This window comes from Vanessa cardui, chromosome W, assembly GCF_905220365.1.
Source record: "Vanessa cardui chromosome W, ilVanCard2.1, whole genome shotgun sequence".
Taxonomy (NCBI): domain Eukaryota; kingdom Metazoa; phylum Arthropoda; class Insecta; order Lepidoptera; family Nymphalidae; genus Vanessa; species Vanessa cardui.
In genome coordinates, this window is record NC_061153.1 from 8,481,470 (window position 1) to 8,553,558 (window position 72,089).

The window sequence follows — 72,089 nt, forward strand, 5'->3', positions numbered from 1 at the left end:
TATGGGACCTATAAAGGCACGCATAGATTCGCGGATGGTCATCGCAGTCTACACGCAGCCAGATAATCGATAGGTCCTGTCCTTCAAGGCTGCCGAGGCGTCGAGAACAGATATCATCTCTGACGTAAACGCATACCCCAGCTCGTGGTATAAAAGAATGTTCCAATTTGTACCCAGGGTACGAGAGAAAAGTCGTATCGGCAGGAGAAGATATCTGGGTCTCGGTTAGAAAGAGCAAGGCCGGCTTCGCCGTTTCCAGATGGTAGTGAACGGCGTTGAGGTTGGAGTTGAGTCCCCTTATGTTGCAGAAGTCCACAGCGAGGGTGGTAGGGGTTGCCTTATGATGCCTGCTCCGCTTGCCCCGAACAGTGGCGAGCGCAAAATTGCCCCCCCCCCAGAATTCGGAGGGCAGCCTGGGCATCCCTGCTCAGGTGGTGTATGTCCTGAGCATGGATGCCCAGAGAGGGATTCTCCACCGCTGTCGCTGATGGTACCCTCCTGGGGTAATTTAACCAAATTCTGCACAACCATCAAGTTTTGGGGGGGAGGGGGATTGGGCCTCCGGAACTCTCACTTACCGGACGAAACGCGGTAGCATCACTACCACTTTACGCCGATTTTAAGTGAGAGAGTGGTACTTCCCCGGGCGTGCCGGCCCATTCGGCTGTAACCCGAAGGTATACAGCGTGGCACTACCACTTAAAAATATTGTTTTTATTTTAAATTTTAGTATTTGTATTTTAATTGGTTCACCGCCCGTCAGTAGGTATAAAAAAGGGTACCATTGAAAACCAGCATTAGGTGTCCACACCTATGAATTGCTGAATGGTATACCTTTTGGGACACATCACGTATATTGTAGTTGTTCTTTTTCTTTATATTTTTTTTGTATCGTTACTTTTTTATTGTTCATTTTATTTCTTTTTTTTTGTGTAAATGATAATTTATTAGTACTTAATTATTTTTTTTTATTATTGTTTTTACTTTTTATTTTGTACCAATTGTCATCTTGTCCCAAATAAAAGTGTTCTTTCTTTCTTTCTTTCCTTCAGTACACAGTGAGGAGGACATTCTCACGGCGCTGAGAAACCAAAATAAATCAGTTTTCCACAATCTTAGCAAACCGGACGATAGAGTGGAGATAAAATACTGCAAAAAAACGAGAAACCCACACACTAAACACGTTGTGCTCAGGGTCTCTCCGGCTATTCACAATAAGATATTACAAACGGGTAAAGTGCATATAGATATGCAGAGAATAAGAGCATCGGATCAGTCGCCACTAGTGCAATGCTCCATGTGCCTGGGCTATGGACATTGGAGGCGATTTTGTAAACAAATCGAGCCGAGGTGTTGTCACTGTGGTGGACTGCACTTAAAAGAAAATGTCCCGACTGGATAGCCGGAGCAGTATCACGCTGCATCAACTGTACCAGTGCGAAACTGGAAGACGTTGAGCACAACGCATTCAGCGACCAGTGCCCTATACGAGGAAGGTGGGAGGCACTAGCAAGGGCGAAGATAGCCTATTGCTAAGGTGGTCCACAGCCGTTCCAGGGTAGGCAACCTCACCAGGAAATATGCAGTCGCCCAAGCTAACCTCCAGCGTAAGGAACTGGCAATCAACGAACTCATGATTGAGGCCAGTGAAAACAAAATCGCATTTGCGTTGGTCCAGGAGCCATATGTGGGTGGCGTGAGAAGAATGAAGGAATACCGTGGTGCAAGAGTCTTCCAGAGCGCAGTCATAGGAGATGGGACTGTGAAGGCAGCCATAGTCGTCTTCGACGACGATCTTGATGTCATCCAGTGCCCGAAACTTACTAACAACAATATTGTTGTAGTAAGGATACGAACCAGCGCCTGGGAAATCGTAGCGGTGTCCTTCTACTTCGAACCGGATCAGCCCATATTCATTCATTCATCAGGCTATACTTGGACCAAATAAAGAACATCAGAGAGGAGCTGGGTCCCAATAAACTACTGATAGGAGGAGACTGCAACGCAAAGAGCACCTGGTGGGGCAGCACCATATAGGACCACAGGGGAGAAAAAATTACCGGGACCCTGGAAGAGTCCAAATTACAGGTACTCAACGTGGGGAACACACCCACGTTCGACACTATACGAGGGAACAGAAGGTTCACCAGTATAGTGGATATAACTGCATGCTCACTTGACCTGCTAGAACTGATCGAAGATTGGAGGGTAGACCAAACCACCACCAGCTCCGACCACAATACCATACACTTTAACATTAAAATACAAAAAAGCAAGGGTATAAACATACAAAGAACTACCAGGATTTATAACACTAAAAAAGCAAATTGGGACCTCTTTAGAGAAACGTTAAAACAAGGAAAAATTGAAAAAGAAATTAGCGAAGAAAGTATTCTAAGTATAGGTAGCAAAGAGGTCCTCAAATTTATAATAAATACTTACATCTCAATAATAACGAATACATGCAAAACTAGTATACCCCTAAAAACAACAAAATGGTACTTACCATCCCGTGGTGGAGCGAGGAACTTGCCGAAATGAAGAAGACGGTGGTGAGATACAGACGAATATGAATGCGAAGCCAAGAAAGCCCAAACACAAAGCTGGAAGAAATTCTGCGAAAAACAGGATAGGGAAGGAGTATGGGATGGAGTTTATAGAATAATAAGGAAAACCACCAGGAGACAAGAAGACTTGACCCTAACCAAAGACGGAGCACACCTTAACCCCAAAGAGTCAGCTGATTTGCTAGCTGAGACTTTCTACCACGAAGATCTCGCTAGCGCAGACAATGTCCACCATCGCCGCACCAGAGAGGTGGCAGAGCGAATAAACGACAGGCAGGATGATGAACATCACGACCCGCCGTTTATTATGCTGGAACTAAAGACCGCGATAGGAGGATTTAATCCGAAGAAGGCTCCAGGGGTGGATGGTTTCACCGCGAACATTTGTAGTCGAGCGATATACCAGGACCCGGACGCCTTCCTTGCCCTATACAATAAGTGCCTAGAGTTAGGACACTTCCCGGACACCTGGAAGGAAGCCACAGTAGTGGCATTGAGAAAACCGGGCAAGGAAGATTACACGAACCCCAAATCCTATAGACCTATAGGCCTGCTGCCAGTTTTGGGGAAGATCCTGGAAAAGATGATAGTAGCAAGGATAAAATGGCAGCTTATACCGCGTTTCAGTACTCGCCAGTTCGGATTCATGCCCCAGAAGAGTACCGAAGACGCCCTCTATACCCTGATACACCATATCAGAGGAAAGATTAAGCTCAAAAAGCTTGTCACCCTGGTGTCACTGGATATACAGGGAGCCTTCGACAGCGCATGGTGGCCAGCAATCAGAATTCGTCTGGCTGAGGAAAAAGTACCGGTTAATATCAGGAGGCTACTTAATAGTTACCTCGACGACAGGAAAGTCAGACTTAGATATGCTGGGGAAGAGACGAAAAGAACCACAAACAAAGGATGTGTGCAAGGGTCAATAGGTGGCCCTATCCTGTGGAATCTTCTACTAGACCCACTATTGCACGAGATGGACAACAAGAACAAGAATACTTTTGTCAGGCTTTTGCTGACGATATTGTTCTGGTATTCGCCAGAGATAGTGCTCTCGAAATCGAGAGGCAGGCCAATGCTGCATTCGGTTTTGCTCACGAATGGGGTGTCGCAAACAAATTGAAATTTACCCCGTACAAAACATGTGCGATGATTTTAACTAATAAATTGAAATACGGACACCCCACGTTTGAGCATGGCCGGGGTGTGTATTGGAATGTCTGACGAGATCAAAATCCTGGGGATCACAATAGATCGTAAACTGACTTTTAACACACACGTGGCTAAAATCTGTGCGAAAGCTACTAATATTTATAAGATGTTGTCGAAAGCCACCAGAGTGAGCTGGGGTCTGCACCCAGACATCATTCGGCTTATTTACAAAGCCGCGATAGAGCCAGTTATTACTTATGCGGCGGCGGCGTGGGCGCCTGCGGCCGGGAAACTTGGGTCCAAAAATATTTAAACGCGGTTCAGAGAGGTTTCACTCACAAGCTTTGTAAATCTTACCGCACTGTCTCCCTGAACGCGGCACTGGTACTGGCCGGGATATTACCTCTCGACCTTAGAATACAGGAAGCAGCCGCACTGTACGAGGCTCGGAGAGGCTCATCCCGTTTAGTGCTAGGCGATCGAGAGACCGAAAGGGCGGTGGGATTTGCGGAATCTCCTCATCCGGCGCTGAAGATGGATCTGGAGATCCGAAGTCTCTCAGACCAGAACCAGGTAGACCATAACAATGTGCAACAGGTGCGTATATTCACCGACGGGAGCAAGATTGACGGCCGGGTCGGGGCGGCACTATCCTTATGGAATAATGAAGCCGAGATCAAGGCCGTCAAACTCAGCCTACCCGCGTATTGCACAGTCTATCAGGCGGAACTCCTGGCCATCTGCAGAGCCACGAGCGAAATCCTCAGGAACAATGGCGGTTCCTTTGGTCTTTACAGTGACTCTTGAGCAGCGCTGGAGACTGTGACGGGCCAATGGAACCTCCATCCACTAGCAGTGGAAATAAGAAGGAATCTGTATGAGGCTCTAAGGCAGAGCAAAACTGTCTCTTTATTTTGGGTTAAAGCCCATGCAGGCCTTCTCGGGAACGAGCGCGCGGACTGCCTGGCGAAGGAGGCAGCGCTCTCGAGCTGGAGAAAGCCGGACTACGACCAGGTTCCGGTTTCATTCGTCAAGAGTAACATTCGTGAGAAGACTCTAGATGAATGGAACCGGCGATACCAGTCGGGAGGAACGGCCTCCGTAACGAGAGCGTTTTTTCCGGACGCGGTAAAGGCGCATAAAAACATTAGGCACATAAGACCCCAAGTCTACCTAACACAGATACTCACGGGGCATGGTGGATTCTCCGAATACTTGAACCGGTTCAAGTGTAAGGACAGTCCATTATGTATCTGCGACTCGCAGGCTGTAGAATCGACACTACACTGCATGTTAGACTGTCCCATACACGAGAGAGACAGATATAATTTTGAACAAAAGACGGGGGTGAAATTAGAAATAAGTAACCTACCGAATATACTAGAGAAAAAAGAAATCGGTATCGATCTTAAGAACTATTGCGATAAAATCTGTAAAATAGTAAATAAGCGTAATGTAGATAAGTAGATAGTAGAAAATGTTGTATATATTAAGCAAAGTTTTAGTCATAGTTTGTAAGATACATGTTTTTTCTTTTTAAATTGTAAATATAAATAATTGAATGTATAAAGTCTCTGAATTAATATCAGAGGAATATAACGTAAATAAATGAGTTTAAAAATTTTGATTTCGTGACAAACGGGGTTTTTAGCCGGTAGGCGTCCGGCACTGCCTGGGCTTTCCATTCCCAGGCGTCCATGAGGGATTTTCCCCGTTTGTCTTAACGTAGTATTTTTGCAATTAATTAGTGGGAGTAAAGTTTAAAAAAAAAATAAACCTAACCTAACCAGTTTCCCCCCGTCCGCCGTCGCGTGAACACTCTAACAAAGTCGCTCCGCACTTGTTAAAATAGCTAAAATACGGAAAAGTGGTAAAAAGTTGTCCGATTTTAATAAATTTAGTGTCAAAATTTAGTGTTGTGTATTCGTGCAGTGCAGATAGTGGTGAAAAAATTGTGCCGATCGGATTACATTTCACCCCTTTACAGGGGTAAAAACCGGAAAAAGGTAAATTTTTGCCACTACTTTTAAATGCGCTGCCGAATCTAAAGCGGTGAGGTGTACTTTTTAACATCTTGTTTTAAAGGCCTCAGCTGCCCGCAACTTTTGACACTACTTTCAGATTTTTATCACTAGAATTGGACAAGTGACAGCCAAAAAAACAAGTTTAGGGCGTGGCCCGAAAATCGGACCCCGTTGACTTGGGATTGTTTTCGATATCTCAATCTATAGAGAAAAATAATACCTACTCGTTAACGTTTTCGGTTTTCGAATCGGATTATTTTTGAGAAGGATATTCACGAAAAACCAAAAAAATCGAAAACTTGAAATATTCAAACTAAATTTAAAAATCGAAACGATCGATGACCCCCATTTTTTTTTATTTAAAAAGTTGCTTATCAACTAGTTTATTAAATCCACTTCAGTCTGGTTTTCGCCATTGCCATAGCACTACTACTGCACTAATTAAAGTTACCGAGGATATTAGAGAGGGTATGGAAAACAAGACTGTGACGATTCTCATACTCATCGATTTTAGTAACGCGTTTAATGCTGTCGATCATGACTTATTACTCTCTCTTATATCTCGCATAAACGTCTCAGACATCGCTCTCCAGTGGTTTTCTTCTTATCTTCGGGGACGCAAGCAAGCAACTTGTGTTGGAACCGATAGATCGGACTGGTGCGATGTTGCTGCTGGTGTTCCTCAAGGCGGTATTCTTTCTCCACTACTATTTTCATTATTTATTAACTCTATTTCCTCAATTCTTTCATGCCAGTACCATCTTTATGCCGACGACTTGCAGCTTTATAAACAGTGCAGCGTAGACCACCTGGTTGACACTATTTCCGCCCTTAATAACGATCTCTCTCGTATTGCCTCTTGGTCAAAAAATTATGGAATTAGTGTTAACCCATCAAAATGCCAAGCTATTATTATTGGGAGCCCTAGGCAGTTAGCTTTAATTCAAAGCCTACCACCCCTACCTGATTTACTATTTAATAACACTGTTATACCTATTTCATCTAAGGTTAAAGATTTGGGTGTTTTAATTGATAACTCGTTGAAATGGTCTGACCAAGTTAATGAGGTTTCGCGCAAGTTTTATGCCACACTACACTCCATCATGCGCTTTAAAAACTTTTTGCCTATTAAATCAAAAATCCAACTGGAAAATTGTCTGTTGTTACCAATTATAGATTATGGTGATGCATGTTACCCCGATCTTAATGTAACACTTTTAAGTAAACTCGAAAGATTGCATAACACCTGCATACGATTTATATATGGCCTCCGTAAATTTGAGCACATTTCTTCATATCAGTTAATGCTTAATTGGCTACCTATTAAAGATCGTAGGCATTTAAGAATACTATGTATTCTACACTCTCTTGTTTATAATCCACTTGCTCCTTCTTATCTTAAGTCCAAATTTTATTTTCTTTCCGATACTCATGTTAGGCATCTTCGTTCTTCTCATAACCTTCTTCTTTCTATTCCTCCTCACACATCTGGTTTTGTATCTAATTCTGTCACTGTTAACGCTATACGACTTTGGAATGAATTACCAGTCGTCATCAGAGAAACGTCCTCTAAAGATCTGTTCAAAAGTAGGGTAAAACAATTTCTCTTAAAGAAATATAAGTCTTAGCTTTTATCGCCTTTCTTGGTTTCGTTCCCTTTTATTTTATTTAAGCTGTTATTATTACACTGTACTTTTAGTATTATTGTTAACTTTTTGTTACTTTATCATTAGTATATTATTAAATGTATGTTATATGTATATATTTATAATATATATTTATGTAAGTGTGTGTATGTTTATATATATATGTGTATATATATGTATGTATGTGTAATGTAATTCAATATAAGGATGGCTTTATGCATCTGCGTTACGCTCTTTCTTGCATGTGCTAAGGTTGGCTGGTAGATAAGGCTATATAGCTTTAAGCCCGCCTTTTGCTCAATTTATTTTTTTGTTAAATAGTTGTGCAATAAAGTTTAAATAAATAAATAAATAAATAGTTTAATAATATAAAAATTCAGATTTTTTTGACAAGTAGTTTAGATTTTATCCAAATTTTAAAAAGTTGTTTACAACACGAGGCCCCCTCTAGAGGCCCCGGCCATTAATTCTGAAAATACAGAAATCTAAATCAGTGTAACTCTTAGAGCCTTAACTTTTTTAAATTTTTAAAATATCTTAAGGGACCTCCGAGTTACGACCGTTTCTTTAGTTTTTCGGGGAAAACTTTTTCAGGGTTTTCCGGAGGGTCACGTAACATAGCTAGGGTTATCCGAGACAACGAGACCTCTCTGGCGATACCAAACTCGACACTCCTGGACCACCGGGTTGCCATAAACGCAAGGTGGCATCTATTCTGACATTTGTGGCGGCCATCTTGGAAAACTTCAGACCTTGATAACTCGAGTCCTAGTTGTCCGGGGCGTCTGGGGCTTGGAGCAGGATTGGTCCCTCGTTACTCTTTATAAGGAAACCAATTAAAAAAAAACATTTTTGGTTTTTTGTTTTAACTGTTAAGAAAATCGAAATCGCAATAACTCCGGAACCAGCGGTCCTAGAGCTGCGCGGTTTCTTTCCCTGGCCTGATACGAGGGCAGTCTATTAGACCTATACCAATTTCCTCTGGGTCACCAACTAAAACTCACTGAAACTCGGAAATGTCCGAAAAAAGTGAGAGTTTTGGTACGGTCGCTTCGAGACAAAGCAGCAGGAAGCCATGTGTGGCGTCGACAAGCACAGCTCCTGGCAAACCTGCTGCCAAAGAGCCAATTAGGTCAAGGAAGCAACTAGATACGGTCAAAATAAAACCGAAACTACACGACAATGTAACAAGAAACACAGCGGAGATACCTGTGATTAATATTACAGAGTTTAAGGATCCTGGAGTCGAGATGGCCCAGTGGTTAGAACGCGTGCATCTTAACCGATGATTGCGGGTTCAAACCCAGGCAAGCACCGCTGATTCATGTGCTTAATTTGTCTTTATAATTCATCTCGTGCTCAGCGGTGAAGGAAAACATCGTGAAGAAACCTGCATGTGACAAATTTCTTAGAAATTCTGCCACATGTGTATTCCACCAACCCGCATTGGAATAGCGTGGTGGAATATGTTCCAAACCTTCTCCTCAACGGGAGAGGAGGCCTTTAGCCCAGCAGTGGGAATTTACAGGCTGTTGTTGTTGTTGTTGTAAGGATCCTGAGGAAGCTCGGTCAGCTGCGAGTGAAGGCAATATAGAGCCCATAACGTCTACCCCGGATATTGACCGGCTTGACCGTCCAAAATCCGACTCCGCGCTATTGCGAAAAATATCGACCATAAGAGCTGCAACCCAGGCAAGGATGAACGACAGTATCCGGTCGGTCTCCGAGCCTGGGGACTTGGAGGGCTCCTTTACAGGAACCTCAGATATATCGATTGGATGTGGAGGAGCCTTGCATGAAATCTCGCAGTTGGCGGCAGCACTTTATCAGAAGTGCAAAACCCGCCTAGAGGAATCCCGTAACCTTAACCGTGATATAAGGGAAGAAGTAAGTAACGGAATGAACGGACTTTATGAAATGATCCTAAGACTGGCTGATTCGAGAAATAGGCATATAGCCCAAAAAATGCGCCTTAAGGCCCATTATGAACATCTAGTAGCCAGATTAGAGGCTGCGCATGGGAAGATCCTGGTCGAAATAAAATGCTATCATGATTCAAATACAAAGATATTAATGGAGAAGGTGGAAAAAACGTGTAAAGAATCTGAAGCTGCACGCTGGTTAGTCTACGAACTTGAGTCAAAGTTCAATGACCAGCGTGTAGCTCTTGAACAGATAAACAAAACAATCGAAACGATCCGTGACACCAACCAAGTAGAGAATGACCAACTCGTGGCCCAGGAAGACCTCAAGTCCCTGGTAAACGAGCTAAGGACTCAAAACTCAAATGTCAAAGCTGATACCCCAAAATTAACGCAGTAACCTACCGAGACCAAAATGAGTTATGCGGCGGCGCTCATCATCATCATAAAAGTTTTATTAAAACGTTATATAAATTGTGACTACATATTTACAGTGTTAGTGATATCTAAAATAAAGTGATATGTGCTGCAATATACAAAAACATAATTTAGTGCACAGTGGAAAGTTAACTTGTACCCACTAACAATTACATTAAATATGTCGCATCCGGGACAATAGTTCGGAATATAAACCATACACAAACGTCAAAATGACGTGTACAGAGCCTAGATTAGAGAGGGTAAACGTTAATAAAAGAACGTGCACTCTGTATTCGAGAATTCATTACGTTACTATCGGCTGAATAAGCAACACTAGCCTAGGAACTGTGCTGTGTATATTGAAAAGTATTTGTTTCTCGCCCGGATCCCTGCTGACGCCCCACAATGAGCGACCGTGAGGATAACGAGTCTCCGATATCAGAAGTGGGATTTCAACGGGCTGAGAAACCGCTAAATCATGAAGAACTATGGCGACAACTTATTGAAAAACAGAACCAAAATATGATGGCACTAATCTCTACGCTACGACCGCATGAATCAAGTCATCGCCTCACTCTACCGGAATTCAACCCAGATAAAGAAGAAAGTGACGCGAGATCTTGGTGTGCAACAGCGGATATTTGTTTCGAAGACAACCCACCACGTGGCGGTCAACTCATTGTTGTCATTAGCAAGGCTCTGAAAGGTACCGCATCATCATGGTTGTCACATATATCATACCCTGGGTTATCGTGGCCGGAGTTTAAAGACCTATTCACTGCAAGATTCATATCTACAGACACATGTGCAGGTACCCTTATTAACTTAAATAGTGAAAAATTAAAAGACAACGAGTCATTAGCTGCATGCGCAAGTCGGATTATTAGCTCATTGATGAGCCGTTGGAAAGATTGCACCAAAGAACAGATCGCCGTAGCAACCGCCCTAGCGCACATTTCTCAACACGACTCACGATTACAACGTCTTGCTTTTACAACGGAAATTACTTCCCGCCAGCAACTACAAAAAGAATTGCAGGCTTTCTCGTATCAAAAGCGAAAAGCTCCTGCAGCAAAGCAGAGACGTTGTCAACAACTGATAGCAAGCGAGCAAAATTTTACAAGCAGCCTACATTAAAGTGTTTTGGCTGCGGGAAATTGGGTCACCGACAGGCTGACTGTAGATCAAAGCCCAAAATCTACAAGCCAAAATCTCCTGTGAAGACTGACGTGACTTCCACTTCTCATCGTGTAGAAAAATCAACGAGCATCAGATGTTTCAAGTGTGGAGTATTGGGACATGTGGCAAGTCGCTGTACTGCAGGAGCTGGCTCCCGCGGTGGAAACACCAGCGCTAGTACGTCGGCCGAGCGTCGTGTCGACCTGTGCGTAGTAGAACCTCCTACCGGATACCTTCAACATCGCAGTGAGTCCTATGTTTTTCACTATGATTCTGGTTCTGAGTGTTCATTAATAAAGGAAAGTTTGGCTACGAAGTTTAGCGGAAAACGTAGTTGTAATATTGTTTCGTTAACTGGTATTGGCCAAAGCAGTGTAAAATCAACAGAACAAATTTTAGCTAAAGTTATTACTAATGAGCACTCATTAGAATTGTTGTTACATGTTTTACCTGATATTTATTTACGCAGTGACATAATGATTGGTCGTGAAATTTTGAATTTAGGATTTTCGATTGTGATGACGAGTACTAGCTTTAAATTGTTAAAAAATAATGTTGTTAATAGCTGCACTATCCAAAACTCTTGGCCTGACTTTAAATGTATCGATACAGATATACCCTTTGAACATAGATCACAACTTTTAAAGATATTAAATCGTTATTCGAAATTCTTTATAACCGGTATGCCTACTACACGCGTCATGACAGGTGAATTAGAGATACGGTTAAAGGATCCGAGCAAAACGGTTCAAAGACGTCCTTATAGGTTATCGGTTGAGGAACGTACCGTTATGCGAAATAAAGTTGACGAACTTTTACAGGCAAATATAATTAGGCCAAGCTGTTCGGCTTTTGCTAGCCCAGCTTTGTTAGTTAAAAAACAGGACGGGTCCGATAGGATGTGTATTGACTACCGGGAACTGAATGAAAATACCATTTCTGATAGATATCCCCTCCCCATCATTACTGATTTAATATCACGTTTACAAGGAGCCAAATTCTTTTAAACTCGATTGTGCTAGTGGATTCCATTTAATTCCATGCCATGAGGAGTCGATAGAGCGTACGGCCTTCGTAACTCCTGATGGTCAATATGAATATCTGACTATGCCTTTTGGTTTAAAGAATGCTATAACTGTATTTCAAAGAGCTATCGTAAATGCATTAGGAAACTTGGCACGTGATTACGTCATTGTTTATGTTGATGACGTCATGATTTCGGCTGAATCGGAAGAACAGGGACTTGACAGACTTAATACCGTCCTTGAAGTTCTCACCAAGTCCGGATTTTCTTTAAATTCTAAAAAATGCTCTTTTCTTAAATCTAAAATTGAGTTCTTAGGCTATGAGGTAGAAAACGGTAATGTTAGACCAAATAAGCGAAAAATAGAATCACCCACCTCCTGAAACCGTTACACAATTAAGGCAATTCATAGGACTAGCTTCTTATTTTCGACAATTTGATGCACAGTTTGCGTGTTTAATGGCTCCACTTTATAGATTAACATCCCTCAAAGGCAATTTCATTTGGAAACCTGAGCATGAAGAAATCAGACAAAAAGTAATTACAATATTGACTAATGAACCAATTTTAAAAATCTTTAGTCCTAGTCTCCCTGTAGAACTTCATACAGACGCAAGTTCAGAGGGGTACGGCGCTATTTTATTTCAAATTCATAACAATAAACGACATGTCATAGCTTATTTTAGCAAGCGTCCATCTCCCGCGGAATCACGATATCATTCATACGAATTGGAAACACTCGCTGTCGTAAATGCTATCAAACATTTTAGACAATACTTGCATGGACGTAAATTTTTGGTAGTGACGGACTGTAATTCATTAGTCTTCCCAACGTAAAGTGGATTTGACGCCTAGAGTGCATAGGTGGTGGTCCTATCTTCAATGTTTTGACTTCGATGTTGAATATAGACCGGGCAAACACATGGCACATGCTGACTTTTTGTCTCGAAATCCTCTACCAGTGTCATTGAACAATAGTCGCCCTTATAGTAAAGTAGAGCACAAGCGAGTAAATATAGTCGAGCTCTCTTCAAATTGGTTAGCCGCTGAACAACAGCGAGATAACGAAATAATCAAAATTATCGACGATATGAATAACGGTAAGTTGGAAGATAGTTTAGCCAATACATATGACCTTAGATCCGGTATTCTGCACAGAAAGATACAACGTAACGATAGGACACGGTGTCTTCCGATTGTACCACATGCATTGAAATGGTCGGTCATAAATAACATTCATGATTCCCTTATTCACCTTGGGTGGGAGAAAACGCTCGAGAAAGCATATGATCATTATTGGTTCGAGGGAATGTCACGCTATGTTAAACGGTTTGTAGATAGTTGTGTAACATGTAAGGTAGCTAAATCTCGATCAGGTAAAATACAATCCGAACTTCACCCCATACCTAAGGTTACGTCGCCCTGGCATACTATTCACATCGACGCCACAGGCAAACTTAGTGGGAAAAATGATGTAAAAGAGTACGCTTTGTTGTAATTGATGCATTCACAAAATTCGTTTTATTATATCACACTGCTAATATTGACACAAAAAGTAGTATTCAAGCGGTAACAAATAGTGTAGCACTTTTTGGAACACCCACTCGTATCATCGCTGACCAAGGGAGGTGTTTTGCGAGCAAAGAATTTCGGGAATTTTGTGACAGTAAAAATATAAACCTTCATTTAATTGCCACCGGCTCTTCTCGTGCGAACGGGCAGGTTGAAAGAGTCATGAGCGTACTGAAGACGATGCTAACGGCAGTAGAGATTAACTCTGAAAAATCGTGGCAGGATTCATTAGGAGACGCGCAATTGGCTATCAATTGTACTATCAATAGGGTTACTAAGTGCTCACCACTCGAGCTTATGATCGGTAGGGTAGCCAGGCCACTGTCGTTGATGACCAGCGAGGTACAAAATGACGAAATTTCCATTGATTTAGACGCACTAAGAGAAAGCGCAGCTAATAATATAGGAAAATCGGCTGAATATGATAGGGAAAGGTTTAATAGTACAAAGGCAAGGCTTAATAAATTTACAGTAGGCGAGTTTGTATTAATTGAAAACGAAGAAAGAAATCAAACCAAATTAGACCCTAAATTCAAGGGCCCATTTAAGATAATAGAAGTTTTGGATGGTGACCGCTACCTATTGAAGGCTTTGAATTCCAAACGAACCTATAAGTACGCGCATGATAGGGTTAGGAAAATGCCAGGAGCTAATGTAGACATTGATTTAAATGAAAAATGTGATTTACCGATATGTGATACTGAAAAAGTTTCAGAACCTTCAACTGACATTGCTGCAAGTACTCTAAAAGAATGAATGTTAATTTTGTGTTGCGTTTCAGTCACAGGGATGACTGTTGATTTGAGTCACAGGGATGACTGTTGTTTTGAGTCACAGAGATGACTGTTGATTTGAGTCACAGGGATGACTGTTGTTTTGAGTCACAGAGATGACTGTTGAATAGAGTCACAGGGATGACTGTTGATTTGAGTCACAGGGATGACTGTTGATTTGAGAGTCACAGAGATGACTGTTGATTTGAGTCACAGGGATGACTATCATTGAACACTTATAGTCACAGGGTTGACTTAAGTGTACGTGTGTATATGTCGATTTCACGGTTACAGGGAAGATTTAGTTACTGTGTACATGAATTGTACGGGGAGAACTTGCAGCAGTAGTCAATCACTTATTTCGTTTATGTAATATTTCAATGTTGTTATAGAATTTGTGTTTAGAATAAAGATTATTTGATGACACAAGACTTTTATTTCAGTTATTTTAGTAGAGTGGTCAGATATGGCCGAGCGTGAATGATACTTTGCGGTATTTGCTTTTGTTCCAGATTAACACACGAGGACGCGTGTAACACAGGATGGCCGTGTCGCATCCGGGACAATAGTTCGGAATATATATACTACAATTATAATAATACATATAGTTCCCTGTGGCAACACTAGCCTAATGTCATAAAAAACTTCTCTCAACAAATAAAAATTATTATTTTATTATAAAAAATAACTGTATTATCTTTAATTTTGTATTTATATCAAGTTATTAATGTAATATATAAAAAGTATATTAATATACTGAGTGTCGTTCGTTAATGTGCAGTGTTTTCTTGTGTTGTGTTCGTCAGCTGACATTACGCAGGTAACGAACTCAATTTTAAAAAGTTTTCTTGTTCAACTTCTTGTTATCCCTCTAACTTACTATAGAAACCCTATTTCACAATTTATAAGTCAACTGTTTGATCACACTGACGCCGTCTATATTATTTTATCTAATAACTTCTATTTTTATAAAACATGATGACTCGTAGCACCAAGGCGCGTCAGGCCGAGGAACAACTCCAGCTGACGCTCCAGGAACTAAAAGCATCCAGGACTCAGTGTGATCTACTGTTAAAAGAAAGGGATGATAATGAACACGAATTCTTGCAAATTCTTAATAAAAACAACGCATTAAAATCTGAGCTTGCGCAGTTACATTTACGATATGTAGAAATGGAAGAACAAAATAATAATTTGCAAGAAATAGTCAGTGGGTTTGATAATTGCAGAGATGAGTATGAGCAAGCTCTTATGCTCACCAATGACTTAAAAGCTAAATTACATAAGGCCTAACAATATATATCAGAATTAGAAAACAATAACCTCAACTTGAAGGCCTCTCAAACCCAGTGTCTATATGATGAACTGGTTGGATATAAAGCCACATTAGTGTCCCCGCTCACCAGTAACAAAGACATTTCGACAATTGATTTGACTGGTGATGACATGGGTTCTTCCAGTCTAGTATTAAGGAGTTGACAGGTGTCAAATAAGTAACACACTAATTCGATCTTTTATTTTAAAATAATAAGCAATTTGGGATTTATTTATTTATTTCATCCAAATTATGTACATGTGAGTTACAATACCTGCCAGCAAGATATATTCCTTATTTTTTCACTGATATAACCGCTGTATTTTAACTACGATTCAAAATTCAAAAAGTGACAGTTAGAAGACAAAGAATGGACTCATTAAAACAGTCTTTCTCTGCTATGTCTGAGATGTTTCACACTAGAATGAACGAGTTCCAGCACGAACTACAGAAGAACTCGAGTAGCAAAATTGCTGCGACCACTTCATCCATTGCTGCTGATTTTGAAGCTTTTAAAAATTTTATCATAGCCACGTTGAACACCTTACAACATCAGGTTGAATTCCTTAGAACGGAATTGGATCGTCAGGAGATGCGAAGAAGGCGCAAAGTGCTGCTCTTGCACGGTATCCCCGAGATGAAGACGGAAAACCTTAATTCACGGGTTGTGTCTGTTTTCGCTGAGCATCTAGATTTGCCGAACTTTTCCAGCTCCAGTATAAAAACGACGTATCGTTTGGGTCGCTCACCGACAAAAAAACCAAGGCCCGTTGTGGTTAAGTTCACTGATGTCGTGGTTCGCAACAAAGTATGGTATGCCAAAACAAAGTTGAAGGGCACGGGCATCACACAGTCAGAGTATTTAACTAAGCCTCGGCACGATTTATTTCTTGAAGCCCGGAAGCGCTTTGGCGTCACCAACTGCTGGACCCGCGATGGATATGTGTACATCATCAGCCCAGACGGAGTTCGCCACCAAGTAGAGTGTCGGGGTGATCTGGAACTTATTCCTGTTGCGTCGAGGTCTGCAGTCGAGGAGGGTTCCCCAGCCCTGAGCCCAGGAACGGTGGTAAGGAGCCCTGAGACAAGGCTTCCCATTTCTCGTTCAAGAAGAGCGGTTAAGAAATAACTATCTGGTACTCTGTCACTAAATTTTTCAAATTCAACTGCACTTTTTCGTATTTCACTACTGTACTCTAATGCTGTATAAAATAAACATTTATAACTGTTGTTTAAAATATAGCTTCAACGTAGTAAATTTATTAAATTTCTACCCACTTACAATTTTTAATGTAAACGAGTAAACAAGTCTTATCTGAATGCGCACAATATAAACGAACTTCACGCATATTATAATGCCATAGATTTGCGCTAATTTACTATTTCTTGTTGTTGTTATTTTATTATTAGATATTTTTATTTTTATTTCAATGTACTGATATTGCACTCGTTTATAATTGTTTTTAATTGTTTTGGTCTGTATTTTTTAACGAAAGTAATTATGATGTAATTTTAATTTTTATTACGTTTTTCTTTTATATTTTTTTTTTCTTTTTTGTTTTTTAGTACTATTTTTTTTTTTTTTTTTGTATATCTTCCTTTGAATGACCTTGCTATAATAAATAACTTGTAGTAAGGTGTTCAATTCTGTTTTCGTCATTTTAGTTTATCATTGTTTTGTATGTAATCTTAGTTTTAAAAAAAAATGAATTTTAACAATAATAACTTATTACCTATATTATAAGTGATAACTGTAGTACTATAGATATAACATAATCGGCGTAAATTATTATATTTTAATTATTTTTTTTTTTTTTAATTTCTTTTTGTTTATTTTTTGAGTGGGTTTTTTGACTCGTTTAGTAATATTTTGTGTCTTCTTTTTTTTTGTTATATGTTGTTGTAAAACTACAAACCTGTAACTTTAAGGTTATTATAACAGGACTTTGTTGCTGGTGGGACATTGTACACTTTATAATTATTTTTTTATATATTTATTATTTATTGTAATTATTATTTTTAGTTATTATATATAAATATATTTTTTCTTTCTTTCGATGACATGTCAAGATATAAGCCTCGATGATTCTTTTTTCTCAGTGTCTTCGTCTAATGAATTGAGCACAAACTGTAGCTTTCACAGTCTTCCCACTCTTAATGAAACACTTGATTCTGTTTTCTCGGATGTATTGAAAACCTTTAATATTATACACATCAATGCTCAGAGTATTCCTGCACATTATCCAGATATGTTAACTTCTTTTGATAACAGGAATATCCATGCTATTCTGATATCAGAATCATGGCTTAAACCATGTTTGTCCTCTTCATCTTATGTTCTCCCTGGTTTCCAACTTATTCGGAATGATCGTCCTAATCGTACTGGTGGAGGCGTTGCTATTTATCTTCGCTCCCACCTGTCCTTTACGATCATTGGCACGTCTAGGGCTCAAGCAACACCAGGAGTAGAATATTTAATCATTGAACTTGCATTTTCGAAAGTTAAAATTTTACTCGGTGTGTTTTATAGCCCCAATTCAATGATTGACTATTTTACTACCTTTGAATCCCTTCTAGACCAGTATATTCCACTGTATCAACATTCCATTATAATGGGAGATTTTAATACGTGCCTTTTAAAATCTGACTCTCGCTCTTCTCGGCTAAGATCACTAGTCCAATCTGCCAATATTCATATACTCCCTCTTTCTGCAACTCATTGTTTCCCTAACTGTACCCCGTCTCTTCTAGATCTTATTCTTGTTTCTTCCACAGATTATGTCGCTAAGCATGGCCAATGCTCTGCTGAAGCCTTCTCCTATCATGATTTGATTTATCTTTCCTACAGAATACGCCCCCCTAAAGCTAAATCGAGAATCCTTCTGCAGCGCAATTTTAGTGGTATGAATTTGGAGCATTTAAGGGAGGATGCTTTAAAAATTGATTGGAATGATGTTGTCACTGATTGTAATATTGATAACCGAGTGGCAAATTTCAACACACTTCTAATACAATTATATGACAAACATGCCCCTATTCGACCTGTTCGGCTTAGGCATCTTCCTGCTCCCTGGCTTACGCAGGACATTAAAACATTGCAACACAAAAAAAACATGGCTAAATCAAAATACAAGGCCGATAGTTCTGACGAAAATAGAATCAGTTATAAAAATATTCGGAACCGTTGCAACAGGTTGTGTAGAGATAAACAACGACGCCACATTCATAAATCAATACTCGACGAAGAAGATACTGGCCGAGTTTGGAAATTTCTTAAATCTATTGGAGTTGGGAAAGCACGTCATAATAATCACCCTAGTAACATTGATTTGAATCAGCTTAATCAGCACTTCTCGTCTTCTTGCTCTATCGATGATGCCACGAAATTATATACTAAAAATCAAATTCTAGCTTTACCCACTTCTAATGATCCAGCTTTCATTTTTTGTCATATCACTGATAGTGATGTTGAGAGAGGTATTGTAGAGGTGAACTCTGATGCTATCGGTACTGACTCCATTAGCCGTAAGATGATCATCCCTATCATGGACATCCTAGTTCCTATTATTAGAAGTATATTCAATTACTCCATTTCTACAGGATCATTTCCCTCTTCCTGGAAAGATGCCCAAGTTATTCCCTTACCTAAAAAATCAAATCCCTCCCGCTTTTCCGATTACCGTCCTATTTCCATACTTCCTTTCCTATCTAAAGTATTTGAACGTATTGTGCATCGACAATTAAACCTTTTCCTATCTAGACAAAACCTCCTTAACCCTTTTCAATCTGGTTTCCGAAAAGGTCATAGTACGACTACTGCTTTAGTCAAAATTACCGAGGATATACGCCTTGCTATGGATAATCAATGTCTAACAGCGTTGATCTTACTAGATTTTAGCAATGCCTTTAACAATGTTGACCACGAGCTCTTACTAGCTTCATTATTCTCTCTTAACATATCTCCTGAAGTGATTGACTGGTTTCAAAATTATCTTTGCGGTCGCCGGCAACGAATTCGTGTCGATGATTCCTTTTCCAATTGGTGCACGATCAAGGCCGGTGTTCCGCAAGGTGGCGTGTTGTCTCCTCTCCTTTTTTCTATTTTCATAAATTGCATTACTTCTCAATTATCTTCTCTCTATCACCTGTATGCCGACGATCTCCAAATATATAAACAGTCAAAATTAATTGATTTGCCTCAAACAATACAAATATTAAATAAAGACCTTGAATCGATTGTACTTTGGAGTAAATCACATGGACTTAGAGTTAACCCTTTAAAAACACAGGCAATTGTAATCGGCAGTCAAAAACTAGTCGCCCGCATTGATTGGCCCAATTTGCCTAATATAATTGTTGATGGAACACTTGTTCCATACAGTGAAACTGTAAAAAATCTAGGTGTTGTTTTTGATAGATTTCTGACCTGGACCCCCCAAGTAAGCGAGGTGAGCAGGAAAGTGTTTGCATCTATCGGATCTCTTCGCAGATTGCGAAATTTTCTACCGATACCAACTAAAATTGTGCTTGCACAATCTCTCCTGCTACCGATTCTCGATTACGCTGATACCTGTTATCCCAATTTAAGTGAGGAATTGCTTAATAAACTTGAACGCATCCAAAATCTTTGTATACGGTTCATATTTGGACTTCGTAAATATGACCATGTTTCAGAATTTCGCGAAAAACTCAAGTGGCCCTCAATCCGCCTTCGCAGGAATACTCACATTCTTTCCCTATTATACAATATCCTATTTAATCCTACCTCTCCCTCATACCTTAAAAAGCGCTTTGAATTCCTGAGTGACACTCATTGTCGCTCTCTTCGCTCTAACGATAACCTCATTTTAAAAATCCCCTCCCACAATACAACCTTCTATTCTAAATCCTTTTCTGTGGAAGCTGTACGGCTCTGGAATTCCTTACCACTTACCATAAGGCGTGCTCAATCCCTAGCAACATTCAAACGGCTATTAAAAGCAAACTTCCATCCCCCTTAAATTTTGTCTACCTGTTTCCTTAATATTTATTATTTTTATTTTTCTATTTATTCTAAACTCCTACTCTGCGATGTATCTGGCTTATATTTTATATTTATTATTTCATGTTACCTATAGTCATATTTAAACTGTAGTACAAATTATACATATAGCTTATTATATATTGAATATAGTATATATACGTTTACTATGTATATGTTTAATTTCGTATAAGTATGTTTTTCTCTTATATATGTACACCTGAAATGTTTAATTACTGATTACTATGTCCTACGTAACATGGTTGCCTGGCAGAGATCGCTGCTTAGCGATAAGGCCGCCAATTGTACATTAATTAGATCAAGTTTTGCAATTACTGTATAATTTATTTATTCTTTGGTGTACAATAAAGAATACTTACTTACTTACTTACTTATTAAGTAATAATAAATTCAAGAAATATATTAAAATTAATAGGTATATTAAGAAAACACAAAAATTGATAAAATCTAGAAATAATTGCCTTAATTATGAAAAAATCTGTAAGGAAAGAAATACACTCAAATTAAAAATGATTGAGTATAATAAGAATGTGAAAGATATGAGACAAGGTTATGAGGCTGATGTGACTGCTCTTCAGGCTGAGATATCATATTTAAAAAGCTCCTTAGACACCATATCAAAAAAATATGAACTGTCCCAAAATGAAATTACTGGTCATATCGCAGCCATGAACAATCTACTAGACTTAAGTAAGTATAATTCGGAGCGCTTTGACTCTCTCATAAACCACTATGCTTGTGATTGTCGGGGCGCTTCTGACTCTGGGGATCGTTCTGGGCTGTGCCCTGGTATGGTGCCTCCATCTCAGTCAACAGCTCATGTCAGCGCCATACCAAGCAAAACACATCATGTTCCTCCCAAAGAATGTACTAAAATTTATAGTGATGGAATGGGAAGAGATATGGGTGTTTTGCTCAATGACATGTGTAGGGGACAATTAGTAACAAATTATTGTATGCCAGGTGCAAGTTACTCACATATAATGAATAGTATTTTGAATTGTACTCATTGTCCTTCTACTACACTAATCATACTAGTTGGGAGAAGGGGAAATGTGAACAAAAAAATTCTTGATTATTATTACACTAAATTATTAAATTTAAATGTAGAAAGAATATTAATGTTCACATTTCCTTATATTAAAGATATGCCACAGGAAAATGCAATTAGGTTTAAATTAAATAATAGGTTACATATAATGACAAATAGTTATTATGTATCAAAAAATGACATCAATAATAAAATTGAATTAATTGATATTAATAATATAATTAATAATAGTTCATGTTTATTGACATGTGATAGGTGTCACCTATCAAATTTTTATAAGAGACAGATAGCAAGCACGCTATCATATTTTATTGTTACAAAATCAACCAACTGTTTGGTTGACCAGACAACTGCTTCTATTGAGCAGTATAATAATACAAGACCATATATTTTGGAATATGTTCCAAGTAATTTAAATTAAACTCTAAGACAATAGAGGTAGTCTCTGGCACCAATAGTATAGTTACCATAGAAGCCAATAAAAAGAAAAGGAAAATAACTAATAATAAAATTGTAAACCTGGTGCACCAAAATATTCAAGGAATGTTAGGGAAGGACCTAGATATTGAATTATTTTTGACCTGTAATGATATTGATATTTTGTGTTTAACTGAACATTGGCTTCAGAATTATCAGGTCATGTTTAACTTTAGTGGGCACCAGTTGGCTAGTTTGTTCAGTAGGAATAAAGCTATTCGCGGTGGCTCTTTAATACTTATGAGTAAACACTTTAAATTTAAGGTACGTAAAGATATTGTGAGCCTTTCTATTGAGCAAACTATAGAAATACCCTGTGCAGAGCTTGAGCGTGTCATTGTTGTATGCGTATACAGGCCCCCTAGTGGATTATATGAATTGTTTGAAAATGTATTGGAAAATGTTTTATCAAAATTATCTGAATGTAATAAAGAAATTATTGTTTGTGGAGATTTTAATATAAATTTACTGCATAATACAACCACAAGTATTAGATTCAGATCATTGTTAAATTCATATAATCTGGTAAATCTGTTCTTAGAACCAACTAGAATAACAGATTCCACAGCAACTTGCATAGACAATATATTTGCAACCCATATTCCACAAAATAAAATGATTATTAATAAACTAAATTCAGATCACTGTGGACAACAGGCTTTATTTAATTTTCATATTAATAAAATAAGCAATTGTGAAAAAATAATGTTTGTTCCTTTGACCAGAAGTCGTATTGAGAAGTTTAGAAGTAATATTATGGCCAATCTCCTTCACCTAACTCTTAGTGATAATCCCAACGTTTTGTATAATAACCTATTTAAATTAATTAGAAACAAGTTTAATGCAATATTCACTTCTAAAACAGTTAATACGAAAAACTTTTTGAAATTCAATGATTGGGCTACTATTGGAATTCATAAAAGTAGGCAACGAATGTACGAGCTTTATAATGAAAGGACGTACAATCATAGTGCCACTTTTGCCAACTATGTAAGTAACTATTCAAAATTATTAAGAAAAGTGTGCTTTCTGGCTAAGTCTTTAACTATAAAAAATAGAATTAAGAATGCACATAACAAAATAAAAATGACCTGGAAAGTTATAAATTGTGAAACTGGTAGAAGTGGTAATCGGAGCTCCGAATTAAACTTAAATTATAATAATAAAGTCATAAATAGTGAACGGGAAGTTACTTCAGTTTTTGAACAATTTTTTGCTGACATACCAGTTTCTACAACTAGGTTACTTATTTCTTCTCCAGCTGTTGCCGAATCATTGATGAAAGAAAATGTACGAGAATGCAAATCAAAATTTAATTTTACCCCTGTAAACACCAATATCATAATTTGTGCATTTAAATCATTAGACATTAAGAAAACTGCTGATCTATGGGGTATTTCTGTAAAGGTGATAAACTCAATTATTGATGTGATTGCACCTTATCTTGCAATAATATTCAATGATTGTGTTCAGCGTGGTATATTTCCTGACCTGATGAAACATAGTAAAGTCATTCCAATATTTAAATCTGGTAGCACTTCAGATCCTAATAACTATAGGCCTATCTCAATATTACCTACCCTCAGCAAAATATTTGAAAAAATTATTTTAAATCAATTATTAGCATATTTCAATAGACACAATCTGCTTCACAGAAAACAATTTGGATTCATGAGGGGTCGCTCGACTACCGACGCAGGTATCGAACTTATAAAAAATATCTATGAGGCCTGGGAGGGGTCGCAGGATGCCTTGGGGATTTTCTGCGACTTATCCAAAGCCTTTGATTGTGTTCAGCATGAAACTCTGGTCAGGAAACTATATCACTACGGAATTAGAGAATGTGCACTCGACCTTCTGACTTCCTATCTTAACAATAGAATTCAGAGGGTTGACGTTAAAGGGACAAGGTCTCCTGGGGTCTCAGTTGGTATGGGGGTCCCACAAGGATCAATTCTTGGACCTTTTCTATTCCTCATATACATAAATGACTTACCCTTTCTTGTTGGGAACAAACATGATATAGTATTGTTTACTGATGATACCTCTTTGGTTTTTAAAATTAATAGGAAACAGGTTCAGCATGACGATGTAAACAATGCTATGTCCGATATAGTACATTGGTTTAGCGTAAATAATCTTAGCTGAATAATAAAAAAACTAAAATTGTAAAATTTAGCACACCAAATGTGCAAAATGTAAAACCCGATGTACTTATCAATGGGGAATCGATGGATCCAGTTGAAACAACTGAATTTCTTGGCCTTACTCTTGATGCCAAGTTACAGTGGCTCCCCCACATAAACGGATTGGCGGGTAGACTGAGTTCTGCGGCATTTGCGGTCAAAAAAATTAGATTACTTACTGATGTTGATACGGCTCGACTAGTATATTTTAGTTACTTTCATAGTATAATGTCCTACGGTATTATGCTTTGGGGTAACGCAGCCGCTATCCAAACTATATTTGTGCTGCAGAAGAGGGCTATTCGCGCAATCTATAACCTAGGAGCCAAGGAATCATTAAGGCATAGATTTAAAGAAATTAAGATATTGACTGTTGCTTCTCAATACATATTTTGTAATGTTTTGTATGTACGGAAAAATATTAATGTTTTTATGAGAAAATGTGATTCTCATAACATTGGTACAAGGAACAAACACAATCTTGTTACTCCTGTTACTCGACTGCATAGAGTCAGTAACTCTTTTGTGGGGCAATGTATACGCTTCTACAACAGGATCCCAGAAAGCGTTCAAAATGCTTCTGTTGCCAAATTTAAAAAAATTGTTAAGGAACGCTTGTGTGCAAAAGGTTACTATACAATTAGCGAGTTTATGTTTGATAGCACACCTTGGGAATGAAACGATCGCCTCCTGGCTATTTCTAATCATATACTACTATGTACCTTATAAATTTGACAAAAAAAAAATAACAGAAAAAAAAGACCCGCTGAGTTTCTTTCGCCGGTTCTTCTCAGGTCAGGGTGTTCCTTTTTCCGAACCGGTGGTAGTGTTTATTTGACAATCAATAAGTAAGTGTAATGCTTTTATATTGAATAAAGGAATTTGAGTTTGAGTTTATAAACCATACACAAACGTCAAAATGACGTGTACAGAGCCTAGATTAGAGAGGGTAAACGTTAATAAAAGAACGTGCACTCTGTATTCGAGAATTCATTACGTTACTATCGGCTGAATAAGCAACACTAGCCTAGGAACTGTGCTGTGTATATTGAAAAGTATTTGTTTCTCGCCCGGATCCCTGCTGACGCCCCACAATGAGCGACCGTGAGGATAACGAGTCTCCGATAAATATAATACTAAATTAAAGTGTTTAATAGCCAGAAAAGTTCATATAAAATAATAATAAACCTGGACACTTAAGAATCAATTACAAGTAAGTATAGTCATATAAAACTAAATCAAATTAAAATAATTTTACAAAATCAAATATTATTAGTGCCATCTAGCATCCATACTCATAATTGCCTAGTTGATATTAACGCAGCGTTATGACGAATAAGTGCAATCATTGCGGTAAATACCTCGCAATAATAGATGGCGCGAAGTGTACCAAATGCGCTATGCTTTATCATAGAATGTGCGTTAATATAAAGCCGGGAGACACTATTCCCAAGAAAATACTGTGCAACAATTGCAAAGTAGGAACGAAGCGTACTACCCCTGCGAGCGCCAGTAGCCATCCCTCTCCCAGCTCAGATACAGAAAATGAATGAATGAATGAATGAAATATACTTTATTGTACACCAAGCAAAGTACATAAAATTTTAAAACAGAAAAAAAAAAAACAATGTTATAGAGTATACAATCGGCGGCCTTATCGCTAGAAGAGCGATCTCTTCCAGGCAACCGGTTGGCATAGGACATTATAATAAATAAATAAATTTAGGGTGGAGGTGTACTATAATACAAACATAATAAAGTAGTAAAAATAATACATACATATATAATGAGAAAATACACACATAACTAGTAAGAAAAATATACACACAATTTTAAAATAAATGAGGATTGGAGGAGGAGAAAGGTAAGGGATGAAAATACGATTTCAAGTATCAATATAATATTCGAAAATGCGACGTTTAAATATTTCAAGGGATTTAGCTCGACGTACCGCTAAGGGCAAGGAGTTCCATAAGCGTGCTGCGTTAATTGTAAAAGATTTTGAGTAACAAATGCAGAGGACAATTTCACAGATGCTGATGAAAATAATTCTGAAAAGTCCCTCGCTCATGAGATAAGGCTGTTGCGATTGGAATTTTCTTCGGTAACCAGGGAGCTGTCGCGGCTCAGTACGACTATATCCGAATTTAATAAACGGGTGGACAGCGTCGAGAAACGCTTAGATAATTTAGAAAAAATTAATCAGGAGCGACACTCGGAAATTGTCGATAAAAATGCGACCGAAACAATTGCCCAACTGCGATCCGAATTGAATGACCGTGACCAAGAGAACCTGCTAAACGATATCGAAATCTCGGGTTTAGAGGAGAAAAATGGCGAAAATCCAACCAATATAGTGGTTTTAATTTCAAAAAAAATTGGGGTGCCACTGTAGGAACGCGACATCGTCAGCGCTGAGCGTTGGGGCCCGCGCCGTATAATAGCCGATCACAGCAGCCATCTCGGCCGCGGCCAATTGTCGTGCGTCTCGCTCGGCGCGCCGTCCGCGACTAAATGCTACGAGCCGCGCGCGTGCGCCGCGGCTGTGACTCATCGGGAATCGTCGAGTCGGTGCCTAAGCGGTTTTATGTTAACGAGCGTCTCACTCCGATGATATGGCGATTCATAGTTTTTTGGAGACAATACCGTTTGATGTTTAGCTCATATAAGATTAGTTTATTAGATAAATTTAAAAAATATATTAAACATGTAAAAACAAAATTAATTCGCAAGCAGGTTAAATTAATTTCTCATATTTATTTAAAGTGTATTATATTTTATATAATTAAGTTTTCACTTTGTGGCAGTATCATACTCCTAAATAGTAATTGTAACGATGTATTATTATTATATTTAATTATATTATTTGCTTTTAAAAGTAATATATGTAACAATTATTGTGAGATGCCGAATGTAATATGTAAAAGTAAACTTCATACGAGTATATCGTATATTTTGGAACTCATGTATCGTTCACAGTTAGCCAGTATAATATACATATTTTATTATTTAATATATTATATACATGCGTACAATGAATAAGTCAAAAAAATTACGAATTGGCTTTCTGAATCCTGGATCACTTGGTACTGGTCATGATGAGTGCATATGCAATGGATCGCCACAACGTCGATATCATGGCACTAAATGAGACATGGCTACGTGAGGGGGAGGACGCCCGAGCTCCAAGAATTCCAGGATATTCATTGCGTCACATTCCTCGACCTGCGGAAATACGTTCCCGTGGCGGTGGAGTCGGTTTTTATATAAAACAGGGTATTTCTGTTCGGACCCTTAAACACACAGAGACCATAACTATTGAGCAAATGTGGTTAAGTGTTAATATTAGGGGTAAAGTTTTAGTCATTGGTACAGCATATAGACCGCCTTGGTTAAGTACGCAAATTTTTATTGATGCCATTACTGACACATATGGCGCTTTGCCATATCATGATCATATACTATTGGTGGGCGATTTTAACATCAATTTCCTAGATACAGGTAATGTAAATACAACTATGTTTACAGACTTTCTCACATACACAAATATGACGCAATATGTTACCGTTCCCACACATTTCACAAGTCACAGCGACACCCTCCTCGATCTCAACTGCTCAGATACAAACGTCGAACGAGTGTGGGTTGACTATGTAAGCAATTTAAGCGATCATGCATTTTTATCGTGTGAGCTTAATATTGAAAAAGATAAGCCCATAACGGAAAAAATATATAGTAGAAGATTAGACGACATAGATTTAGACCAATTAAAATATTATTTAACCACGCTTATTAACTGGGAACTCATGATTTCAGAACAAGATATTAATAAAACAGTTGCAGCCTTTAATGACAGTATCCTGTGGGTATTTGACACATTAAGCCCTATAAAGTTGCGATATATCAAAGAATTTCAATATCCATGGGTTACTTATAACATCAAATTAATGATGAGACGGAGAAATGAAGCACAAATTAGATGCCGTAGTACGAAGATAGAAGCTCATGTTAACTATTATAAGCAACTTAAAAAATCAGTAGAATCGGCCATAAATACAGAAAAATCGGTTTATTTTACATTATTGATTAATAATAATTACAAAAATTCGCGATACTTATGGTCACATATTAAGCGCCATGTCAACTTTAATAATAAGAAAAACAAACTTTTGCCCGCTCATTTTGATGATCCAGATGGTATTAATGATCACTTTCTCCAACTACCAGGCAGGCCTCAGGCTTCTCAAACTGATATAACATACTTTAACAGTCAACTTTATGGTGATGTTATATTATGGTGATGGCTACATTCTACATCAAAACAGTCGATTGTACAGTTGTCAATAAATTAATAAGTAGTATTAAATCAAATGCTGTTGGGGCCGATGGAATATCTCTAAAAATGTTGTTGCTCATTATGCCTCATATTCAAGAAATTATTAGTACTATAATTAATACGTCTATTACCCAGAGCATATTTCCTATAATATGGCAGAAAGCGATAATGAAGCCTATCCCTAAAAATAATAATCCCTCAGAAAATAAGGATCTACGGCCAATAAGTATCCTGCCATGTTTATCCAAAGTATTAGAAAAAATAGTATATAACCAGCTATCTCATTTTCTTGAGACCAATAATATATTACCCATGAGACAGTCAGGATTCCGTAAACATCGCGGTACAGCAACTGCTCTGATTGATGTGGTTGACGAAATATTAAACGCGCAAGATAAAGGTAATGGCGCTATACTGGTTTTGTTGGATTACTCTAGGGCATTTGATACGATTAACGTCTCTCTTTTATTAGCTAAACTACACTACTACGGACTTAGCGCAGAAGCTATACAATGGTTCACCAGTTATCTGGGTAGTAGAACGCCAACCGTAGAACTTAAACATGAATATGGCACCATAAAATCATCGCAATGTAGGCAAGTTCTTAGAGGTGTACCCCAAGGATCGATACTTGGTCCTCTACTGTTTATTATATATTGCGCTGACGTAACAAAGGACATAAAAAACTGCCGTTACCATATGTACGCTGACGACATACAAATATATATATCTTTTCCACCTAATGAAACTCATAATGCTGTACTTAAGCTAAATGAAGATTTAAAAAACATAGCAGGTTGGTCAGAAGCAAATTTGTAATACTGGGCACAGCGAATCAAATACAACTGATATCAAGGGAAATACCTATAGTTAAAATTCAAGATGAACCAATTGAAAGAGTTACAGAAGCACGTAATCTTGGCGTACTTATGGACGAATGCCTTAGATTTGAAAAACATATTCATAATATAGTTAAAAGTTGCTTTTATCGTCTAAAAGTTGTATACCAAATAAGAAAGTTTTTAAAAGTAAATGTAAGAATCCGCCTATGTGACACGTTAGTATTATTCAAATTAAATTAGGCCGATGTAGTGGTGGGCCCAAGACTATTGCAACGTACAAAAAATTTAATTCAAAAGCTGCAAAATGCTTGTGCAAGATATTGCTTCGATATACCTCCACGTACGCGTGTCACACAATATTTAAATAACGCAGGAATTATGAGAATGGAGTACCGTAGGCAACTGCATTTTATGACGCTCTTATTCGGGGTAATCAAGTTTAAACTTCCACCATACCTTTATCACAAGCTTCGTTGGGCGCACGATACGAACACATACGCAACCAGATCGAAATCATATTTACTTCTTATGCCTCTCCATAGAACGGCCGCCTTCCGTGGTAGTTTTCGATACGCCGCCACCAAGTGCTGGAACAACCTTCCACCGCCATTGAGGAACCTAAATATAATTCATAATTTTAGAAACAAATACAGAAAATTTCTTCTTGATAAACAAAAGCAAACATAGCAATTGATTTTATTTATCTTTGTTAATTTAAATATAATATAATGATTTATATTTAATTGTATACATATGTATGAATATATATACATGTTCGTGTGTGTGTGTGTGTAGTTATATAGATGAGATTTTATATATGTATATGTCATAACTATAAAATGATAATTCAATATAATCTTATAACGTTTTTTAATATGTAATCAAATCTACTCACCTTACAGTGCCCATTGGCAAGGTGGAGTATTGACCAGACTTGGTTAGACTAGTTTAGTGAATAGATTTCAACCTCTATTTGATTGTTATGATATTTGTAAAACGGCACGTCTCGACCTGTTTGCGACCTTCTGTAATAATATGTTCGCTATATTAATTTATACCTATGAAAAATGCAAAGAATCAAAAGTAATATTATTGTGATTTAGATTACATTAAAACACATTTAAAAAAGAAAAACAGAAATTAGTATATATTACTCACTTATTATTATTATTGTTAATGCCCTAACTTTATGTGGGACTTAGAAATAAAAATCAGCGGACTGTAAACGCTATATATTATAAAGCTGATAAACTGGTACAAAAAAGGACGCGTGTGTCTTCGGTCGGCTATGGTTAGCAAGTGGGCTCGTTGTCGCTCGTACGACCCACGCGATGCGTCCGCGGCCGCGCCCGCGCCCGCGCCCCTCCATTCGTCGACGGCGATGTCCCAAGTCCGAACATACTCCCCGGGTTGAAGGATTCAAGAGAGAGGAAGTGGGCAGATGTTGTTGAAGCCCCGAACGATAGTCCCCCTCATCGTCTTCAATTCAGCCACTCGCGAAGCTCCGTCACTGCCAGGGAAGACCTTCATCACTCGTCCTAAAGGCCATAGTAGAGGTGGTTGAGCCTTCTCTTTGACGAGCACGAGTGCACCCTCAGACAGCTGTCCTGTTGATGTCGACCACTTCGTTTTTTGCTGAAGCAGAGAAACATATTCTAAATAAAAACGCTTCCAAAAATGTTGTTTAATATGTTCCACCCTTTGAAATCGTTCCAGTCGAGAAATGTTGATGTCAGCCACCTGTTGATGCGGAATTGACATTAGTGGTCGTCCAATTAAGAAATGTGATGGAGTAAGGGCGGTGAAATCTAAAGGATCCGAGGATAATGGAGTCAGTGGACGGGAATTTAATACTGCCTCTGTTTGACACAAGCAAGTTACCATCTCTTCAAGAGTAAAGTGCGTGAGTTGAAGTAACCTTTTTAAATGGTACTTAGTAGACTTAACGGCAGCCTCTGCAATACCATTTGTTAGCATATTTATTTTAATATGATCATATTTTATTGTTTTAATGTATTAAAGTATTATCAGCGTTGTTACAATTTGCGTTGATTGTCAACATCCGGTTTTGACTAAATTGTTTTTTTTAAATGGATCGAAACCCAATGTTGCTACAGTCGAAGGAGGGGCGTGTAAACATTAAATACTAGGAGTAAGCCTAGAAATGGTCATTCTTTTGGTCGAATTGGCAGGATCGTAAACCACTTCAGGAGAGATAAAGTATTGATTGTGAGGAGAGGTTTTGTATTATTCCAACACATTGAAGTGAGGAGAGTAAGGAGGAGCAAAATTAAATTCAATACCTTGCTGCATGACTTCAGATGAAATATTAGACTGCTCTAGAAATAGTTTTAATTCGTTAGAGGTTTCTACAAAGTTAGTCGCGTTATCTGATAATATACTCTGAGGCTTGCCTCGACGAGCAATGAATCGATTTAAGGCAGCCATGTATGCCTCCTTTGTCAGATCTGTGACGAGCTCTAGATGCACAGTTTTAACTGCAAGGCAGACAAAAATGCATAAATATGATTTTAAAAGCTTACAACCTCACCCCTTTCGGTCAGCTAATAATACTGGCCCGGCATAGTCGACACCGCAATGGAAAAATGGAAACTCTAAATGAGTTCGCGAAAAAGGTAACTGTCCCATTGTAGGTTGTACATTTTGACATTTATATTTAAAACATTTGATACATTCCCTTGCTACCCTTTTCGATAAGTTTCTGCCTCCTAAAGGCCAATGTAATTGTCTAAAATTTGCTAAAAGTAATTGAGGTCCAGCATGTAACAAGTCTAAGTGATATTTGTAAAATATAATTTTAGTAATATGATGTTTAAAACACAGTCAAATGGGATATTTCACACTGTAGTCATAGGGAGAAGTATCTAGTCTACCACCTACACGAATTATGCTATCTGAATCAATAAATGGACTTAATGACGTTAATCTATTTTTCCGTGGTAGAGATTTCCCTAATTTTAATAAATTGTATTCCTCAGGAAACATCTCTGAGAATTTACAATTATAATTTTAAATGAATTATTTAGTTCTTCAATAGAAATACAACCCTTCTGTTTATTATTCTTAGTTCTTAAGTTGTATATAAACCTTAATATGTAGGCAATAATTCTTTGTAAATAATTAAATTTCGAATATTTATGAATTAAAGATTTTATGATTGATTAATGATTTCTACATGATTTGAATGAGTGTTTGATGTGTTGTGAATCTGTTTTATGAATGATTGGTGATGGATGAATGACTGATGATGAATGATTGGCTGAATGAATGAATGACACTACTTCTGGTAGATCCTGTTTCTCTACTTTGTTAGGCATTTTTGGCCATTCATTTTTATCTTTTAATAAAAATGTAGGCCCTGACCACCATAAAGAACACTCGCTGATTAGGTCAGCCTTCAGCCCACGAGAAACAAAATCCGCCGGGTTATCCTTAGACGGCACATAGCCCCAAGTATGCCCTGCAGTGGCCTCTTGTATTTCATAAATACGATTTCGTACAAAAGGCTTTAAAAGGTTTGGTGACATAGACAACCAGTTCAACACTATTGTTGAATCGCACCAAAACTTACAACTACTAACAGGTAAAGTAAGACAGCTTAAAACCTTAGTACACAGTCTCGATCCCAGCAAAGCACCGCAAAGCTCCAGTCTCGGGATTGTTGTAGGCTTTATTGGCGCTACACGATTTTTGGAAACCAGCAATTGGACTTTGATAGACCCGTTTTTATCCGTTGATCGAACATAGACACATGCGCCGTAAGCTTTTTCGGAAGCATCTGTGAAAATGTGAATTTCATTAATAACAGAGCCATTACATAGCGCCCACCTTGAAATATTTATTGAATTTAAACACGGAAGAGTGTTCTCGAATGATCGCCATGATTTTTTTTATATCAGGCGATATTTGATCATCCCAGTCGGTTTTAGTCATCCATAATTTCTGCATAATCATCTTGGCTTCGACCACACAGGGACCGACGAGACCAAGAGGATCAAAAATTTGGCTGATTGTCGATAATATGGTCTATGACGCTTTGTAATAACCTTTTTATAAAGCAGAGGGATGAGGACTGAGCCTTGCGGAAGACCTTTCCAGACGAATCAGGGGGGCAGAACGCAATTTTGGTGTTAAACAGAAATTGATCTACAAAAAAGCAGATTGCATATGAAATGAGTAATCCTCGGAGGGATACTCAGCTGTTGCAATTTTTGCCTGAGTACCGGAAGAAGAACATTATCATATGCAGAAGTAACATCAAGAAAACCACCCACAAGGTACTCTCCGTTAGAAAAGGCTATTCGAATGTCTGTCGTGAGAATGCTGAAACTATCGAGAGTACTCAAACCCTTTCGGAAGCCAAATTGAGAAGGCGAGAGAATATTCCTGCTTTCCATTATCCATTCCAAACGGTTTTTCAGGAGATGTTCAGTCACTTTTACTAATGTAGATGATAAAGCAATGGGTCTATAAGAACTTGGGTCCAATGACTTTTTTCCAGGTTTGAGAATGGGGATGATAATTTGGGACTTCCAAGATTTCAGGACGATTCCTGCTGAGAAAAAAGCATTAATTAAGTTCAGATAGACGCATTTAGCTTTATCACTAAGGTTGATTATAAAAGAGTAGGGCACGCCATCTTCCCCGGGTGACGAATCCTTAAGTCCCTTTAAAGCTGTATGGAGCTCTGACAGAATAAATGGGCTATCCATATCATTCAATGCAGATGTTAGTTGCCACGTTAAAAAGCTACCCTGGCATTGTACAAAAGGAGGTGCAAGCTTGGCAGCAAAATCATTCAGCACATGACATCACATGGAGGGATTATTGGCATTTGGATTTTCTGAGTTAAGGGAACGACGAATTTTTTTAAGATTTGTCCCAACTTGAAAAATTGAGGTGGAGACCGAGGATTGAGGGATTCACAGAAGTTGGTCCAACTCTGCTTTTTCTTTTTGGAAAAAAATCTTTTAACTTTGGCATCAATACGCTGATATTTCATGAAATTTTGTGGAGTCATAGAGACTGTGTATGACTCTTCGGCTTCAGATCTCTGTTGGACCATGACATTACATTCCTCATCCCAACAAGGAGGGGAAAGCAAAGTCTTTTTATTAACATTTTTTAAGGGAAAATGGGTATCAGCGGGACATGATTGCATTAAGAAAAAGTTCATAGTAGGCAAAAATATTTTCATCGTTCACAAAGTCAGGGAAGGAGTCTAGCATGGCATCAACAGAGTTAGAGTATGCTAACCAATTAACGTTGTTGAGTCTATATTTAAGATGATTTGATGAGTGTGAAGGATCTGTTATTAAGTGACAGAAGGATAGGGAAATGGTCACTTCCAAATGATGATGGGAGGATATTCCAAGATATTTGTGAGGATAGGGAGGGATATGATAGGGTTAGATCAACAGCGGAATGAGGATTCTGATTTGGGTAGACTCTACGAGTCGGCAAGCCATCGTTAAGAATGCATAAATTGATATCCTCAGCAATGTCCACCAACACAGGAGCAAATCCATCACAGTAATAGGAGCCCCATAATGTATGGTGGGAGTTAAAATCCCCCATAACAAGAATAGGGCATGGAAGGGAAGAGAAAATGGAGAGTAATTCCGAAGCAAGAGAAGGATTAGGATGAGGAATGTAAAGTGATAAAAAGGAAATATTGAAGGCCTTTATAGCCACGGCATTGATATGCTGGCTAAAAGGAGGAAGAGGAATTTGGGAGAAAGGGATAGAGTGCCTGATCAGGATGGCACAACCTGCATACCCGTCACTTCCGACATCCCTAAAACAGGAGAAACCCGGAATCCGGAAACGGGAACCGGGGATCAACCATGTCTCAGAGAGGGCAACAATGACAGGTTTATGAGAATTAATAAGAGAGAGGAGGTCAGGTTTCTTATGACGGACAATCTTACAGTTCCATTGAAGGAATCTGATTGGGGCCATTTTTTATTATATTGAAGAGTTGAGTTAGATCATTAGCAACGTTGGACGGTAGAGGAATTTCATTACATGTACTTAGAATGCTTAGGAGAGTTTTAATTCATAATTCTACTAAGTTGGGATTGTTATTAGGAGGGGAGGGGTTACCAACATTCAGAGCACAACCATTTGGAGATGAGGAGGAGCAATTACCAACTATGGATTGGTGGCATGTTTATCGTACCCCTTTCCTAGAGGAACTCTAGGGGGAGGAGAATGGAAGACAGTCTGTCTATATGATCTATCAGGAGTAGATGTGGATTTAGATAGAGGGCTAGAGGGAGAACTAGGGCTTGGCGGAGTGTACATAGGAGGGGAGAACATCTCTTTTGCAATCTCAGCGTAGGATCTGCGGACGTTTGGGAAGCGAGAGGCTGCCTCCATGTAAGAGATGTTATCTTGGGACATAAAAATGTTTATTGATTGCTGCCGTGAGTACTCTGGACAATCTTTATCCGTGACAAAGTGTTTACCAGAACAGTGGAGGCATGTAGAGTTTTTCTTATTAACCTCACACAAGTCACCTGTATGAGATTGAGAGCATTTAAAACATCTGGGCGTGGATCTACACTGTGTCTTGATGTGGCCATAACGGCAACAGTTCAAGCAAATGATAGTAGGAAGATTATAGGTTTCCACAGGAAGGGAGGTATGGAAGGAATAAATTTTATTAGGGAGAATTTGACCCTTAAAAGTTATCACAACTGACTGAGTTGGGATCCAGGACACAACTCCTTCATTGACAGTTTTACGGTTTAATCGCCTCAATTTTATTATTTCCCCACAACCGTGAGGAAGTTCAATAGATTCTATAAGGTCCTCGATATACCAGTCAACCGGAACGCCCTTGACTAGACCCATTCGTGTAATATTATAAGTCGGTAATGTTGCTTTATATTTACACAAATCTAAATCAGGGTTTTTTAAGAAATTGTTAGCCGATTGAGCAGTGGAAAACTGGACTTCAATTTTATTACGACCTACATTTTTGAACCCATCATTAAACATAGAGCCAATTTTGTGCTTGTGTAAGAATTGTCCTAATTTAATAGCACGTATTGAGTTACCTGCGGCTGGGTCAGCGACTTCTCGGGAGACATGGACAATGAAGGGGCCCTTACCGTCATGAGCGTAACATTTAGGACCATCGGTAAAAGCGGGATTGACATACACAGTCTGGATAGAAGGATTTGCAGTGGTAGGATGAATGACTGTTTTTTAGAGGAGGGGTCGGGAGAAACAGAGGACTTATTCCCAGAACGTTTACGACCCGAGGATTTAGTCACTTCAATAGGTGTTTCAAAACCTCCGGGATCGGGAGGTTCAGGAGGGGGATCAACATCCATTTTTAACTACTGTAACTTACCAACTAATATATGATAACAATAACAGTAAATTAACACTTACCGTAACCTAATAACACAAAATGATTATTATAACACAGATATCTCACTAACACGTGTGTCAACCAAAGCTAATGCAAGCGAAAAACACTCACACTACAGATTGTGCCCACAACTTCTATTAATGACAGCTGTCACGATCTGGACTCTAGTGTTTTGTCAATTTTAAATACGTTTGTATGACTGTTTTTTTATTTTTAACTAATTTATTTATTTTTGTTTTTTTCTCTTTTTTATTATTTGTTCTGTAATACATAAATTTAATTTTATAATTTTTTTTTATATAAAGAAATGTCTGTAATAATTTCTGTTTTGTTAATATGTTGTATTCCAGTTATATATTTTCATTGTGAAATTAATTTAGTGTTACTTTTCACTACCAGTTTGTTGTGTGACTTATTCTATATTTATGTTATTTTTAGTATATTAGGTTATAATTTTTTTTCCGTTTTGTGTAGCCGTTAGTACTTTAATGTTAATACACTGTTTCCATGCTTTTTTTGTGTTATATCAGTGGTAAGCAGATTATGTATATAATTATGATTTAAAATTATTATTCTTTAGTTTTTAGCTTTATTAGTTATTACTTATTAGTTTTATCAATTCCATAATCTTTCAACAGCTGGCGGGTAAGACGGAACTATTATATATTTGCAATTTGTATATTGAAATATTGCATTTATTAAATATATTTATATACTTATTTTATTTTAATTCACTATATTCTTATTTATTTATTAAGTTCATGTTCAAGACGACAATGATATTTATCTTTCTCTGTCTTCTGATTTAGCCATTAGCGACGACAGCTTTCAAAGTAATCCTTCTCTCTATGAATCCCTATTAAATCTTTTTACAGACGTACCTAAAAACTTTAACATTGTTCATATTAGCGCTCAGAGTATTCTTGCTCACTATTCTGACCTTCTCACATCGTTTGATAACAAAAACCTCCATGCTATACTTGTTTCTGAATCATGGCTTAAGCCATGTTTGTCTTCTGAGTTATATTCTTTACCGGATTTCCATTTAATTCGAAATGACCGTGTCAATAGAACTGGTGAAGGTGTTGCCATGTACCTGCGATCCCTACATTCCTTTTAAAATTATCAGCATGTCAGCACCTCAGACTGGTCCTTCCACGGAACATCTTTTTATTGAGTTAACCTTTTGCCCGTTGTAAACTTCTACTATGTGTTTTTTATAATCCTTGCCTATCAATCGACTACTTCTCCTCATTAGAATACCTTCTTGAAAAATTTACTCCTCAATATAAACACACTATATTGATGGGTGACTTTAATACTTGTCTGATCAAGAATGACTATAGATCCGTGAGACTCAATTCCTTAATATCTTCATCTAACTTGCACATTCTTCCTCTCTCTGCAACACATTCCTTTCCGAATTCCAATCCCTCACTCCTTGACTTAATTAAAATACTACAACATCGTAAGAACATAGCCCAAGCAAAATATAAGTTGAACCCTACAGACAGAAACCGCGAGAAATATAGAAATATTCGGAATAGCTGCAACATGCAATGTAGAGATAACAACGACGCTATATTCATTAGTCCTTAATCGACCTGTGTGTGTAAAAGTGTGGAAATTTCTTGAAACACTTGGAATTGGGAAAGCACGTCAAGAACTAAATTTAAATAATCTGGATATAAACCAACTTAACCAGCATACCTTATATCAGAAGACGAGAAATGCTGGTTGGTTGGTTGGATGGTACGATAAAAACTAGCACTATTAGAAATATTTCAACGTCTTCTACTCCCAATATACCTTCTTTCTCTTTTAGTCAGTTTACTGTATGTGATGTTAAGAAGAACATTTTAGTCATCAACTCTGATGTCATGGGTTCAGATTGCATTAGCCGTAAAATGATTCTTCCTATTATTGATCTAGTAGCCCCTATCCTTACATCTATCTACAACTTGGCGATAGAATCATTTCCTACGATCTGGAAAGATGCTCAAATAATCCCTGTACCTAAAAAGTCCAACCCGAATAGTTACTCCGAATTACGTCCTATATCAGGGATGTAAGGGATGTAAGGGGGCGCAAACTACACCTTAGTGCCCCAAGCCAACCTCACCTGCCCGTGGTGCATCCTGCCGACCAGCAAATGAGGCTTTGGCGACCGACTGATGGCGGTATAACCATCAAATAAAATAGGCGTAGCTTAATACCACAGGCCGGTGAGGGGCAGCAGCGTCACCGGTGCGAGAAGCTACGTCCTGCGATCGCCAACCCGCCTGCCCAGCGTGGCGATTATGGGCAATATCCTCCACATGCAGCACACACGCAAGCCACGGCCCCCAGTTCCCGGCAGCCCCGCTATTCCTCGTCATGGTGGCGACGATGGTAACGGCGGGACGGGGGGTGCTAAGAATCACCGGGCTATGGGAGGCCACCACAACCGACTAACCCTTGCGACGTACAACGGACGCACGCTACGACTTGACTCGCATCTAGCGCAACTTGAGATAGAACTTGGGAAAATTAGGTGGCACATATTAGGGCTATGTGAAGTCCGTAGAGAGGGAGAGGACACCGTAACCCTCGAATCGGGCCACCTAATGTACTTCCGAGAGGGAGACCACCAATCCCAAGGTGGCGTTGGGTTTCTGGTAAATAAGTCCCTAGTTGACAACGTTGTGGAAATCTCCAGTGTGTCGAACAGGGTAGCGTACCTAATTATAAAGCTCACCGAGAGGTACAGCCTCAAGGTGGTGCAAACGTACGCACCGACCTCGACACACTCGGACGATGAAGTGGAAGAATTATTCGATGACATATCGAGGGCCCTCCACGTCACCACGAAAACCCACTACAACGTTGTCATGGGGGTCTTTAACGCTAAAGTCGCTGCAGTTCTGTACTCCGAATCGGTAGTAGGACCCCATGGATTTGGAAGCAGGAATCATAGGGGGCAATGCTTGTCCACTTCCTCGAACGGGAGGAGCTCTTCTTGATGAACTCCTTCTTCAAGAAGCAGCCGCAAAGGAAGTTTTTTTTTTATGAAATAGGTGGCAAACGAGCAGGAGGCTCACCTGATGGAAAGTGACTACCACCGCTCATGGACATCTGCAACACCAGGGGGCTTGCAGGTGCGTTGCCGGCCTTTGAGAAAGGAGTAGGCTCTTTTCTTGAAGGTTCCCATGTCGTATCGGTTCGGAAAAACCGCCGGCGAAAGCTGGTTCCACAGAGTGGTTGTGCGAGGCAGAAAATGTCTAAGAAATCGCGCTGTTGTGGATTTTCGGACATCAAGATGGTGCGGGTGAAACTTAGAATTTTGACGAGATGTCCGAAGGTGAAATTCAGCAGCCGGGATTAATCCGAACAATTCCTCGGAACATTCCCCGTGAAAAATTCGGTAGAAGATGCAGAGTGATCCAACATCTCTACGCAAAGCCAAAGGATCAAGGAGATCGGAAAGGGCTTGATCGTCAATAACTCGAGCCGCTCTACGTTGGATGCGGTCAAATGGAAGGAGCTGGTACTGGGGAGCACCCGCCCAGAGGTGAGAGCAGTACTCCATGTGAGGCCGAATTTGCGCCTTGTAAAGTTTTAGGCGATGGGCCGACGTGAAATACTGTCTCGCCTTGCTGAGCACACCGAGCTTCCTTGAAGCCAATTTGGCTTTGCCTTCCAATTGACCGCGGAACTGAACGAGGCTCGAAATATCAACGCCAAGTATTCCGATACTACCTGTAGCGGCTATCGGGATGTTCTCAAATCGTGGAGATACGACAAATGGTGTTTTTTTAGCGGTTAACGCGCAAACTTGCGTCTTTTTGGGGTTGAAATGGACTAAATTTAGTCGGCCCCAGTTCGAGACTTCGTTTAACGAAGACTCGATTTCAGACACAAGTTTGTTCCGGTTTTCTTCGACGTTTTCCCGAGAAATATTAGCGCGGCCGGTGTATAAGGTGTCAACGGTACTGTCGTCTGCATAGCAATGAATGTTCCCGATTTGCAACAAATCATTGATATGCAGAAGAAACAGAGTGGGTGATAGAACGCAGCCTTGTGGAACACCAGCATTGACGAATTTTAAGTCAGAGCATGCACCGTCGACAACGACCTTGATGCTCCGATCTGCCAAAAAGCTGGTAATCCAATTGCATAATTTCCCGAGAAGCCCATAGGAAAGAAGCGCTTCGAAAGAAGCGCTTTGTGCCATACACGATCGAAGGCCTTCGCTATGTCCAAGCTGGCTGCTAATGCCTCCCCCTTGCTCTCAACTGCTTCAGCCCACCTGTGAGTAAGGTAAACTAGAAGATCACCGGCCGACCGACCCCGACGGAAACCGTACTGGCGGTCGCTAATCAGCTGGTTCTCCTCTAGATACCGCAGGAGCTGGCAGTTTATAAGGGACTCCATTATCTTGGAGAGCAAGGAGGTGATGGCTATAGGCCTATAATTGGACGGGTCTGAGCGGTTGCCTTTTTTAGGGATCGGATGCACCAAAGCTGTCTTCCAGAATTCGAAACGACGCCTAATGCGAAGGAATGCCGGAAAAGACTTGTTAAGACCGGTGCCAACTCGGGAGCACATGTCTGTAGTACAATTGGAGGGATGCCATTAGGTCCACTCGACTTGTGAATGTCCAAGGAAAGAAGTGCTTTCCGAACTGCACTTTGCCGAAATTTAACCCCCGGCATCGTCGTATCACACCGCGGGTGGTGACTTTCCTTGGTCATCCAGAGTCGAGTTCGACGCGAAAAGAGACCCTAAAAGATCGGCATTCTCATTCGCGGTATGGGCCAATGACTCACCGTCCCTGTGCAAAGATGGAAAAGAAGGCTGAAGAAATTCCCTAGGACAGCCTTAGCGAGAGACCAGAACGCACGTGTTCCTGATGGGAAGCGCACCAGTCTCTCGCCAATTCTGCCAATGTACTTCGACTTCGCCTCAGCTGTCACGTTTTTGAAGGACCTGGAGGCAGAGTTATATTCCTTTCTGAATGTGCTGGTGTTTGTATCACGAGGCGCCGATGCGTTAGCCCAGTCTTGGTAGCGTTCCCATTTTCGGCGTGAAGCCGTCTTACAGAGGCGACCAAACCAGGGCTGGGACTTGCCACCAATGGGCACTGCAGAATATGGAATGAAAAGTTCCATACCCTGAAGCACCACATCGGCGACAGAGTCAGCAACAACGTTTGGATCATCCATCGAGAAACAAACTCGCCCCCATGGGTAAGATGCAAAGAAGGACCGCATCCCATCCCAATCTGCTGACTTGTAGTGCCACACGCGACGACAGCCCGCGAAACGAGGTCGTGAGTATCGTGTAACTGGCACTGTACTCCGGACGAGACAGTGGTCCGACGAGCCCAGAGGGGGATCGACGACAATCTCATAGCCGTCCGGATGCGAAGTCAGCAGAAGGTCCAACAGGGAAGGTGTATGATCCTCCACGTCCGGTATTCGCGTTGGCGAGGTGACCAGTTGTGTCAAATCATAAGCCAAAGCGAAGTCGAGAACAGATCTACCCGCATGATCAGTGGTGCGTGATCCAAGCCACTCTGTATGATGAGCATTGAAATCGCCCAGAATAATGATCTCTGCGGATGGAGTCTGCTGCAGCACGGAATCTGTAGCCAATTGGACGTGCTCAACCAGTCGGTCGGTTTCGGCATTACCGCTATGGGACCTATAAAGGCACGCGTAGATTCGCGGATGGTCATCGCAGTCTACGCGCAGCCAGATAATTGATAGGTCCTGCCCTTCAAGGCTGCCGAGGCGTCGAGAGCAGATATCATCTCTGACGTAAACGCACACCCCAGCTCGTGGCACAAAAGTATGCTCCAATCTGTACCCGCGGTAAGAGAGAAAAGACGTATCGGCAGGAGAAGATATCTGGGTCTCGGTAAGAAAGAGCAAGGCCGGCTTCGCCGTCTCAAGGTGAAAGTGAACGGCATTCAAGTTGGAGTTGAGTCCCCTTATGTTGCAGAAGTCCACAGCGAGTGTGGTAGGGGTTGCCTTATGATGCCTGTTCCGCTTGCCCCGAACAGTGGCGAGCGCAAAATTGCCCCCCCCCAGAATTCGGAGGGCAGCCTGGGCATCCCTGCTCAGGCGGTGTACGTCCTGAGCATGGATGCCCAGAGAGGGATTCTCCAGCGCAGTCGCTGATGGTACCCTCCTGGGGTAATGTCACCAAATTCTGCACAACCATGTTTTGGGGGGAGAGGGATCGGGCCTCCGGAACTCTCACTTACCGGACGAAACGCGGTAGCATAGCTACCACTTCACGCCGATTTTAAGTGAGAGAGTGGTACTTCCCCGGGCGTGCCGGCCCATTCGACTGCAACCGAGAGGTATGCAGTGTTGCACTACCACTTGAAAAAAATTGGACGTGGCAAAGCCCTGACACTATGACAAAAAATGAGATCGACTTCATAATGACGTACAAGAAGCATTTATTCAGAGTTGTCTCATTGATTAACAGGTTCAATACCGGTAGTGATCACCGACTTCTCCGAGGCTCTCTGAATATCAATTTTAAGGCCGAGCGCGTCCGTCTGATGAAGTCCACGCTTCAACCAAAGCTGCTCCAAACCATTGTTGGATCTGAAACATTCCAGTCAATCCTGGAGAACCGATTCGCTGCTGTGGAAACCATAACTGACGTAAACCAGAACCTCGAAAATGTAGTTCAAATTCTCAGGGAAGAAGGCACGAGATATTGTGGCATGCAACGTAAGGGCAAGAAGTCCAACCTTTCGGAAGAGACTTTAGGGCTCATGAAGAAACGACGTGAAAACCCACCTGTCACTTCGTCAGAGAAACGGCAATTAAACCAAGAGATCAGCAGGCACGTACGGCACGACCTCCGGTGCTCCAATACTCTTGCAATAGAAAGAGCTATTGAGCAGAATCCGGGGTCTAAGGTGTTCGTACCATCTCTTGGAAGGAGCCACCTGACGAAGTTGACCATAGCAAGTGGAGAAGTCGTCTCTTCTAAGCCGGCAGTACTTTCGGAAGTAGAGGACTTCTACGGCCAGTTATACACATCGCATGCATCTCGATCTGATCCCGAAAATGAGGATCCTAGTGCTACATTAACACGCCATTTCTCCGAAGACCTGCCTGAAGTCAGTATTGGCGAAATCGAGACTGCTCTTGGACAGCTTAAAAATGGAAAAGGCCCTGGAGAGGACGGCGTTACCACAGAGCTATTAAAAGCGGGAGGTAAACCGGTACTTAGGGAACTTCAGACGCTTTTTAACTCTGTCCTCTTCGAAGGGAGAACTCCGGAGGCGTGGAGTAGGAGTGTGGTCGTCCTGTTCTTCAAAAAGGAAGACGAAACCCTGCTGAAGAACTATCGTCCCATATCCCTACTGAGCCATGTCTAAAAGCAAGCAAGCTCTTGAAAACATCAAGAGTGATCACGAACCGTCTTGCTCGAAGATTCGACAAATTTCAACCCCCGGAGCAGGCCGGGTTTCGGACCGGATACGGCACCATAGACCACATCCATATAGTGCGGCAGATTATACAGAAGTCCCATGAGTATAATCGGCCCCTGTGTCTTGTATTCGTGGACTATGAGAAGGCCTTTGACCCGGTTGAAATCTGGGCTGTTCTGGAGTCCCTGCAGCGTTGCCAAGTTGATTGGCGATACATCCAAGTGATGAGATGTCTCTACGAAGCTGCCACCATGTCCGTCCGAGTACAGAATCAGCAAACAAATCCCATACCATTGCATGGAGGAGTGAGACAAGGGGACGTTATTTCCCCCAAATTGTTCACAAATGCAATGGAGGATATGTTCAAGACGCTGAACTGGAAAGAACGTGGCATCAACATCAATGGCGAATACATTTCTCACTTGAGATTCGCAGACGACATCGTCATCGTGGCAGAATCGCTGCAGGACCTACAACAAATGCTGAACGAGCTGGCTGATTCTTCTATGTGTATCGGCCTTCGGATAAACTTGGATAAAACCAAGGTCATGTTCAATGAACATGTTCTACCGGAACCGACTACGATACACGGTACCGTCCTCGAAGTTGTTCAAAAATATGTCTACCTCGGGCAGACTTTGCGATTAGGTAGAAACAACCTTGAGGACGAGGTGAATAGAAGAATTCAGCTGGGTTGGGCAGCGTTTGGAAAGTTACGTCGAATCTTATCATCGTCGATCCCACAGTGCCTAAAGACGAAAGCCGAAACGTGGACACTACACGACAAGGCTGGTCCACCAGCTTATAGTCGCTCAGCGTGCTATGGAAAGGGCTATGCTCGGCGTTTCTTTGAGGGATCGCATCAGAAATGAGGTGATACGTCAAAGAACCCAAGTCATCGACATAGCCCACCGTATTAGTAGGCTGAAGTGGCAGTGGGCTGGTCATATTTGTCGCAGAACCGACAACCGTTGGGAAAAACACGTTCTAGAGTGGAGACCGCGTCTCGGCAAACGTAGTGTAGGACGTCCTCAGGCACGGTGGAGTGACGATATACACAAGGCGGCAGGCAGAAGCTGGATGCGAGTAGCCGGAGAAAGACCACAGTGGCGTGCACTGGGAGAGGCCTATGTCCAGCAGTGGACAAAAACGGGCTGATGATGATGAACGTCCTATATCGATTCTTCCTTTCTTATCTAAAGTATTTGAGCGTCTTATATATCAACAAATGACTCCCTTTCTATCCAAAAATAACCTTACGAATCCTTTCCAATCCGGTTTCCGCCGTGGTCGTACGGCTACTGCCCTCGTTCAAATAACGGACGACATCAGACTTGGTATGGACAAACAACTGATTACAGTGCTAGCACTGCTGGATTTCAGTAATGCATTTTGCACTGTAGATTTTGATATTTTACTAGCTATACTACGTTCTCTTAACATATCTCCTAAGGTGACTGACTGGTCTCAGTGTTACTTGCGAGGGCATTGGCAGCGCGTATATACTAGTGGTCGTAGCTTAGACTGGTGTATGCTAAGCGCTGGTGTCCCGCAAGGTGGCGTGTTGTCTCCTCTATTATTTTCTATTCATTTCCTCTATCACTTATCACGTTTCTTGTCTCTACCACTTGTATGCAGATGATCTCCAAATATATTCACCGACTCAATTAAGCGGGCTCTCGGACACCATTGATTTAATAAACAAAGATTTATTGCACATAAGTCAATGGAGTAAATCTTATGGTCTGAGAGTTAATCCCACAAAAACAATCTCTCCTTCTACCGATTCTTGACTATGCCGACACCTGTTATACAAACTTAAGTGAGGAGCAATTAAATAAGCTTGAGCGATTACAAAACCTGTATACGGTTCATATTTGGTTTACGCAAATATGATCATGTTTCCGAATTTCGCCAAAAACTCAAGTAACTCCCTATTCGCCTTCGCAGGAATACTCACTCACAATTTTATCTCTTCTTTATTCTATTCTTATTAATCCAGCGACACCCTTCTATCTTAAAAAGCGTTTCACTCTGCTTAGTGAGACTCATAAGCGTGCTCTTCGCTCTAATGAAAACTTAATTCTCTCCATTCCTTCCCATTCTTCTTCTAACTATTCAAGTCCTTCACTGTAGAAGCTTCTCGACTTTGTAATACATTACCCTTAGTTGTAAGGCGCGCATAGTCATTAGCCGTTTTTACAAGTATGGTTAAGGGCTTTTACTTACCTCATTAGTTCTAAGCAGTCGTTGTTGTTGTTAATTTCTTGTTTAGTTAATATCTCCTATTTTATTATATATACCGGCGGTACCATCCACGGTACCGGCGAGCTCAGCAACTATCCCAAAAGGCAGTAAGGTGCCTTCGTATACTACGAGACCCAAAAGGGTCGTCAAGAAGTAAGGCTCTTCACAATACATAGTTTTATTACATAGATCTTTCATCATTGCTTGCTTTTAAAGTGTATTAGTTTTACACTATTTCACAATAGTTAATTAATTAGTTCAGTTCAGTTCAGTTCAATTCAATATTTCAATTCTTCATTTAGATAGTTAAATAATAGTATTTATGTTTAAACTTCGAAATATATTTTTTATAAAAATACCGCACTTAGTGTTAGGTTTACTGTCACACTAATTGACGCTGACTGTTGACAGTTGACATATTATGACAGATGGTCATATATTATGTAATCATCTAACTACTACAATATTGTCATTTAGTGTTGATATTTAGATAAGGATTTTGTATCTGTCTGTTATAAGAATTTTGTATCTTTATTCATTTATTAATTAGATATTATTTTTATTTTTTGCTTTATAGTCTATTTTGCTAAACAAAGAAAGTGAGCTTATTTTCTTTTAGATAGATATAAATTTTATCTATCTTTGTTCAGTATGGAATTTTATAAAACATTTTTTTTTATTATACATTTTTTTTAGATATATTATTAACTTTTCTTTATGTTTTTGTTTCGTATTTTTGTATACTATGTTTTTTTTTTTTTTAAGAAGTTGTGTGTGGGTTTCCCCTTTGTTTGTTAACAATTACTGTTAAGAATTAATATTATTATTATGTTTTAAAGCTGGTGGGTTGTGAAACACAGTTTTTGAAAACTCCATATTTATTATTATTATTATTATTTTAATTCTGTTTTCTATTATATTTATTTATTTATTAATATTTATACGTTATAAGTATTTTCTTATATATTGTTTTTATTTAATTTAATTATATATTCATTTATATATTACTGTCTCAGTTATGTCTATATCAAATAGTAGTATACAGAGTGACCAGTTTTTGTCCTTTTCGTCCGATGATGACTCGAGTAGCAATGCAAGTTACCACAGTACAAGTTTCGTTCCATTAAATGTAACACTTAATTCTCATTTCTCCACTCTTGGTAAAAATTTTAATGTACTTCATATCAACGCCCAAAGTATTCCGGCTCATTACCCAGACATGCTTGCATCTTTTGAATCAAGAAACATACAAGCAATTTTAATTTCAGAATCTTGGCTTAAGCCTTGTCTGCCCTCCACGTCTTACTCCTTGCCTGGGTTTCATCTCATCCGCAACAACCGTATTGGCAGGGGAGGTGGTGGAGTCGCGATGTATCTCCGCTCATATGTATATTCCTTTCAAAATTTTAAATTCGTCGATTCAGCCCCCTCCTCCTGATGCGGCCGAACATCTGCTTTTAGAAGTCGTGCTATCCCATAGTAAAATCTTGCTCGGTGTTTTTTATAGCCCCTCTCTCCTTATCAACTATTTCTCTGCATTTGAAAGTTTATTAGAGACTCTAACCCCATTATATAGTCAAACTATAATAATGGGTGATTTTAACACCTGTTTACTCAAGAATGACAATCGCTCTAATAAACTCGTGTCTATAATTGAAGCCTGCGATTTACACATTTTACCTCTTTCTGCTACTCACAAACTACCGAACTGTATGCCATCTCTTTTAGACCTTATAATAGTGTCCTCACCTGATCTTGTTTGTAAATATGGCCAGTTGCCTGCAGACTCTTTTTCATACCATGATTTAATTTATCTATCGTATAAAATACGCCCTCCTATGTCCAAACCACGAATACTTCTCCAACGTAATTTTGGTGGAATGGATGTTACCCGTCTTTGTGATGATGCATGTCAAATTGACTGGAATGCTGTTACAGCTGCAGAAAATATTGATTCCAAAGTTGACATCTTTAACGCACTATTAACACAGTTGTACGATATCCATGCACCGATTAAACCGGTAAAAATAAAACACTTACCTGCACCATGGCTAACGGATTCCTTAAAAACTTTAATTGCCAAGAAAAGCTACGCCAAATCACTATACAAATCTGACAAATCCGAAACTAATGCTCGTAAGTATAATAAAATCAGAAATCGCTGCAATACATTGTGTAGGGATTCACAACGACGCCACATTCATAAATCTGTCGAAAACGGCGACACTGCCCGTACATGGAAGTTCCTTGAAACGATAGGAGTTGGAAAATCCTCGAAAAAGTTATCCTTAAATAACATTGATATAGAAAGCTTAAATGCACATTTCTCATCTTCGGGCAACTCTTTAGATATCGTCCAAAAAGCTACTACTTTAAATTCCATATCATCTTTTTCAACTTCTAATTTTCTTCCGTTTACTTTTAATCAATTCACTGAATGTGATGTTAAAAAGAATATACTGTCAAATGCCTCTAATGCCGTCGGTAGTGATTGTATTAGTCGTAATATGATCATACCCATCCTTGACATTATCACTCCTATCATTACCCATATCCTTAATTATTCTATTTCCTCAGGCGACTATCCTTCATCTTGGAAAGATGCTCAAATTATTCCTCTCCCAAAAAAATACAATCCAACAACATACTCTGATTATCGTCCAATTTCTATCTATATCTATCTATAAAATTGGTTTACCAACAATTAAACACATTCCTTACTAAAAACAATCTTCTTGATCCTTTCCAGTCCGGATTTCGCAGTGGTCATAGTACGACTACTGCATTAATAAAAATTACCGATGACATTCGTTTGGGTATGGACAGTAAGCAACTTACAGTATTGAGCTTACTAGATTTTAGTAACGCCTTTAATAACGTTGACTTCGATATATTACTGGAGCTGCTACGTTCTATTAACATATCTCCATCAGTAAATGATTGGTTTCGCAATTACCTGCATGGACGCCGGCATCGGATTAAGGTTGATGATACCTTATCAACTTGGCGTAATATCTGTGCAGGGGTTCCACAAGGAGGCGTGTTGTCACCATTACTCTTTTCTATCTTCATTAATACTATCACTCACAATATATCTTCTCTCTATCACATGTATGCAGACGATGTACAAATCTATACACAGTCAACTCTCGAAGATTTACCGTCTGCCATTGCTCGTATTAATGATGACTTATCTAGAATTTTAAACTGGAGCAATTCTTACGGTATAAAAGTCAATCCAAATAAATACCAGACTATTGTCATTGGCTCGCCAAACTTGGTCTCGAGAGTTGACTGGATTAACTTACCAGCCATTACATTTGACGGAGTCAGAATACCCTACAGTCATAGTATTAAAAATCTGGGAGTGTATTTGGATAGAACGCTATCGTGGTCTTGCCAACTGCAAGAGGTTAGTAGGAAAACTTTTGCAGCTATGATCTCGTTGCGACGACTGCGGTACTTTCTTCCCATTCCTACCAAAATTATGTTGGCTCAATCCCTACTTCTCCCCATTCTTGATTATGCTGATGCATGTTATCTCAACCTAACTGAAGACCAACTTAATAAACTTGAGAGCCTTCAAAACGTCGCCATACGGTTTATATTTGGTTTACGCAAATATGACCATGTATCATCTTAGAATTTCGTCATCAACTCAAGTGGTTACCTATTCGCCTTCGCCGGAATTTACATACTCTTTCGCTTCTGTACTGTGTGTTATTTATGCCGAATTACCTACCTACCTACAAGAAAGATTTAATTATCTGGGGACTTCTAGTAAGTTCCTAAGATCACAACATCATTTAACATTTAGAATTCCATCTCACTGTACAAAATTTTATAAAAAATCTTTCACTGTACAAGCTGTACAATTATGGAATGCATTTCCTCTGTCTATTAAACAAGCAAAAAATCTGTCAATTTTTAAAAAGCTTGTGAAAGACCATTTCCTGGCATTGTCTTATGGTGACAATACTTTTGATATTTGATATAGCATTTTGAATGTATGTATGTATGTATGTATGTATGTATCTAAGTATGTAAGTAAGTATATATTTATATATTTATATATTTTTGTATGAATATGTGTCTGTATATTATATGATAATTATTATTTAATATACATTAAACATTATTACATGTGACACCACCCTTCTCTGAAATCATGACTGTGTGACTAGCGATAAGACCGCCTTATTGTGCATCTACTTTTATTTTGTATATATTTCATTTTTACTGTTAAATTACTGTGTGACTGTGGTGTACAATAAAGTATATTATTATTATCGGAAATTTTGTTTTTCTCAGCCTTTAAGCTGGTGTAAACTACATTCACGGATATAAATGAACCGCTCTCGGACACCGACAGTGAACGGACGTGTTTCATGTTAAGCATCTTAAAATTAATAATCATAATTGAGAACATCCTTGAACATTCGTCCTTATTGTCACGTACTAAGGTTCATACTAGTGAATATAGTAATTAACAGAAAAAGACAGCAATCGTCCGACATATAGATTACGGTCGCCGCACTTGTGAATCGCGAGTGAATAGAACAGTGACGTATATATAGTGTTTGTTCCACGAACAAAGCGTGAGCGATTTCTCGACATTACGTATAATTACTAAGATGTCGCGTTCCCCTACAAGTGCACCAAATGCATATTCGTCTGAAACTGAAACAAACACCTTGACAGAAAATGATGAAGCTAAGATATTAAATATAACTAGAAGACAAAAGCGTCGCTTGAATACCTCCGAAGATAAATCCAAATCTAGCTGTAATAAAAATCTGGAAGAGGATATAAAAACAATGCTTTCTGAATGGAAACAAGACCACGACGCTATGCTTCAAAAACTAAGCAAAGATATTGCTGATGTAAAAGTCCAGAATACTAAAATACAACAGACTAACCAAGAAATTGAAAAAGCCTTCGAATTCCTATCAAAAAAGTATGACGAGTTTGAGACAAGAATTAAATGTTTGGAAGACAAAAATAAAGGAAAGGATACATATATAAAAACACTGGAAGAAAAAATTGAAAATATCGAAAGGTTGCTCAATAAAACCACAGTGGAAATACGAAATGTTCCGAAGACTGAAAGGGAATCGCATCAAGACCTCGAAAATATATTGAAGCAAATATGTAGTTCCTTAAAAATCACAATTCCTACAACAGATATTAAAAACTTATATAGAGTAAATTCGAAAACAAATAATGGGAATATAATACTTCAACTATCTAGTACTATTCAAAAGGACAATATGATTACGGCGAACAAAGCTTATAACAAGCAACACCCAAACAACAAATTAAACACATCAACCATAGGCCTTCCAGGAGAATCAGTGCCAATATATATATCCGAAGTCTTGAGTCAAAAAAACAAAAAACTATATTACTTGACAAGAAAATTCGCCAAGGAACAAGGTATAAAATACTGTTGGATTTCTCGTGGTAAAATTCTAATAAGGAAGAAGGACGGAGAGAAGATTATAAACATAAAAAATGAAGAGCAACTCGAGCTTTCAAAAATTAATAATATTTGACTAAATTGTGTACATTACTTGGTGATCAAAACTACTTTCCAAATATCATATGACAATCACCCCAAAACAATACTCAAACTCTCATATATACATACAACAATACAACTCTCATACTACACTCAACCTTATACAAATAATTTAAACCGAACACAAATAAGCGGAATGTTACAGGTATGTCTTTTAATCTTGTTAATATTTATTATAACTTTGAAATACGCTGTAGTCCCATTTCTTGGACCACGTCCTAATATCATAAAAAACTGTTTACACTATCGCAGTAGAAATTCCATTTCTACCCGAATCCTAACTAATCAAAAAATGAAATTAATACATTTTCTTAAATTTATATTACATAAAATTATTATTATAATAATAATTACCTACTGGGAAATTTTTAAAGACTTTTGCGTAAGATCTATTATTAAAATTCAATACTGACAATATATCTTTACAACTCGACCAAGTGAATAATGTTGGAGGATCCCTCAGCATTTAAATCTTTCATTTGTGAGGACGGTAAAAGAAGTAATTCACTCACATTGCTAACGATTAACATATGTAGCATTAATCATAATTTAGACAAATTATTACTCTTCGTATCTACTTTAGAAGTTAATATAGATATCCTTATCCTAACGGAATGTAGAACTAATACTGACACAATGACTAACCCACCCAACATAAATAATTATAATATGTTTTTTACAAAAAATAAATTAAACCAAAACGATGGAGTAGTTGTATATGTTCGTCAAAGTATTGATTGTAATGCATATGAACCGCATATTCTTGAAGGGAACTGCTTAATCATTACAATAAACAATGACTATTCGATAGTATGTTCCTACAGGCCTCCTTGCTTCCCAAATATAAATATATACTTAAGCTTATTATATGATATATTAATACAGCTACATACTAAAAATATTATATTTACCGGGGATATCAATATCAATTTAATGCCAGATAGTTCTTCCAAATTCGTAGGGGACTACCTGAATTTAATGGCGTTGTTTAACCTAAGACAAGCAATTAATTTACCTACTAGACCTATTTCTAACACATGCTTGGATCATTTTATGATTAAATGTAATAAATACTGCAAAACATTTGTTTTTGAGAAACTTACAGACCATTGTCCTATACTATTATATATTGAGGACACTAAAGTTTGCAGGAATGATTCTATGCGTACGTTAAAAGGCTTAATTACTTAGGAATAGAAGCGGCCATAAAAACACTACAATGGGATAATTATTATAAAATAAAAGATCCAAACGAAGCAGCAAAATTATTGATTTGTGAACTGACAAATATTATTGAGCAGAACACCGTCATTAAGAAACTGTCTAAAAGTAAACAACCGCTAAAACCGTGGATTACAGTAGGTATCATAAGATCGATCAACAAATGTAATAAACTTCACTTAAAATTAAGGAAAAATATGGAAGACCAACAGTTAAAAGAATACTACACTAGATATCGAAATATGTGTCATAAAATATTAAAACATGTAAAAAAGGAATATTATGTAAATAAATTAGAAAAAAACTCTAACAATCTAAAAAAGACTTGGGAAATAATTGAAGATGTTTGCAATTTAGACCCTGGGAATTCCTCAACTATTGACTTATTGAACCTAAAAGAGAGCCCAAGAGCTTCCTTGAATGCAGTAAATTCATTTTTGCGTCAGTAGGGTATGACCTTGCACAAGTTAAGCTAAATAAAATTGGTGACACAGAAATTAATCTAGCCCGCAAAGCAACCACCAGTGTCTGGGGAACCCACACATCAATGTCATTATTTTTAACAAATCCATTTGAGGTAGAGGAAGCAATACTAAATCTAAAATCTAGCAACTCTGTTGGGTCAGACTCAATACCTACAGGAATAATAAAAAAATACAAAAGTTACCTAATTGAACCTATTACTCATTTAGTTAATTTAAGCTTCGAAACCGGGATCTTCCCCACGATATTCAAAACGTCAATTATTTGTCCAATACTAAAAAGCGGAGATAAAAGACTACCCAATAACTACAGGCCTATTGCTCTTCTTTGTGTCATATCTAAGATTATTATTGAAAAAATAGTTAATAAAAAACTAATTGCGTACCTAAATAAAAATAACCTCATTTCACCTAATCAATTCGGATTTCGATCGGGAATTTCGGCGGAAGATGCTGTTTTAAAATTAACTTCGACGATAGTATCAAGCCTGTCAACCTCGAAAGTTTATTTAAATGAGACAATCACAAATACACACACAATCACACATACATACACAAACACACACACACGCATACACACACACCTACACATACATGCACACACACACGCACACACATATACACACACAGAGAGACACAAAATAATTGTATATTGTATTACTTTACTTTAACCCTATGAGCATGTTATGTTTGACCTTATTCTTTGTTTGTTTCTTTTGTTTTTTTTTTATATTTTACTTATGTTAAATGTCCGACGAGTTAGCACTGATTTCTAAAATACAGTTTATTCTAGTTTAGAAATCAGGGATCCAAAAGTGTACAATCATTGTAGTAAGATATAAATGAATAAATAAATAAATAAATAAAATCAAGTGAATGCAGTATGTGGTGTGTGTTATTTATGTATGTAATATTTATGTGTAGTAATTATGTTGTGTCAGTCTCTTCTAATTGCATGAACTTTCTTACTATTCTACATGTGTTCAAAATAGCAGCCTTCTGTATTGGGATATAAAGGGATTCATTTAGATCTAATAATTTTAGACTATGGAGGAGATGGTTTGGGACGACACCTGTTGTGGAGATAACTATAGGGATGATGTAGACTTTTTCTTGTTTCCAGATTCTTGTAACTTCTTCCTTGAGCTCATTATATTTATTTATTTTTTCAGCGATAGTTTTCTGTAGATTGTGTGTATTGGGTACTGCTATGTCTATAAGGTAAGTGACTTTATTTATTTTGTCCTGTAGAGTTATATCTGGTCTGTTATAGTGAATGGTCTTATCGGTAAGAATGCCTCGATCGTAATACATTTTGTGTGTGGCATTTTCTAAGATTGTTTGTGGTGTGTATTTGTAATATGGCGTTTTCGTGTTTTGTATAAGTTTGTGTTTGAGTGCTAGTTTTTGATGAACGATATTGCTTACTTGGTTATGTCTATGAGTGTAGTCTGTCTGTGTAAGGGTTATGCATGCTCCTGTTATGTGTTGTATGGTCTCTGGTTGGATTTGACATTTACGGCATTTATCATTTGTGATAGTGGGATCTTTGATAATATATTTTTTTTAGTTTTTCGTGTTAATGATTTGGTCTTGGATTGCTATAATGAAACCTTCGGTTTCTGGGAAAAGGTTTCCTATTTTGAGCCATTGGTTTGATGCTATTGTATTAATGTGGGGCTGTTGTAAGTCATGTGGGTGGCGTCCGTGTAGTACCTTCTTTTTCCAGTTTTCTAGTTTTTGCTTTTGAGGATCATCAATACAGTTATTCATATGATATCCTTGGTCACTTAAATTTAATGGGGTGTGGTTAATGTCATTTACAACTATTGCTTTATGTATATCACTAGTACGAGATTTTAAATGAAAGAATGTTTTTAGTGTATTAATTTGTTTTTGCCAGAGATTATAGATATCTATCAATCCCCTTCCTCCATTTTGTCTTTTGAGTGTTAGGCGCTCTATTGCAGATTTAGGGTGGAGATTATTGTGTTTTGTTAGAATTGTGCGTGAGTTTCTTTCTATTTGTTCTATGTCAGTTTTAGTCCATTTTATAATTCCAAATGAGTATGTCAGTATAGGTATAGCATATGTATTAATGGCTTTTATAAGATTTTTTCCGGAGAGTTGAGTTTTACATATAACGTTTAATCGTCTTTTATATTCTATTGTAAGTGTACGTTTGATTGATGTATCATTGAGTCCTTTAAGTTGATTATAGCCTAAATATTTATATAAATCTGTTGGTTCCATAGCTGATATTGTATCAGAAGAAGTTATTGCGTAGTTACCCGGTTTTATTTTTCCTTTTATTATATGTATTGTTTTGCACTTATCTAATCCAAATTGCATATTGATATCCTTGCTAAACTCTTTTGTTACTTCTATTAGTTTTTTCATGTCTTTATCGCTCTTTGCATATAATTTTATGTCGTCCATATAAATCAGATGTGATATAATGGTTTCCTCTATACTTTTAAGAGAATATCCTACTCGGCAGCGGTGTAATAGGTGCGATAAGGGGTTAAGGGCGAGGCAGAACCATAGGGGGCTCAAGGAATCACCTTGATAGATCCCTTTCTTAATCTGTATCTGTCGTGTAACGATAATATTTTGGCCATAGTTAAGGTGTAGTGTTGTTTTCCAGCATGACATTATTTTACGCAAGAAGTCTATTATTTTTGGGTTTATCTTATATATTTCTAATATTTGAATTAACCAAGAATGTGGAATACTATCAAAAGCTTTCTGATAATCTATATAAGTGCAATGGAGATTTCTATTTTTTGTGGCAGCATGTTTGTGAATTGTGGAATCAATAACTAATTGTTCCTTGCATCCCATATGGGCCCGCCTGCACCCCTTTTGTTCTTCTGCTATTATATTGTGTTGTTCTATGTGTGTGTTAATTTTGTTTGTAATGGCTGATGTTAAGATTTTGTATATTGTAGGTAAGCATGTGATTGGTCTGTATTGGGAAGGTTGTGGTGAGTGTTTGGTTTTTGGTAGCATGTAAGTTATTCCTATTGTCATGAATTCGGGTATATTCTGTTGTCCTAATACGACATGTGTTAGATTTTTCGCTATGCATTTATGTAATGATGTTAATTTTTTATACCAGAAGTTATGTATCTTGTCAATTCCTGGTGATTTCCAGTTGTGTAATTTTGCTGTTATGTTAGTTATATCTGTTTCGGTTACCTCTACAAATTCCATCCCTTCTATTATACTAAATTCTATTTTTTCGTCATTTATCCAAGATGCTTTTGAATTATGGCTTACCTGTTCTTCCCATATACCAGACCAAAATACTTCTAAATCTTGTTTAGTAGGTACGTCTGTGTTTCTGTCAGTTGCTGTGTTAGTGGGAGTATGTGGTTTTTGTAAATTTCTATAGAAGAGCTTTTCGTTCGTTGTAAAGATGGCGTTATCATTTCTTCGCTGTTGTGCTTTTTTGTATCTTCGGAGTCTATTAACTTTAAGAGCAAGTTTTTGTTTTAACGTGTCCAAATATTCTTCTGGCTTTCTATTATTTCTGTCATGTTTAGTGTGTATACTACAATTTCGGAATATTTCTTCTACTCTTTTTACTACTTTATTTGATCTATTATTATTGTAAATATACTGAGTTAGTCTACCGCAGTCCGCTCTGAGTTTGTCGATATCTTTTTCGAGTCTTTGTTGCCACGGTGGTTTATTATTTTGCTTAGTTTTTGTGCGTTGCATATTTTCTATTTGTTTAGGATTTACTTCTTCTGTTATTACTAGTGCTGTACAGTATATGAGGGTATGTATGTCTATTAGCTGTGTATCTTCTGAAATAAATCTATTTAATATGTTTTGGTTAAATATTTGAATTAAATTGTAGAGTTGTTTGCTATATTTTATTTTAGGAAGTCGAGGACGTATTAGTGGATCCGTTCCTGAGTATTGCAATAAAGTTGTACTGAATTTATCATATATTTCTTGTATGTACGTTTCAGTAATCGGATTTTGTGCGTTTAAAGTATTAACTTCGTTTTCTAATATTATCGTTACAGATTCAGTTTGTGTTGACATATCTGATGTGTGTGTGTTTTGTGTGTTTGGTAGTGTAAAAGATTCTGTTCTGTGAGAGTGAAATTCTGAATGAGACGGATTTCGGGGTAATGGTGTAGTAACGTCGTGTTGTTGTAGCTGTATACGTGCTTCTTCTTTTAATCGATTCAGTTCGTCTTCGGTTAGAAGTTTGTTTCTTACTATAGTTCTTCTCTGATCGGAAATTCGCTGTTCTGTGACCGTAATCCCTGGGTATTCTTGTGTAAAAAGTTCATGCATCTTCTGTCTATATGTGGTCATGTCAGTCTCTAAATTGGTAATATAGTAATATGTTCGCATGATAAATGAGTTTACCTCTTTGCTCCATCTCATGCGAACTCTCGGTTTTCCAACCTTGGTGGGCGCGGGCAAAAAGGCATTCGCCTCCCGCGCAACATTCAAAGCTGGTAAGTGTGGTTCTGTATTTAAGCTAATAGTGGAAGGTGATGACTGGACGGAGGGTGTGTATGATGAAGTGCTAGGACTATTATAAGGCTCTATTGGGCTACTTGTTCTGTCTGTCAGTCTGTTAATTTCATCATCGGTAGCGGCTGTAGCATTAACGCCGTGAGCCCGCCTGTTCAACTCACGACGACCGGCTGTAGTGTGGAATTTATCAGGAGAAGCCCGCCTGCTCAACTCCTCACCGCTGACGGTCCGCATGCTGTCACACCCAGCGCCAGCTCCAGGTGTGCCCCGGCGATCGCCCCCGGGTAGCGGCCCTATACGTTTCTTCTTACTACGCGTCTCCATACTAAATGGGTTACCATTGCCAAGTTTGCCACGCCAGTAATTTAATTATCGTGTGTCCGCCCCCCACGTGATTAGATGGTCAATCAGGACGTGTGGTTGGGTTTCGGGGGGCTTTTTATTATTATTATTATTATATTCTATGTATTTATTATTGTATATATGTATTTAATATAGTATATATGTATATTTATATTTTATATATTTATTGTTATTTGTGTATTATTTTTTTATGTATTTATACCACATATAAGTAAAAAGATACTGTACCCTTCCCATTTATATCAATATTATGATCCTTTACCCAAAGGTTGCCTGGAAGAGATCGCTGCTTAGCGATAATGTCGCCTGTTGCACCTCATGCAACTAATATGTACGAAAATGTTATTTTTTTGTTTTAAGATTGGGTGCAATAAAGAATAAATAAATAAGCCATGTATCCACATATTATCTATGAGATAAGCACAACATTTAATATAAGTAAGAGAACATAACAAATAAATCTCAAATATTACTCACTAAGTTTATATTATTTTTTGATTAATCTCTTCGTTCTGTAATTTTAACATTTTGAGTTTTTTAAGAATTTTATAATTACAGTTAGTACAGCTTTGAGTTTAGATAAAGGATATCAGGTGGATGTCGTGTATACCGATTACTGTAAAGCCTTCGATAAAGTGTCTCACAATATACTTATTTACAAACTTGAAGGTTTCGGTATACACGGCGACCTACTCAGATGGTTGGATTCATATCTTCGCAACAATTGTCAGGCTGTCACTATTGAGGGTTATCTGTCATCTTTTATACCGATAAGTTCAGGTGTTCCTCAGGGCTCTCACCTCGGTCCTTTACTGTTCGATATATTTATAAATGACATAAATAATGTATTTTTGTCATCAGTGAACATCTTTGCAAATTCCTGTATTATCACCTGACCACGCTTCCACCCGTCAACCAGGTTAGTTTTTGTTTCAGTAGCCGATTCTAAAAAATCACGGTTGGAAATCTGAGTTGTAACAGGTCCACCTATGCGTAGAAAATCTGAAGGAGATAACACATGATCTAATTTGTCTCCAACTGTTGTCATTGGTCTGGTGTTTAAAACTGCCTCTATTTCCTTGATAATAGTGCATAGCTGATTATGATTAAGCAAGTGTTTATCTAACGTTCTCCTGAGACTATTCTTGACTAATGCTATGAGTCTTTCATAAAACCCACCAAACCATGGAGCTAGCTCTGGTATAAACTTCCAGACTATTTTATTATTTATACAATAGTCAGAAGATAAAACGTCTGCTGTAAGATTAAAAGCGTGTAACTTTATCGGACATAATAGATTTTGGTATACCTCGTATTGTAATAAATCTTCTGATTGCTAGTAGACATTCTTCAGCTGATAGGTCTTTGACTACTTCCATATGTATAGCTCTTATCGTTAAACAGGTAAACAAACAAACCCAACGCTTTTCTATGTTATCTTCATTTACATAAAGAGGACCAAAATTGTCCAATCCTGTAAAGGTAAAAGGTAGATGGAACTTCACTCTTTATGCTGGAAGATCAGGCTTCGGCGGTAATTTGAATGGTCCTCCTCCATATTTTAAACATTGTGGGCATTTTCTTTATACCTTTTGAACAGTAGATCTCCCTTGCGGAACCCAAAATTCCTGTCTTAGAAGGGCTAATGTATGTGATACTCCAACATGATAATTTTTCTGATGTAAATCGGAAATAATTTGATGGGTAAAGTTTGAATTCTTTGGTAGTAATATGGGTTTTTTCTGAGATTAAGTCCAATCAGTATGTAATGTATGTAATTTGCTAACATGTCGGTATAATTATATTCATATGTTGTTGACTGAAGGTATAATGTCAATTGTCAACAATCTGACGTTTGATCTGCGTTTAGTAACTGCATTGATAAAACTAACTACTGCCTATGTAGTTATCATTTTTATTTTATGAGGTAGTTTTTTTGTTTTTAGTTAAATTGAAATTTTTTTTATGTTTTTCTCTCTACTTACTAGTATTTTTTTTATATTTAATGTTATTAGAATTTAAATCGTATTTTTATTTTGTTTATTGGTTACATAATGTGGTGCTTTACTAAACACTGATTTATTACTTGTTTTTATTTCTGTTTTAATGTTGTATCCGGTTCTTATGTTTTACTATATTTGTGATAAAAAAAATATCCTTGTAATTGCTTACTCACAAACGGCTGGCGGGATGGAGGAGTAGCTTATTAGAACTCAATATTCTAGTATTTTGATTTATTTTGGTATTATTATACTATTTAATTATTTTTATTTACATATACATAATATTAACTTGTATTTACATTAACAGTATGATTTCAAGCGTTCACAGCGTAAGTGACTCGAATGATAATAGTATCTATCTTAGTGACTCAGTATTATCTACTGATGATAGTTTTCGCAGTGCTTCTCTTCCTCTTAATTCTCTTTTAGACTCAACTTTCTCCGGTTTACTAGAAACATTAATGTAGTGCATATAAATGCGCAGAGTATTCCATCTCATTACCCTGATTTCCTGTCCTCCTTCGATAGTAAAAATATTCATGCCATTCTTGTATCCGAATCTTTTTTGAAACCAAGTTTACCCTCGACGTCTCACTGTTTGCCTGGCTACCATCTGATCCGGAACGACCGAACAGGTAAAGGTGGTGGTGGTGGTATACCTCCGCAGTCATATCTCCTTTACAATTTTAAGTAAATCTCCTTCACAATACTCTGAGTCATCGGAACACATCTTTATTGAGGTCTTATTCGGTCATCTCAAACTACTACTAGTATTTTATAGTCCGTCACTCAATATTAATTATTTTAATAATTTTGAAATGTTATTAGATCAATTTAAAACTTCTGTCGATCACACGATAATTATGGGTGATTTTAACACCTGCTTGATTAAAGACGACCAACGTGCCCGACGACTTAAGAATATAATCGATAGCTGTAACCTTAATGTACTTCCAACGAATGCGACTCATTTTTTTCCGAATTGTTCTCCCTCACTATTGGGCTTAATGGTTGTTTCCTCTCTCAGTCATGTTGACGTCCATGGTCAGTTTCCCGCAGAGGCCTTTTCCTACCACGACTTAGTTTATTTTTTCCTATAGAATTCGGCCTCCGCGAGCGATGCCAACTATAGTGATGCGGCGTAATTTTCAAAAGCTTAATAACACCAATTTCATGAGCGATTTAAACAATATCGACTGGACTGCTATTTATAATGCCAGCTCAATTGATGAAAAAATTAGCATATTTAATTCTCTCTTAACCGATTTATTGGATGTACATGCCCCATTAAGACCTATTAAGCTTAAGCACTTACCGGCTCCTTGGCTAACTCAGGATATTAGAGCACTCATGGCTAAGCGTGATGCTGCGAAGGCTAAATATAAAAGAAATCCAACTACTGACCACTTGGAAAAATATAAACATCTACGAAATCGTTGCAATAAATACTGTCGTGATGCTCAGCGTAAGTTTATTGCAAATGCTATTGATAATAGCGGTACATCCAAGGTTTGGCGGTTTTTGAAATCGCTGGGAATCGGTCGTCAGCGGGAAACCATTTCTTTTAATATCGAACTTGATGATCTTAACAGACACTTTCTTTCTTCTTCTTCTATAAATATGTGTGACAAACTTAATACAATCAACTTTCTTAATACACTGCCTATCCCTGATAACCCTCCTTTCGAATTCAGCTCTGTCACCATTAGCGAGTTAAGGAAGCACATCCTTAGTATTAAATCAGACTCAACTGGCTGTGATGAAATAAGTCGAAAACTGATTCTCCTTACCCTCAACAATATTTTACCTATTTTATGTCATATATTTAATTACTCCCTGTCAACTGGTACTTTCCCTTCTATTTGGCGCAAAGCTCTAGTGATTCCTATTCCTAAAGTTTCCAATCCCTTGTTACCTTCTCATTTTAGACCTATATCTGTGCTTCCTTTTCTCTCGAAGGTGCTAGAACGTGTAGTCCATTCTCAACTAAGCCAATTCCTCTCTATAAATAAAATCCTCTGCCCTTTCCAATCTGGGTTTAGAAAAGGCCATAGTACAGTTACAGCTCTCACCAAAGTATGTGACGATATACGTAACGGAATTGACAACAAATGCGTAACTATACTAGCTCTTCTAGACTTTTCGAATGCTTTTAAGGGGACTACAGGAGCTAATTGCCCTTGAGAATCGCGTGCACACACTTACACTAACGACAAAAACGGCATGCCCCCCGCGCACTAAGCTAAGCGAGGCGGCGAGGTTACGCCTAAATATTCCAATAGATGGCGCCGAGCCGCCGCGCGCCGCAGCGAGCGAAAGCGAAGCGAAGTCAATTTTATCAATTCCATCAATCACAGATTTTATAAAAATAGACAGGACAAAAGAATTATTTTAATTTCTTTAGTGTCATTTAAAAAAATATGATAAAATTAAACTGAATTAATTAAACTTAAATTATTTTCATTTATATTTTATGTACAAAAAATTGTTAATTTAAAAGATTTTTTTTTTAATTTTTACTGTATCTCAATTAGTTTTATTTAGTTATTTTTTTTCCGATGATGCTATCCGTATGAAAACGACATAAGTCTTAAATTTGCATTATGTATGTGCGCGACAAATAGGTGAATAACTCAAAATTGGTTGGCACAATTTTGATGATTCTTTTTTTATTATAAAGGATATACTTAAAGGGTAGTTTGGTGAAAGTTTGATAAGGTTCTGAGCATAGGATCCATGACAAATTAAGGGAACGGGAGGGAACGGAACAATTCTGAGGAGCACGTTAGCGATACTCGGTGGAATCTTTTATTTATGGGTTACTTGGATATTTGAATCACCTTCCGGAACATGGTTATGTTCATGTAATTGTCATAATCGAATATTATAATCAACTAGCGACCCGCCCCGACTTCTCACGGGTGCAATACTGATACTAAATATACTAAAGAATTTGTTTATTTACGCTCGCCTTACGCGTAGGCAAGCCTACGCGTAAGGCGAGCATATATTCATATTAATCCATATTTATTTATAAACTACCTCTTATAATACACTACATCTACCTTTTACAAAATTAGGAAAAATTTAATTAGGTTACACAAGTATAATCAAATCAGTTAACATAAAGAACAATCTTCAACAGCATGTAATTTATATTTTTACTCATATCTTATTTATTTTCATCACTCACTGTGTTGTCGACAATATCGTTATTTCCTGAAGATTCTTCTCCAGATTCTTCCCCATATGTAGAGACTCTCCAGTTTCCTTCAACCGTCTTCAAATGTACTATATTTCTACGTAACCGTTTTCCGTTGTCATCATTTACCAGTTCGACGTCGTTTCCTTCTTTATTAACAACTACGTGTGTCACATCATCGAATGTGGTGGACAACTTATTTTCCTTCACTGTATTTTTAACGTATACCTTCTCTCCAATATCTATACTAGATGCCGTCGCTTGCCTCTTTCTATCTGCATATTCTTTCCCTTCGTTTTTTATTAAAGTATCCCTGTCTCTGGCTTCTAGATCAGTAAATTCAATATCAATCACGGAAGGTAAGTTATCTCTAAACTGACGCCTAAAAAAAAAGAGTTCTGCGGGAGTTTTACAGGCGAGCCTAACCGAGAAAATACTTCTTTGAACATGGAAATGGTATGTGCAGAATCTATATTTTTAGTGATTTTGATTTCTTTGTATCTACTATAATAATCTATAATAACTAGAACTTTTGACCTCAAACATGACGGGATAACAATTTTATTTCCGCATAACAGTAAATTGTCTTGAAAACAAAGTTAAGTCAAAGACCTTATAAACATTAACACTCTGGTCCCAGTTATTGTTATATATTCCATTCCTAACTAATTTTAGCTCTAAATCTCCCTCAGCTTGCTTTAACTCTTGCAGGGCAATTGCTACAGGACGTTATTGATCAACAACTAAGTTCAAATAATTATCATCGTCAAATGGCTCTGGGGACTCATGAACTAAACACAGTCGCGACAAAGAATCTGCAATATTTCCTTGCCTGAACTATAGATCAATTTAAAATTATGTGATTGCAAACGCAAAACCCAACGTTCGATTCTCGCACATGGCTTAGAATCAGGTCCAAATATCACCTCTAATGGCTTGTGATCGCTGACAAGTACAAAATTATCTTTTCCAAATATGTACATGTTGAAATGTTCTACCGCCCAGACCAATGCAAGAGCTTCCTTCTCGGTCTGACAATACCGTTTCTTCACTTAAGACATTTCTTATTACGAGCTGGACAAAATTTTGAATCGCTTGAATGATTACCACCACAACGTATACATGAGTCTCTATTTAAAGGTCTTTTAGAAACCTCCACTCTACTCACCGTCAGATCTTTACTTGATGCCGGGAAATCAAAATTGTTAAGTTGTCGATTGACAGTCTCTAGTGCGTTGGCCTCAGAAACAATTTTGTCAAGGGTCACGTCATCACCAAGTGTTAGAATTGTTTTCCTTAATTTGGCTGACTCGCACTTCTCAGTGATTTGATCAATCATATGTTCGTCTGGGGCAGTGAATTTACATTTAGAACCCTGATGTCTGAGTCTTACTAGAAACTTGTCGAATTTTTTCCCAGTTTTTTGTTTGTTCAAAAAGTGTTTATTTGAACACCGAATATGTCTAACACCGATATTTACAGTAACCCTGCAATAATTTCAAGTATAATATAATTCCTAAAAACATAAGATTTCATCGAAGATAACATACATAGTTAAAAGTAAAGTATGAAGAATATATATTATATATGTATATCATAAATTTCCTTAGAATTGTCATTTAGTTTGATAACGCTGTTGCAGCGTTATATTATAGATAGCTAATAAAATAATTGTAATATTTTACAAAATGTTTTGTAATAAATACACTTCCTAACTTATCGTAATCACAATTGGCAAAGATTTTCTACGATTATAATAAATATAAAAATAGTCGTTTATAATTTATAACTAAAATGCTGTTATGAAGATCAACAATAAAATCGTACCTTCGTATACGAAGTGACGTCATTACCGAAAATATAGGTACCAATCGAAATAACTAAATCAGTTTTGTTTTTTTTTAACCGATAACCCTCTTAACCATCATTATTATATTTACACAATGAAATAATCTTGAGATTAAATAAGAATTAAAGATTTTAAAGATGCTAATAAACTGTAACATTATTATGTAGGGTAAGAATAACAACAAAACTGATTAGATACCGATTTACCTCTTAGTTTACATTTGGTTTTTGAATCAATTGGTACGTACCTTTTTATCCTTATAAAATGGATCCTGGCAGGGTCGCCACTTATACAGGTCACTATTAGGCACGTGGTTAATAATGAAACAACACAGTTTGATTTATAACGGACACGTCTTGCTCGTACGGCGAACTAACTGATTATGATATGGCCAATGGCCGTACCCCCCACTATTGCTCGCCTTACGCGTAGGCTTGTCCATATTTATCTATAAACTACCTCTTATAATACACTACAGCTTCCGTGTTATTTTTTTCGATTTTCTTAATACTGAAAAAATAAATACATAGTTGTTAGTAATTAAATTTTAATTATTATAAAATATATGTCGGAGTCAGTCGTCACATCAACGCAAAGATAAAAGTACCCAACTTGACTTGATTGATTTGTTGTTTACTCAATGATAATTATAATTAGCTAGATTTTTAATGCAAATCTTTTACGACAATTCCTAATTATATCTGGTATGATTTACTAGCTACCTGCGATTGACTTATGACGACTAGTTTCGATTTCGGTAATTGTTAATAGCGTTACGAAACATTATAAACGATTATTTAATTTGTATCACATAGAAATAACTCCAAATTGACTGTTTTTGATTAACGATAATTCATATTGGAATATTTTATGACTAAAGGTCATAATAGCAGAGTTAATTACTTTGTATTTTCATTTTGGTAAACACGTGGCTGGCGTTTCGCGCCATGGACAGAGTTGTTGGGAGTAGGGGCTAGGGTATAAATACCGTGTTCACTGGCTAGTCTTCAGTCGATTTCGAGGATCGACTCATGCAAGAGCTCTAGCTCCCGACAAAACTGTCGGTTTACCCCTCAGGCTTGACTGCCTTTACTACGCTATTTAGTTAGCTGTACTTGTCCGCTTGTACGCGGTTACGCTGCCCTTCGGCATATCGTCGTTGCGCGTGCAAAACCGCGTATGAGAAGTTTGTTGATACCGCGTAACTACAAAAGGAGCAAAATTGAAATATCGCGCCTATCAATTCTTAACGCCTGTTGGCTTGTACTAGATCTCACACGGTCGAAATTATTCAATAGGAAACCATGTTTCTGCCATCATAACGACACCGCGAATCAGAAGTAGATCTGAAGTTAGAAATAAGTGCGCGTATTTACCAAATTAGCGAAGAAGTTTGTCCCAATTAGTGAGTGCTCCCGTAAATAATTGTTTTGCCGGGAATAAATAGCTTGTAAGGTTGTTTTAATTGTTAGTAAATATTATCTTGATAATATGTTCATGCGAAAATAAAGTAATTACATGGAATTATCTATTAATTTGATACTTTTTAGCTATTTAACTTACTTAACTAATATGCAGTTACGCGGTCTTGATATTACCTTATTCGTTTAAATCCGTCGTTTACGCGGTTTTGCTTTTAACTGAATTTGAAGTTATTTTTATTGAATTTGCTTATATGCATTTACAATTCAATTTCTATTATTAAATATTAATTGTTAATATTGATAATTAACGTCCTAATAAAAGCTACCTCTTTAAGGGGTCGGTTTTAACTAATTCTTCATTAACATTCAAGTAATATTGTTATTTCTAGATAAATCCTGGAATTTTATATTACCAAAAAATGGAAGACCAAGAAGGGTTTCTGTTAGAAAATGCAGATATAAACGACAACGTGGTAACTTTAAAAGATCTCTATGAAAGGCGAGAAAAATTATTACAGAAAAAGAGGGAACTATTAAAACAGCATAATTGTCCAAATAAACTGGAATTTCCATCGATTTCCCTATAATCGCCTCAAATAATGGAAGTAGAAAGTGAAAAGCTAACTTTTACGTCCGAGCTCACTAGACTTACAACTGTTTGTGATCCTTCTATACTACCACCAAATGAAGACGATAATGCAAATATTCCTGCCCCTATTAAATTAAATGTGAATGTGCAAACACAAAGCAGATCCAAGTAACTGGAAGAGGATAAAAAATAAGAGGCAGCGAATGATGGGAAAAGGAATATATTGGATTTAAAAAAGAGGGTACGAAATTTGTTCAAAATGATCCAAAGCCAGCAAGAATAATAGGCCCAATTTGTATGTCAGCGAGATGTTTCGCTAGTAAAGTTATGTATTGTTCACGTTTAACCGAAGAAATTCGGTCTCAAATATTTAATAACTATTGGCAGATAACTTGGCAAGAAAAGAAAATGTTTATATCTTCCATGGTGGATAAGAAACCTACATCGAGGAAAACTACGAATTCTAATTCAAAACGAAGTGATACCAAAATTTATTACTAAAGGTTAATGATAAAAAGGAAAGAGTGTGTTTAAAGACATTTTTGGAAGCATTGAGTATTAAAGAATGGACAGTTCGTTATTGGCTTGGAGATAAAATCAATAGTACTAGTACAGTAGAAAAAACGGCAGATGTAGACAAAGAACCAAAAAAAGAATTAGCTCGAAAATATTTGACTTTATTGCCGAAACTACATCACTCATCATCACTGTAGACAATCTACTTCGAATTTATACTTAGAAACGATAATACAGTCTAAATTACAATTGTATCGTTTATATGTAGACTACTCAATTTCATCAAATAAACCTGTGGCTTCTCGAAAAGTATTCGAAAGCATTATTTTGGAGGAGAATATTGGACTGTTTCAACCAAAAAAAGACGCGTGCGTTCGGTGTTGTGCTTACAAAGCCGGTAATTTAACAGACGAGCAGTATACTAAACATATCGAAAGAAAAGAAATAGCTAGAGCTGAAAAAAGAGCTGACAAAGAAGAAGCACAGAAAGGAGTCAGCAGGAGTCAGCAATACACGCATTAACAGCAGATCTTCAGGCTGTGAAACTATGTCCTTTTCTCAGTGCCAGTGCACTCTAGTATAAAACAAAACTCGCTGTACATAACTATACCATCTACAATTTGGGTAATAATGCCGTTACTTGTTACTGGTTTGATGAGACAGCGTGCGACTTAAGAGCCACAACATACGCATCATTTTTTGTAGATTACATTTCCAAATTGCTGGAGAATGATCCAAAGGACGTTACAATATTTACAGACGGTTGTACAGCGCAGAATAGAAATAACGTAGTATCGAATGCATTGTTACGTTTGGCAATGGACAAAAAAGTTATTATAATCCAGAAATACTTGGAGAAAGGTCACACGCAGATCGAAGTTGACTCAGTTCACTCTTTAATTGAGAGAAAGTTGAATAACCGGGAAATATTCTTACCGTCACAATACGCTACTATCACAAGAGAGTCCAGAAAACAGCCTTGTCCTTATGAAGTTATTATACCTGACTACACATTTTTCAAGGATTTTGGTTATAAGGATTATTTGATTTATGAATCAATAAGACCTGGCCGTGGAGCGGGCGATCATTGTGTTGTTGACATAGAAGCACTAAGATACAATCCGAATGGCACAATGGACTATAAACTCGACTTTGCAGATGATTTTGTCCCATTGCCTAGGAGACCAAAAAAGAATTATTATGAGATTAACAGGGTGCCTTCGCTTTATGAGTCCAGACAACCAATATCCAAAACAAAGTATGCACATTTACAGGAGCTTAAAAGTGTTATACCTAAAGACTATCACAGTTTCTATGATAATTTACCTTACATATAAAAAATATTTTTTACTAGTATTATAAATATTGCGATTTATGAGAATTTTTATTGACGAAGGGGAAGATTAATTTTGTTGATTAAAATAACATATAAGAGTAAAAAATTATAAGAAAAAGCTATCTAGAATAAAATAATTGTTCTCAGTGGTTTAACAGATTATGTTGAGTTAAGAACACTATATCGTTACAATGTTTAAAGATGTTCAATTATATAACAGAACGTTCATTTATGATGTTTTTAAATAGATATGTTTTATTTTTAGTATAATACGTTAAGTAAAACTAAAAGGTTGAACCTGAAACAAGAAAAAATTTTTTTTTTAATGTTATCTTGATCTAATATTATAAAAGGCCGTTAAGCATAATAATTTGGTTTGTGAGTCTGATTTATGTTTTAATAAAAGTACGATTTAAAAATAAAATGTTTTTAAAATTATTATTTTTTACAATTATGTATATTTTTATAGCAATGCATTTATTTTAAATCCGCTTATCTGCTAATAATTAATATTTTTTTTTAAATTTGCTAAACCAAAACCGCGAAAGTGATTTTGCTGGGAAACTAAACGAGTTGCAGGTACATTGATGTTATTTTTCGTTAATATCAGTTACAAAGTACTATCCATAAAGTTTAGTTAGTGTTTACTTTTGAAATGACAAAGATATAAATTTTTTTTGTTCCTCCTGTAAAACTGTCAAAATGCAGATACGCGATATTAACAAAGTGCTCATACGCGGTTTCGCACGCGCAACGACGATATTGCTTTCGCTGTATATCTCTGGCTTATCTGTTTGCTTTTTTTGATTGTGTATAAATTATTTTAAGACCATTATTGTAATTATTGTAAATAATAAATCTATTGTTATTTAAATTAATTGTTGTTTCTTAAAATGGGAGCTCGACCTTCTGACGATCCGTCTTATACCGCCTTCGATCCTATATCAGAACTGGGATCTGAACAGACTGAATCAAGGATTGGCGGACGAGCATATGAGCCACCTGATGATAAGTGGTCACCATCACCCATAGACAAGGACGCTGTAAGAAATATTAACTATTCCCTGTTATGTCCCTTGTGCCTGTAGTTACACTGGCTCACTCACCCTTCAAACCGGAACACAACAATACTGAGTACTGTTATTAAGCGGTAGAATAACTGATGAGTGGGTGGTACCTATCCAGACGGGCTTATACAAAGCCCTACCACCAAGTAAATAAAGATAATTATAACTCTTTAATCTTTAATGTAAATCAACAACTTTATGTTTATTGCTCGTTCGGCGTTCGTATGAAAAGGTCGCGTACAACAGAGTTACTTAGCACCGCGCACCGTGCAAGTGTCCGGTTTATTTGTTTGAGTTATCGACGGCGGTCGAGCTACTCTCGGCCGCCTATTGCGTTGTTAACTTACCCTCATTTTAAATCGTTTATATTATGTCGAGTATTGCATCGATAAGTGATAACGAAATAGCGGAGGAACAACAAAATGAGGCAGATGCACAGGAAAAGGCACAGAAAAGAAATAAAGAAGACAGCGTACGTGAGTGGACAACAGTGGGACAGAGAAAGGATAAAAAACTGAAGGAGAACGATAAAAAAGAAATATTTATCTCGAGCAATGAAAAGTTACCGAGGCAGTTTACTTTGGCGCAGATTTTTAAAGAACAAAATATTCTAGATATAATTCGTGTTAAATATTTAAATGCCTACAAAGTGCGAGTAGACTTTATTAATGAGTTAAGTGCAGAGAAGTTACGAGACATGCCTAGATTTTAAAAATAGGAACTGGCGTATCCAAAAGGCCATGGAAAGAAATATTTCATATGGTATTATAAGAAACGTTGACCTCGATTTGTCAAATGAAACAATTTTAGAAAAAATTTCGTGTTCCAAACCAGCTCAGTTAATTTCAGCTAATCGTCTCAATCGTAGAAAGTCTAATGAAGCTGGATAGACACCTAGCGAAACGATAAGATTGGGCTTTAAAGGTACTTTTATCCCTCCATATGTCTTTGTTGAGGAAATGAGAGTAAAGGGAGAGAAGTACGAATTTTCTGTAACGCAATGTTCAAATTGCTGGAAATTTGGACACTCGAAAATTCGTTGCACTTATAAAATAGTTTGCCCGAAATGTGGGAATAATCACGTTAATTGTGAAAACACGGAATATAAATGCGTTAACTGTTCGGGCAAACATATGGCTTTATCCAAAGTATGTCCTTTATTTGTTAAAGAAAAGAAAATTCGAGTACTAATGTCAGAATTTAATTGTACCTATCGCAAAGCTCTTAAATTGTACGTTCCACCAGAATATCAGTTTCAAGAAGAAGAAAAAGAAGAAGAGATAAGCGTACTGGATATGCCTGGTGAGCCAGAAAACGGAGAGTCTTTAAC

The 72,089-nt window shown here is 37.8% G+C and overlaps 1 protein-coding gene and 2 pseudogenes across 1 annotated transcript; all 3 read left to right on the forward strand.

Moving 5' to 3' along the window:
* The first annotated feature begins 10,136 nt into the window (after positions 1–10,136).
* On the forward strand, positions 10,137–25,470 carry LOC124542554 (annotated as a pseudogene).
* LOC124542698 lies at positions 15,765–16,997 on the forward strand. Its single transcript, XM_047120615.1, has one exon. It carries the CDS (start codon positions 15,965–15,967, stop codon positions 16,721–16,723), a length of 759 nt encoding a protein of 252 aa, XP_046976571.1. The 5' UTR covers positions 15,765–15,964; the 3' UTR covers positions 16,724–16,997.
* Positions 25,471–39,250: 13,780 nt separating the features above from the next.
* On the forward strand, positions 39,251–45,531 carry LOC124542392 (annotated as a pseudogene).
* Positions 45,532–72,089: the final 26,558 nt, after the last annotated feature.

Excerpts from the sequence above, each read along its gene's own strand:
- LOC124542698 (XM_047120615.1), top strand. The coding sequence starts at position 15,965 with ATGGACTCATTAAAACAGTCTTTCTCTGCTATGTCTGAGATGTTTCAC.